At 46.3% G+C, this 72,089-nt stretch overlaps 2 pseudogenes; one reads left to right on the forward strand and one right to left on the reverse strand.

Annotated features, from left to right (window-relative positions):
* Positions 1-7,815: 7,815 nt before the first annotated feature.
* On the forward strand, positions 7,816-10,290 carry LOC147981398 (uncharacterized; annotated as a pseudogene).
* A 25,249-nt stretch (positions 10,291-35,539) lies between these two features.
* LOC147981399 (uncharacterized) lies at positions 35,540-53,971 on the reverse strand (annotated as a pseudogene).
* Positions 53,972-72,089: the final 18,118 nt, after the last annotated feature.

Raw genomic sequence — 72,089 nt, forward strand, 5'->3', positions numbered from 1 at the left:
GATTATTCTTTGTCTTTGAAATTTTGGTCAATCCCTCTGAATCCATAGCTTCTCTCGATCACTATATTACTAACTGCTATCTCATGTCTTTTGAGTAGAAATACTGTGAACTGGAATCCAGGCATCTGGCATTGCACCCTCCGTGCGGAACTGGAGAAAGAGAAAAAGAAGAACGAGAAATAGGAGAAACACCCTCGCGTCGCCGGCGGCGAGCACCGGACCGTCGACCAAAGTCACCTTGTCACCATCCTCATCTTCCTTCTGTTTTCTTCATTTCTCTGTATCTCTCGCCGTAGTTGCTGTGAAGCTCGCCGTCAACCCCGCCAGACCTCGCTGAGACGAGCTCCCGCTGCTCCCGGACGTCCCTGCCTCCTACCCGTCGTCGCGCTCCTAGTCCCGCGGGTCATATTCGTTGGATCCGGCGAGATTCGGCTGGAATCCTACTCGTCGTCGCGCTCCTAGTCCCACGAGACCCCGCCCCCGCTGCTCCCGGACGTCCCTGCCTCCTACCCACACGCCATCCTCGTCGGATCGGGCGAGATTCCTCGCCTCCATCGCCCTCCCGGCCGCACGAGTCACGGCCGCTGCAAGAAGCCAGGCAGTTGCAAAATTCTCTTTTTCGAAACAAAGGCTCAGTTGCAGAAACACATGTACACGGGGGTGCTCTCGTCCATCTGATCAACAAGGATCTGACGGACACGGAGCCGGCGGATGTGCCCTCGCAATCGGCCGACTGAAGGTAAACTTTTCCCTATTCCCTATATAGACGCAGCCGGGCAGCATGACCCAAAGCGCTAATCTCCTAAACCGACTATTACATGGACATTATAGTAAAACTCCAACTCGGTTAACACACCATCACCGTAGCAAACTTTCCTAGTTTGACTACTGCTAACACAGCACGACTTAGTACTACTATTTTTGACTCACACGTGGACTTGCAAGTCTGGACACAACTAGCACACTTCTAGCCAAACTTGCCAAACTCAAATTTATTTGAATTAAGCTAGCATTCATCCCCTAATCCAAACATCCGATTCTTCACTTGACGAGACACGCAGACGATTCTCTATTCATCTTGTCATGCCCATTGCCTTCGGTGACGCGACTTACCGGATTACAACTTCTCTCTTCATGCAACAATGGCCACCACTTCATCGTGGCCGCAACTTCGTTTGTATACCGACTCATAGACTTTAACCAGCGACTAGCCGGACTACCAGCCACGCTGTCACATCTTAGCATGCTACATGCAGACTAAACGCACAGCCTCATGCAGGAACTCAACTTAACTGGGGCGCGTCCATCTTCACGTTGATCTTCATCTTCTCGTCGGTTGCTTGCACACGGGAAGACACATCTCTTCACTCGTCACATCTTCACATCTTCTCAGTGTCGCCGATGTAACATCTTATCAAATGACACCTCCTGTCCAGCGGCAACACAACTCCTCATATACGTGCAACTCATCTCCACCGTATATGAACTCGCTGGAACTCCGCGATCACAAATGGAAACGCAAGGCACACATTCCTTTTTCCGCCCGCTCTCACTTGCAATTCTCCTCCGCCAGTGATGCATCTCAACTTTAGCAGAAGATTCACACACCTGAGCTCTTGGAGGCACCTTACAAGAACTCATGTGCACACTTTGACAACATATCGCAACTTTGTCACTTATTCCTTGCTCTCCCCGAACGACGGTCTTGATGATATCTTCTAGCACCGCACCTCGGCATTACCGCTCCCGTCAACCTCCTCCAGGTCATTTCATCGAATGACAATCACCCGCCGCCTCGCTTGCGACAGCGTCCTCTCCGCCTTTTGTCGCCGCTCCGCCAAACGACAACTGCCCGATCCTCCTTCTCGCCACTCGAGCGACAATTGCCTGCTCCTCCTCGTCGCTGCATCCCCGCGACTATATCGCCTGTTCCTCCTTGTCGCTGCACGGACAACTTTATCGCCCGCCCCGAGGCGCTAGTTGGGTCACCACCCCGGGGCAAGCGTAGCTTTCCTCGAACCTTGCTCTGATACCAACTGTTGGAAATCGCCCACAGGATCGATCACATAAAATCTCACGAACACACGCGCATAAAAACTGATAGCCAAGGGCCCTTGTCGTGCCCTCTTTTCTCTTTATTTCTTTTTCTATTTTCTCTTCTCACGTTGTTACAACTTCGCAGCCCTATGCCTGCCACTGCTTATATAGACGCAGCTGGGCAGCAAGACCCAAAACGCTAATCTCCTAAACCGACTAGTACATGGACATTATACTAAAGCTCCAACTCGGTTAACACACCACCACCGTAGCAAACTTTCCTAGTTTGACTACTCCTAACACCGCACAACTTAGTACTACTATTTTAGACTCACACGTGGACTTGCAAGTCTGGACACAACTAGAACACTTCTAGCCAAACTTGCCAAACACAAATTTATTTGGATTAAGCTAACTGATTCAAGCCGAGCTAATGATCACAAAGCTGAAGGATTCACTCAATTCAAGTGAGGCTTTGAAAAAATACTCCCATAAGAGCAAAGGTGGAGAAGCAAATACCTCATTTCAAGATCACCTCCCTCTCCCAAAAATGTCAAATCATACTACATATAACGTGAGGAACAAAACAAGTAAAGAGATGCTTGACGATGAAATATTTGATATCCTTGCAGGGCGTTATAGGTGTGTGTATCGTCTATACATGTTCTACTGGATACTCTTAAAAAGAATTGAAAAAATAACCAGAAATTGTTGATAAAAAAGACCATCACAGAAATTTTGTGACAATCCTCCACTCATACATATCGAGGCCAACTCAATTGTTTATTTTCGGATATGTTATATATGAAACCCTCATCTTAGGACTGCGAGATCTATGAACTGCCGCTCATTAATTGAAACCATCTTCAGCTACAGAATCTCTAAATTTATACGCCGGCTATGTAATCTATCAACATCTTTACATCCGAGATGTATGAGTCAAGCACCATCGGCTATCGAATCTCAGAATCTAAAGCCGAAGTAATGCATCACCTCACGCAGGCGAATTGGGCACTTTGACTCTTGATAGAACCACGTTTTGATGCACAGGATGTGGAAGGCGTGGGTGTGGAAGCGCGGCAGCATGGCGATCTCCTCGTCACTAGGCTCCAACTCCAGCCAATCGCGCGCACCAAGCAGGGTACCGCCTCTTTGTAGGCGCGGATTAAGTCTTGTGGATGACTGAAAACTTGACATACCAGTAACAACGACAGGTGGATGTCAATGTCGAAGCAGCGCGGGACGACGCCCTCAAGGCTATCGATCTTGCGGCCGATGACATCGGTGAAGTCCCTTTGCGGGTGAAGATGGTACCCCAAGTTACCGGGTGCGAGGTCGTCCTCGCCGGTGACAGGCCCGTCAGCGAGCATGCATGCCATGGATGAGGTTGCGGCAGGCCTCGTAGTTTCGGAAGACGGCAGGGTCCGTGCCCGATCGACGTGGTGGTCGAGGGGCGCTCGGTCGTCGAACGTGGCGTGGATGCGTAGGGAGCTCGGGAGATGGCTTGGCTTCAGGCTGGGAACAACGCACATGAGAACTCTACTGCAGCCGTAGACGTCCGTCTCCGTGACCTCCGCGGTGTGGGCCCACGGTGGGAACTGTTGGCGCCGAGTCCTAGCTTGCTCTTTGCGCTTGTGCCCAGCTCCCTCCCTCTCTCTCTCACGTACAAAGATAAAAAGAAAGAGGAGATATAGGACATGGTGGTGCTTTTCCGGCGCACATACGCCTGCCGCAACGACGGTCTTTTCCTCGAGCAACAACTCGAGACACACACACCTGAGCAGTACAGTAGAGAGCTTTTTATACCAGTCTAGCACACACACCTGCACACTCACGCACACACGCAAGATCAACCGGCCACTAAGCCAACTAACTAGCATGCACACATGGACCCACGTCTCCATGCATGTAGCTAACCTTACGAAACGGCCACACGGACTCGTCCGTCTCCTTCCATGCATGTAGGTAGCTACTAACAAACACAACGCATGCAGCTAGCCACCCCTAACCGACGCAAGATAAAGACTATGGCTAACAGTAACACCATGCACCACGTCTCTCTCTCTCTCTCTCTCATGAAACGAATTGAGCTCTGAAACATGGCAGATCGTCGGACCGTGATTTCTTATAGCCGAAGGAAGGAGGGGCACATGACCGGCTGTAAACTGACCGGATGCTACTGCGGGTCGCCCAGTGGAAACGGAAAGTGGACCCACTGTCTGTGACCGGCTGTAAACGACGAGCCTCAAGACTTTCCCTTTTGCTCCCTATAATTAATGCCGGAGAAGAATGGATACAATTTAGAGACAACGCGTTTTAATTTGCTGCCCTAGGGCATCATAAACTGATGTGCAGGGAAAATGGAAAATATAACCAAAAAGTGAAACAAATTCAAATAGTAATTACACTCTTCATGAAAGTATTTCACAGAACAAAACCTTTAGTTAGCGCCCAACGCGTAGGCGCTATGCGTTGTGTCGTAGCGCCGTTCTCACAGGCGTTACATATATAGCTAACCGTATGTAATAATGTAGTCAATATATTTTTGTTAAGATGGTCATGTGATTATTAAAAAGTGTTCAATGATCTGTTAAATATTCATGTAATTAAAAAATTCATGCATTACAAAATCATGTAATTAAAAAAGTGTGAGACATTCTTAAAAAATCAAATAATTACAGATTGAGCATGAGGAAGCATGCCCGTTTTGTGACCAAGTTGAGAAGAATATGAACCACCTAATGCTCCGGTGTGTCTTCGCCAGCGAGGTATGGACGCGGGTGTGCACGGCTTGGGGCAAGCCACAATGGATACCGACTGCAACATCAAGTCTTGCAGAGTGGTGCGTGATCACAGCAGATAGCGCGATGGAAAAGAAGGACACACGGGCATTGATCGTCCTGGTGCTTTGGGAGCTATGGAAACATTGAAATGGCATAGTGTTTGAGGGGGATGCCCCGTCGATCGCGTTCGTAGTGCATAGGGTAGCTGTTGAGTGCGCAGCGTGGAAGGCTGCAGGGTTGCTTAAAGTAGATGTAGATCGCTTCCTAGCGGCCTTGAAGGTGGGAAATGTCGTGAGGAATTAGTTTGTAAGTGTTAGAATGGGTGGAGTTGGGGTTATGTAATCATGTAATCACCAACGTGGAGGGGCTCTTCCCTCCTTTTCTTCTTGAATATATAGTACGCACACTCATGTGTATTCGAGAAAAAAATATAATTAGAGATTCATTTGTTATGAAAAAAATTAAAAGACGAAGGAATACTAAATTGCAAAAAAAACGTTGCAACAAATAGAACAGCATGTTAGGGATAAAAAATGTTTACATTAGAAGTTTATTCTTTCAACTATAGTGGTTTAGGCATCCCAAATATTTATTACCTCAGTATTTGTATCCTTGGCTCATGGGTAAAGAAATCCTTGGCTCACGGGTAAAGAAATATATGCCAAAGAAGGCAAGATTTGAAACACTAGACTTGATGCAAAATATCATGCTTCATGTCCAAACGTTTTCCATAGCAACGTAGTAGGCACATCAACCTTCTCCCAGGGGTACGGTGAGGAGCAAAATATGCGAAGTTACTCTGAGCGTCACCTAGCTCCAATTCCAGCATACATATGACGCACACCATGGTCGGTATCGCAAGAGCTCCGGGAGCGGCAGCCTTTTTGCATGTGCGGATTAGGGCCTATGGCTCGCAATAGACCAGACACTCCCGGAGTGACGACAGAAGGATGTCAATGCTGAGGCACTGGAAGAGCCCCCGTGGCTGTCGATTTGGTGGTCGATCACAATGGTATTTTACATTGGCGGGTGAGCCAGATCCCGTAGTTGGCCACTTGCTGGGGCGAGGTCATACTCGATGCTCACCGACCCATCGACGAGTATCCCGTGGATGAACCCACGACAAATCTTGTAGTTTTGGAAGATCGCAGTGTCCACGACCTCGACATTGTGGTCGAAGGGTGCCTTGTCATCATCGAACGAGGCGAGGATGATCCACATCGCTGTTGAGAGGGCCTGGATCCCTATCACACGCCTCCCATGTCACAGAACCACGTAGTCGTGGATGCACATGGAGGTTGGGAGATCGCTCCCCTCGAGGAGGGGGGCGATGCGGAGAAAAACTCTCCCAGAGCCAACGAGATGCGTGGCTGTAATGACTGCCATGGCTAAGGTGGCAACACCATGGTCCCGACACCCGCTCTGTATCCCCAAGGAAACGAAATGAGCTCTACTGTCATCTCATACGCACCATGGTGGACTGTAGAGCCAAAAACAATGGGCGTAAATTGAAGGGATGTTGTTGAGGGCCTCCTACTAGGAACCGGAAGTTTTGCGTGATGAGTTTGAAAACTTTTCGATTTGCTCCATAATTAATGTCGGTAAAGACCGCAAACAGCTCGAAGAGAACTGTGTACTTTTATTTACTGCATGAGGGATTCATATACTGACGTGCCCATACTATCATTGTGAGATGATGGAGTACTTCAGCTTATAAGATCAGAGGAAGATTCAGTAAGATGAATATGACATAGATTACTAAGGTGATAAGTTCATAGACCTCTTTGCGGAAGAGGAGCAATTCATCGATTACAAAATGTTCATGTAATTACAAAAGTGTTTCTCACATTTTTACAAAGAAATTCATGTAATTTAAAAAGTGCTTGGTCAATTTTCATAAACGTTTGTGTCATTAGAAAAAAAATTCATTATTAGAAATCCATGTACTAAAAGAACTGTTTGATACATTTATAGAAATTTGGATGTAGTTAAAAAAAGTGTTGAATGCATTTCAAAATATGTTTTAGAAAATGTAACCATGTAATAAGTAGTTAATATATTTTAGTAAGATGGCCATGTGATTAAAAAGTGTTCAATGGTTTTTAGAATATTCTTCATATTAAAAAATTTCATGCATTACAAAAAAGTGTAATTAAAAGAATAAACTTTAGATGAACAGCGCGCTGGAGAACTCTCCCGCAGCCGTAGACGCGGTGTGCGGGCATGGTGGCAGCACCATGCTCCCAGCGCCCTCTCTCTCGAGGGGATAGACGTCGTGGTCCACCGTGTTGCTGACGGGGACGGGAATTGCCTTGTTCATGTCCAGCGTGATGTAGCCGGGCGGACGGACCTCGGCATCGAGCTGGTTGATGAGGTCTCTAGCGGAGCGCCAGATGTTGCTGCCGACCGCTTCCTGGCCGGGCAGACGCACGTGCTTGAACTGGCAGATGTCGGGGCCGGACTTGCCGGGGCCGTAGGCGGCCGAGACGACATTGTAGAGGCCGTCCTAGATGTACAACTACATGAACCTTCGCAACGACTACAGAAAACTAAACCGAATGAAATTCTCAACTAAACGCTCACATCCATGGTTATGGTCTCGATCCCAGACTCAACTCATGAAAATATGGTTTCAGTCTATAACTTGCGGAATGCAAAGTGCAAACACGGCAAACCAGGCACAAGAAATACAAGCAAACAGTTCAGTTTAAGGTGTCTTTGCGCTGCATCCATCCAATGATACAATCCATAACAATGACATAAAGGTTCATGACAACTGAAAATGAAGGCGAAAGGTTCATGACAATTGGAAATGAGGGTAAACATACAGGAAACGTTGCCGATCGATCACTGATCGACGCCGTAATTGATGCTCAGCTCGCTCATCGGCCGGATGGTCTCCATAGCAAAGACCATCAGGTGGGGGCACGACTCGTCTTCGTCGCCACAGACCACGCGCTAGACTAAGGTGTTCGGCGCGACCCTGCTGTGGCAGATGCAGGCCGCCATGTTCTTCCTCTTGGACACGTCGAGCACGTACGTCGGTGCTGGGCACTGCACGAACCGGGGCGATTACCTGCCGTCGTCTGGAAGCGCCGCCGTGGGGGCGTACCCCGACTCAATCCACCTCGGGGGAAACTTCCATGGCTCGATGAAGCAGGCCCGCTCCTCCGTCAATGCGCCGGTATTGGCATTGGCATTCGCGTTGGCAATGCGGGGGTGATCTGCAGGGAGAACGTCCCCGGTGAACTCGCAGAGGAATGCGCCAAGCTGGATCAGGTCCACTTCGTCTCGTTGGACCGGTACACCACCAGCCGGTGCCTCATCCCGCGCTGGGTCATCCGGTTGGGGCAGTTCGCCAGGCACCCGCACGACGGGCCACACTCATACACTGTTGGAGATCCATATTCAGTTCGCATGGTTTCCCAGTACTCAAGTGGTTCCGAGTGGGAGTAGTCGTTTCTAATAGTTGAGTTCATTTCCCGTGGGGTGTGGTCGGACTTCCTATCAACCTGGCTGTTGGGTTGCCCTGGCTGATCCTATTTTTGGCCGTTTGTTTGATCAGCGTAGCAACATTGTAGGTAAGGGTGTGGCACCCACTATCGGTCCCATTTAAACACATGGAATTGAACTTTCCCCTTTGTGGATTACTCACGGATTTAACCGGCCGCACCTAGGCACGTGCAGTAATGCCCAGATGGTACGCCGACGAAGGTTCAATGGTCTCATGGGTCGTCAGACGAAGGAATATGAAGGGGCGAGCGGCGTCAGCTGATGCGATGGCCCACTACGACTGATGATGGCGGCCTAGTGCCCTAGTGGTCGCTGGGGACGCTCGGCGATTTGGTGGCACAACAGAGAATTGGATGGGATGAGCGGCCCGGGTGACATAAGATGTGAAGGCGATGGAGTGAAATTATGGGTCATGCGGTATTGGGAAAGTATCAGGGGAGTTGCAACCCCCTTTATACGAGGAATTTGGAGCCTTTTGTTAATGAACTATTGGACCAAGTAACCGTTTTTCTAGGGTTTGATTGGTAGGGCGGTGCGCTTGCTGACATTTTCTTCTCGTCGGCCCACTCCAGGATAAGCTATATATGTAGTATAATTTATTGTGAATTGTTTGGCACGCTACATCTACCGTTGTTTTATTCTTGAATCTTGAAAATAGATGACAAAATTAGTTTGAAAAACGTTGAAGAAAGCGATGCCTTTGTGTGTCTCTAAAATGGAAGTGGGTATACGCGGACATTTGGATATGCCTTTTACAAATGCCCTACAGAAAATTGGACAGATAATGATCTGCATACATATAAGGTAATTTGTTAGAAATTTTTTTTCCCGATATACACAGTCGCCGCCCCGCTCTATTACCCTATTTCCCAATATATACAACCTTTGGGCAAAATTTTCAAAGAAGTGGTAAAGCCCATCCAGATCCAGGCACACAAAGCCGCGGCTCTATTGCACTTTCCGGCTTGTGAAGTCCAACCCCTAGAATTACGGATTCTTCCACACCCGCCACTCAGACGGCGGTCTCCATTTCAGCAATCTGTCCAGGGCCGGGAGCCGCCTCTCTGGTTGACGCTTCGCTCCCTTTCCTTCGCGGGAGCTACGCTAGGGTCAAGCTCAAACAATGCAGCAGCAGCCTTCTCCTCTGCAAATGCTGGGAATCGTAAGAAGACGAGGAATGCAATTATATTGTGTGCAATCCTATGACGGGCAGTGGACCGTGTTGCCGCCTATAGTATGGCAAGGTGAAGAGGACGATGAATCTGCACATGTGAAACTAGCACAACCCTTCCTGGCTTTTTTGACGCAGCCCTTCCATTCCTCTTTTGTGGTGTTTACACCCCCGGTGAAGTTGCATGACGATGTGGCGATATACTCGTCCGAAACTGGGCGATGGACTCGGAACAGCCGTGAGTGGGGGGATACCAGAGAGTATCCTCCTTTTACTGCGGAATGTGCCTTCGTGAATGGCATGATGCATTTTATGCATTTGCTGGTCGAGGAACCTATTATAGCTGCAGTGGTGTCAAAGGGGGATGTTTGTGGGGAAATTGCTCTCCCGGAAGGAATGGAAGAAGCTAGGTCTGGTTATAGCTCAATTGGATACTCTCAGGGGAAATTGCATGCTTGGTATATGGTTCCTTATTATTACCAACTCTTTGTGAGGGTACTTGAGGATTATGCTAGTGAAGTGTGGAACCTAAAGCATACTATTGATGTTCCCCAAATGTTTGGAAGGGAATATGCGAGAGAGGATTTTGACGAAGAGGACAAGACCTTTAAGTATGAGATGTTTGCAATTTATCCGGATCGTAATTTGGTTTTCGTTACTTATTGGAAGGAGGTGAATCTATCGTATGATATGGATAGCAGGGAAGCGCATCTTATGTGCAATTCTGGACATTTCATGTGTGGTTTACCTTATATTCCCTGTTTCACGGATTTGGTTGGCGGATGATTGCACGGGATGTGGAAGGCATTAGTGTGGAGGCATGACAGCCTCACGATCTCCTTGTCACCAGGCTTCAACTCCAAATGGCGAATCGCACACGCCAGGCCGGGTACCGCTAGAGCTCCTACAACAGCGTCTGCCTGTGGATTGTTGAAAACCAGACATACCGGTAACTATGATAGGTTGACGTCGATGTTGAAGCATGGGACGACACCCTCAAGGCTATCGATCTTGGGGACGATCTCATCAGCGAAGTCCATTTGCGGGTGATGATGCCCCCCCCCAGCCCTAGTTCTCAGGGACAGGCCCATCGGCGAGCATCCCATGGATGAGGTCGCGGCAGGCCTCATAGTTTCATAAGATCGCAGGGTCATCGTCGAAAGAGGCGTGGGCACATAGCCAATGACGGCCCACATTTGGTTGTGGGGCCGAGGACGAGGAGCTCGGCGTGGTAGTTGAAGGCGTTGCCGACAAAGATGCACGGTAGAGCCCCCCCTGTGATCATGGCGCCGAGGGCCCATAACTCGGCCCAGTTGCGCTTGCGCCTCCCGGGGTTGTGCTCGGCGTTGTGCTCTGTGTGGTGCGATGGTAGCGGCGCCAGAGCGCCTCAAAGGTGAGTTGCGTGTGGCGCACCAACGGGCGATAGCGGAGCATCTCCTCCTCCGCGGATATGACCCGCAGTTGCACCATCTCCATCGCCGGATTGGCATGCGCTCTGGGCAGATGAAGGGGCGGTGACACGTGAGAGGGCGCCCGGGACGGCGTCGGGGGCGGGGAAGACTGTGGACGTTGCGGTGGCGTGGCGGAGGGGTGGCAGGCAGAGATGGAGTCGAGCTGCTGCTGCGAAAGGCGGAGAAGGAGGGCCAAGTAGGAGTGGTCATCGGGGGAGGGCTCGAGATCGCCACGCAGGACGGCGTGGATCTCAGATGTTAGAGGGATCCTTGGCGCGCCGGCGACAGGGACGGACCTGGCGGCCACCCGGCTGAGCGTGGCGAACGATAAGAATTTTCTCCTCGTTGCTTTGCTTCCGGGTTGTTTCTCCACTGTGCGTTTTGTTGGTGGTTGTGGACAAGAGCCATGTACTCCCTAATTAATGAGTTTGAATACTTTTATATTTGCTTGCTAATTAATGTCGGTAAAGACCGCAAACAGCACAAAGAGAACTGTACTTTGATTGTTTTTTACTGCATGAGGGCTTCATCTACTGACGTTCCCATGTTATCTTTGTGAGATGATGAGATACTTTAGCTTATAAGATCAGAGCAAGAGTTAGCAATATGAATTCTTCTTCGCGCCTGAATTCTTCTTCGCTGGCCTTCCTGGGTTCTCCTCCATGCCTGAGTTTTCCTCCGCCGGCCCGCCTGGGTTCTCCTCCACGTCCCTCCAGGGCAGCTGCGGCCAGGACTTGGTCGGCGGCCGCGGAAGCGACAAGGGCAACGACGACCAAGATGAGCACCAATTACTAAATCTCCATTCTCCTGCCAGTTAATGGCTATACCCACGACGCGTTTGGTTGGGACACTGGTAACGTATTCACGGTGGAGGGAGTTCGCCGGCGTCGTTGCCCATGGGGCAGAAGGGAGAAGACCAGCTGCCGGAGTTCTTGCAGACGGAGTCGACGGAAGAGATCTCTGGCACTGCTAAATGCTGCTCATGGTGAAGAAAATATCTGACGAGCAGAGAATAGAGAGAGGGAATCGATAGCGGGCGAGAATTATTATTCCATCTCAGGCTAATCGCCACTCGGATGCGCCCTATTTGTATTACTCTCTCCGTCCGGTAAAGTGTGTGCGTTTGGTTTCAAAATTTGTCCATAAAAGAGTGTACTTCTATCTTGCCAATGCACTTTAAAGTAGAAAAAAATACTTCTCTCTCATCACACGGTAATCAAGACCAATAACCATCTACACATGGTCTTCTTAATTTCTACATGCACTTAGCTCATTGGGTGTGGTTAATTAAAGAGGTTAGAGATGATGGCTTGCCTTTTTCCAATGCATTTTTTACTTGACTCCATAATTTGTCCTAAAATCTCTAGATGTTCACTCTTCACCGGACGGAGGGAGTACATGATTGCTTCTTGGTAACGGACATGTTTTCCTAGGATACACTAGCCACTCAGATTTCATGGTGTTATTATAAGGGCATATTGCATGCCCGTGGGTATTTAGAGGGCTTGATCAGATCTTTAAGATTTGCTATAGTATCCCACTCTGATTCTGGGCCTCCACTCTCACCATCAGCTCCTGGTCCATCCCCACATCGCTGCAGTACTGTCTGGACCTCCCATGCCTTGATCTGATATGAACCTGTCTGCTAGCAATATTGCGGTGTAAGTGCATCTAGTGCCACCCCTAGTTGGTTTTGGAGTATTGACGACAAACCTAGCTAAGGGACTAATGTGTTTGTGAGAATTGCAGGAAAACACAGGTAGAAGTCCCTCATTGATTCGGTTTTACTACCAGAGATGACCCCTAAAAATGTACGAAGACATTGAAGACAATGGTGGTTTATGAAGATATTCATATTGAAGACAATGACATGAGAAGACTCCCTATGAAGCTTTTGGAACTCGAAGACCTAGATCCTTCGTAGTTTTATTTCATTCATGTTGTGTCATAGGAACCACCGTACTGTTAAGTGGGGTTGAAGAGAACCAGTCAGAATGACTGAAGTGATGCCTAATTCAAATCCTATGTCTTCGAGCGAAGACTTTGAGAGAAAATCTTGTCCAGAGTCAGACAAGTCAGCTTTACTTGTAGCCCAAGTAAAGTTGCCGTGTGAGTTCAAAATTCGACCGTTGGTACACGTGTCAGTTCCTTAGTGACCCAGGGTCATTTCGGACAGATCAGGTCGGGTTGCCAAGTGGCTATAAATAATCTACCCCCCACAACCATAAACGGTTGGCTGCTCAGATTTCAGTGCACGGCTTTTGTCGTTTGAGAGCAACCCACCTCGAAGCCTTTGAAAGAAAAATTCCCAGTGAGGAGAAAAGCCCTAACCACCCAGAGCCAGAGTAAATTGGGCATCACTTAAGTCTTCGTGTCTGTGTGATTTGAAGACTTATTACACTTGAGGACTGTGCATCCTCCAGACGGTTAGGCGTCGTGTTCTGAGCATCCAAGAGAAATTGTGGATTGTCAGTGAACGAAGTCTGTGAAGGTTTGGGAGTCTACCTTGAAGACTTACCTGAGTGATTGGGCGTGGTCTGTGTGACCTTAGCTCAAGGAGAAAACGGTGAGGACTGGGTGTCTTGGACTAAGTGTCCTTGACTGGGTGTCCGGGACTGTGTGTCCTTTGGTTTAAATACCTAGCCGCTCCAACCAGACGTACAGTTGTCACAGCAACTGGAACTGGTCAAACAAATCATTGTCTTCAACGTGTCACTGGTTTCATCTTCACTTCCTTTCGCTTATAGTTATTCTTTGTGAAGCCATTGCATGCTTGCTTTATCTTTTGTCTTCACAACATGAATGTATGATCTGTTCGGCTTCATAACTTCTTCCTACCTGATCCTTATTACACTGAAGCTGTTTGTCATTGCGCTTTCACTCTATTGAATACATGACCATGGCTGGCCTAGTGTAATCTAACTTCCGCTGCATAGTAATAGGCATGATCTTAACTATTTGTCTTCACAACTCTCACGTTTTGAAGACTTTCATAAAAATCGCCTATTCACCCCCCCTCTAATCGATATAACGCACTTTCAATTGGTATCAGAGCAAGGTACTCCCTTGTTCTGTGTGATTCGGTTTAACCACCTGGAGTTTTAGCTATGTCGACTGCAGGGATAATCAAAGTCTCCGCTGCTTGTCCCGTCTTCGATGGAACTGAATATCCCTACTGGAAGAATAAGATGCGCATGCATCTTGAAGCCATTGACGTCGACCTATGGTATGTCATCGAAAACGGCGTTCCCAAGGCTGGAGAAGGTGTCACTGCTGCTGATGTCAAGAAGTTCGTTCAACTGGACTCTACTGCCAAGAATATCATCTGTGGTCATCTGACCAAAGGACAGTATGGCCGTGTGAGTGCCTTGAAGACATCCAAACTGGTCTGGGATTGGCTCTCCAAAGTTAATGAAGGCATATCAACCCAGAGAGATCAAAGAATCAGTGTCCTTCGCAATCTCTTCAACCGCTTCAAACGAAATGACAATGAGAATGTCCAGCACACCTTTGATCGGCTCACTGACATCACAAATGAGCTTCAAGCCCTCGGCGCTACTGAGATCACCAAACATGAAATCGTCAAGACGCTGCTGAGATCACTTGATAGTTCGTTTGACATTCTGGCCCTGATGATTCAAGAACGTCCTGATTTCAAGACACTCGATCCGTCTGACATACTTGAGAGGCTCAACACACATGAGTTTCAGCTTTCTGAGAAAAGAGATATCTACGGTCCAAACTATGGGCGAACTCGTGCCTTGAAGGCAAAAGCTGTCTCCTCATCTGAAGAAGAATCTGACTGCAGTGTCCACAGTGGGACAATGAGAACAGAAGGAAGAAGAAGAGCAAGGAATATGATTCTGACGACAAGAAGAAGAAGAAACACTCAAAGTCTTCTTCCAAGTCTTCATCAAAGTCTTCATCACACAAGAAGAGCTCATCTGGCAAGGCGCGTGCGTTTGTAGGCAAGGAGATGGATTCAGAGGAGGAATCCGCATCTGAGGAGGCAGAGGTGGAATCTGAGGAGGAGTCTGATTCTAGCACTGCGAGTCTGGCTACAGCATACGTTGCCAAGTCCATCTTCAACACTGAAGTCAATAATTGCATCACCGACACCGACGCAAATGACAAGAACGACTCCACTCCTACCTACTGCTTCATGGCACGCGGTGCCAAGGTAAACACACGCACCACTCGCTATGAAACATCCAGTGACGATGACTCTGAATGTGATTCAAAACCTAGCTACAAAACACTTGCTAAAATTGCAACTGAACAACAGAAAGCTATGGAACATATTCAAAAACTGTTAGACAGAAGCGATGATCTGTTGGGTGCTGAAATGACTCGATCTGAATCCTTAATTGAAGACATAAAAAACCTTCACGTTAAGTATCAGGAACTTGAAGATCGTCATGATACTCTCTCAACAACTCATGAAAAGCTTTCCTATGACTATCTTCAAAGGAAGCAAGAACTCGAGAAATTGAGGGTGGCTCATGAAGATCTTCAAAAGGAAAACGAGTCACTTCGCGCCGAACAGATCAGTCCCGCTCAGGAAGGATTTGAACCACCATGTCTTAAATGCATTGAGCGTAATAATGCTAATTCTGTTGCTGAATGTTCCACTGCTACTACTGTTCCAATATCTTCAACTGTTGATGTGGCAACTAACCCCTCTGCTGAGGATACCACTGCTATTGCTGATGAGAATGCTAGGTTGAAGACATTGCTTGAAACAGGGATGTACAAAAGTCTGAAAGGGCATCAAACATTATGTGATGTCCTTAAGAAGCAGATTCTGAACCGAAACCCTAGGAAAGAGGGTGTTGGGTTCGTGAGGAAAATCAATGCAGATGGCTCTTACTGGAAACCTGAGCAGTACCCCAAAACTACATGGGTTGCTGCAAAGGAACTTTCAGCAGATCCATCCAATTTATCTGGCTTCACTTGTGCTAACCCAATTATCATTGATGAATCCTTTGATGCAAACTATAAACTGTTTAAGAATCAGAATGGTGAAGTGTTTGCCAGGTACATTGGTACTAACTGTAGGAATGGACCGGCTATGAAGAAGATCTGGGTTCCGAAAACATGTCTGGAAAATCTTCCTGTGAATGTCTTCATGACACCTCACTTGAAGAAGACAAACCTCGGTCCAAAGGCTTCATACAGACAGAGGACTCACCTGAGTCACACTAACGCAAAGGTTTTGCAGGGAAACCATACTCAGGCATATGAATATGAGAGCGGTTCATCGAACCGTCATATTCATATGACCAAAAATTATTCTGCTTATGCCTATGAGTATTATTGTCCCCCTGCTAGACTGTTTGCTAAGGCTTCAAAGCCAAAATTCTGAGATGCTGCTCTTAGACTCATAGCTTCTAAGCCATCCTTGAAGATGTGGGTGGTTAAGAAAGCTTAACTTTTTTTTTGCAGGGAAAGGTCTCCAGCACAAAAACAAAATCTTCTGATGCTATTGCTGGGGACCATAAAAATCTTGTGGGGCGCAAGATAAACTGCCCAAATGGCATCATTATGTACTTCGTTCCTGAATCGCATGCTACTCTCCCCATTAGTCCTAATCTGGATCTAAGTTTTCATAACCCACTGGTTCGTCAAATGTTTATGCTTCACAACACTCTTCGTGAAGCCTATCCCCCTAACTGCACCGTAGGGTACGATACCAGCGACTTCAAAGTCTTCAGAATGGATTATTGACAGTGGGTGTACAAATCACATGACTGACAGAAGAAGCCTTCTTATGGACTCAACTTTACGTCCATCCGACAAGAGCCACATTACATTCGCTGACACTGGTAAAAGTAAGGTATTGGGTCTAGGTAGAGTTGCAATCTCAAAGGATCAACACATGGATAAAGTCATGCTTGTTGAATCCCTTGGCTTCAACTTAATGTCTGTCTCAATGCTTTGCGATTTGAATATGATTGTAATGTTTGGCAAATATCGCTGCCTGGTGCTAATGGAATCTGACAAATCTCTAGTGTTTGAAGGGTATAGGAAAGGTGATTTGTATGTGGTAGATTTCTCAGCAGGACCACAACTTGCAGTATGTCTTCTTGCAAAAGCTTCAGAATGCTGGCTTTGGCATCGAAGGCTTGGGCATGATGGCATGAGGAACCTCCACACCCTTGCGAAGAAAAAGCACATCATAGGCATCGAAGGCGTCAAGTTCAAGAAAGATCACTTATGCGGTGCCTGTGAAGCAGGGAAGATGACAAGGGCAAAACATCCTTCGAAGACAATCATGACCACTACTCAACCCTTCGAACTGCTTCACATGGATCTTTTCGGTCCCACTCACTACTCAACTTTTACTACTTCTGCATGCCTCTATGGCTTCGTAATTGTTGATGATTATTCTAGATATACTTGGGTGCACATAATCCTTTACAAGACTGAAGTGCAGGATGTCTTCAGACGCTTCGCAAATTGAGCTATGAACAATTTTGGCGCCAAGATAAAGCACATCAGAAGTGACAATGGAACTGAATTCAAGAATACTGGCCTTGATACATATCTGGATACCTTGGGCATCACACATGAATTCTCAGCTCCATACACGCCACAGCAGAATGGCGTCGTCGAACGCAAGAACAGAACACTCATTGAGATGGCCAGAACAATGCTAGATGAATACAAGACTCCAAAAAAATTCTGGACTGAAGCCATTGATACTGCATGCCATACAATCAATCGTGTTTATCTTCACAAGCTTCTGAACAAGACATCCTATGAACTCCTAACTGGCAAGAAGCCAAATGTCAGTTATTTCAGAGTATTTGGCGCAAAATGCTGGATCAAAGACCCACACCACACCTCAAAGTTTGCACCAAAAGCACATGAAGGCTTCATGCTTGGATATGGAAAGAATTCGCACTCCTACAGAGTCTTCAATCTCTTCCACTACAAAGTGGTTGAAACAGTGGATGTGCGATTTGATGAAACCAATGGATCACAAAGAGAGCAATTGCCAAATGTGCTAGATGAAGTTCCAGCAAATGAATCAATCAAGCTTATGGGAACTGGAGAAATTGTACCTTCTGAAGCTCAACCTGAAGAAGAACTTATCATCTCAGCACTTGATCCACATGAAGACAATGCTCAGCCTGAAGATATACCTTCAAATGACCACATAGATCAGCAAGAGCAAAGTCTTCGCCCCACACACCCTCGTGTTGCAAATGAAGTACAAATTGACAAAATACTGGACAGCATCAATGCACTTGGTCCACTCACTCGTTCAAGGGCAACTCAGCTAACAAACTTCTGTGGGCATTTCGCATTCGTCTCAATATCAGAACCCAAGAAAGTTGAAGAAGCCTTCATGGAACCTGAATGGATTCAAGCTATGCAAGAAGAGCTTCAACAGTTTGAGCTGAATAATGTATGGGAACTGGTTAAGCGTCCTGATCCACGGAAGCACAACATAATAGGCACCAAATGGATATACCGCAACAAGCAAGATGAGCATGGTCAAGTTGTCAGAAACAAAGCTCGTCTAGTTTCTCAAGGATATACTCAAGTGGAGGGCATTGACTTCGATGAAACATTTGCTCCTGTGGCTAGGCTTGAAGCCATACGCATACTGCTGGCCTATGCAAATCATCATAACATACTTCTCTATCAGATGGATGTGAAAAGTGCCTTTCTCAATGGCAAGATTGAAGAAGAAGTGTATGTTGCACAACCACCTGGCTTTGAAAATCCAAAACATCCTGATATGGTATACAAGCTCAACAAGGAAATGTATGGCCTCAAACAAGCCCCTAGGGCCTGGTATGATACACTCAAGTACTTTCTGAAAAGCAAAGGCTTCATACCTGGTTCCCTGGATCCCACTCTTTTCACGAAGACATATGATGGTGAACTATTTGTGTGCCAAATATATGTGGATGACATTAACTTCGGCTGCACCAATCAGAAGTATAGTGAAGAGTTTGGATACATGATGCAAGAGCAATATCAGATGTCCATGATGGGGGAGCTGAAGTTCTTTCTCGGTCTTCAAATACGGCAACAACGCAACGGCATCTTCATATCTCAAGAGAAATATCTTAAAGAGTGCCTGAAGAAGTTCGGTATGCAAGACTGCAAAGGCTTCACAACACCAATGCCAGCCAAGCATCCTCTGGGTCCCGACGACAATGGTAAAGAGTTCGATCAAAAGGTATACCGCTCCATGATTGGGTCTTTGCTTTATTTATGTGCATCTAGGCCAGATATCATGCTTAGTGTTTGCATGTGTGCTCGATTTCAAGCGACACCAAAGGAGTCGCATCACTTAGCTGTGAAGCGAATTCTTCGATATTTGGCTCACACCCCAACTCTAGGATTATGGTATCCAAAGGGCTCAGAGTTTGATTTAGTTGGATTTTCGGATGCTGATTATGCTGGTGACAAAGTTGATCGCAAGTCTACATCAGGCACATGTCACTTTCTGGGACGATCACTTGTATGTTGGTCTTCAAAGAAGCAGAACTGTGTATCACTCTCCACTGCTTAATCTGAATACATTGCTGCTGGATCTTGCTGCGCTCAGCTTCTGTGGATGAAGCAAACACTCAAGGATTATGGCATTCATCTAAAGCAAGTGCCACTTTACTGCGACAACGAAAGCGCCATCAAGATTGCCAACAACCCAGTTCAGCACTCGAAGACAAAGCACATTGAAATTCGTGATCACTTTCTCAGAGATCATGTTGTGAAGGAAGACATTGATATCATACACGTCAACACTGAAGAGCAATTGGCAGATATCTTCACAAAGCCCTTGGATGAGAAGAGATTTTGCAAGTTACGGTGTGAGCTAAATATCTTGGAATCCTCAAATGTCCTGTGATCAGGCACACATCCTAACACTTAAGCATATTGATGACTTAGATGTGCAACACACGAAGTAGCGTATATCTTCAAACAATGAAGACATACATTCTAAGTGTGAATACATTAATGTGGAATTTGACTTCGGAGCGCCACGATAATTGTGCGCCGTGTCTGGGTCTAATACTTCCTATACGGTGGGTAACGCCACCACCAAACGTTCCATTTTGAAGTGTTTCTCTCATGGCGTTACCTCTCAATGTCTTCACAATTGGTTTGGTTTCATTCTCAATATGTCTTCATGATTATCTTCACTGCGTTGATTATATGGATATATATGTACTGATGTTCTGTCCTCTATAGCATTCACTTATAGCTATGTCTTCCTGGTTGAATCTTTTGAACTAAGTGAATGTGATCGGACCCTAACCTCTCTATGCTCTCTATCTCAAACTCTATCTCTCTAAGTCATATGCATTCTGTTGAAACTGTCAAATGTCTTCACTGTGTCCTTGTCAGCTGAAGACATAGTGACAACCATAAAAGTCCGTTTTTAATGCTCATTCCTCCACATAAGATCCGGAGAAGAAGGAACGACCGCCCGACAATTTAGGCGTGCGTGGGACATGGAACAAATCCCAATCTTCCTCTAACTGGCCACGCGTGCCTCAAATGCGAACCGCCAGGGGTACCTGCGTAATAGCGCAGTGCCGCCTCTATCCCTATAAATACACGATTCACTGCGGTCATTATCTCCTTCTTCCACCCTCGCACGAACCCTAGCGCCACCGCTAGCACTCGACGACGCCGGCGACGAAGCGCTTCACTGCCGCAACCTCTCCGACGCCGTTTTCACGCCGACAGCGGACATCGCTCTCTCCGCCGTCGCCGTAGGTGTCTTCCGTTGCCAAGTTAGGGCACGGACGATTGAACTGCTCGACCTCAACTCTCACTTCGTCTAGCAGTTCCAAGTGTGGTAAATAAAACCTCTTTTTACAGCCTCTTTTGATCCTACAGTTCAGTCACTTTCTGCCATAAGAAGTTTCTCTTCACACCAGTTAAATCTCTCGCTGCATCTCATAACATGCCTAGTATATTCACTTATGCTTCATAAAGTAGTTAGATTCCTCACTTGTACTGATCTATGGGTTCGTACAAATCTGGAACCAACTTCTTATCTATAAGTGAATGTCTTCGCATAATGAGGTCAATGTCTTCTAAACCGATTTATCTTCAAAATCTTCTGAGAATGCATATGACCTCTTCCCCTTCCCTCGCACCTTAATGCTGTCACAGGTACATGTCCGTGGGAGAATCCTTTGGTTCTCATAGTCTGCATTCATTTGCAGAGTACTTGCAGCATCACATCAACTCGCCTGAAGCCAGTTCTTGCAAAAGGAAGCCTTTGAAGCCTTTGAACATCCTGAAGCCTTCCAAGTTATTCATGGCTTCAGAAACAGCAGCAAGGAAGGGAGGCAGACAGCAACATGGTGAAACGTCCAAAGATCTGCCTGATGAATTGGCAAAGATGTACAAAACTGATCCTGAAGAAAGCTATGGTCAGCGCAAGACACGAATCCAATGGATTCGAAGATATTGGGCAGAGCAATGGTTCCACTACCGCTTCGTCACTCAGGAATATGCAGAGAAGTGCGCCATCAAGAGACCGTGGAGAGATGTATTATACAAAAATCTCGTACCCAGGTCCAGAGACGAAGCCATTGCTCAAGGCTTCTATCCATGCATGGTGAGAGGACCACAGCCAGCTGAGGCACATCCGTCATCACTTCTCTGGTGCCGCGATAATAATCTCTTCAAGCGCAACTTTCAGTTTGCACAACAGTCAGCGAAGATAAACAAGAAGAAATTTGGGCTTGACTTCAACCCTGGTCCCTCCTCACCAAGGGCAGATGGCACACGCAACGCCGATCCCAATATCATCGGGCCGTATGCCAATCTTGCAGGCCTCATCACTCGCATCCTAGTCCAAGGGACTGCTGTGAATGACCCTCCAGCAGATACTGAGTCAGATGATGCCCCTGCTGCTCCGAAGCCAAAGCAGAAGAAGCCAAAAGCTCCAAAATCTTCAAAGCCAGCCGCTTCTCCCAAGATCGCAAGAGTGAAGCCTTTAGCAACTGCACCTCCTGAAGCCAGTGTGCAGTCAGAAGGCTTATCACGAGTGTCCAAGCTCCAAGAAGCCAAGAAGCCTCAGCCACACACAGGCAAAGAGCTCATAGCTGCTGACATTCTGCGCTGCGAAGCCATTGATCTCTCAAGCGATGAAGATCTTGGAGATGATGCTCTTGAGCAGCTCATCAAGAGCAAGGAGGAGGCTGAAATCTTCAACAATCTGCCTCTGTTTGATGTCGCCATCATCCACAACTTCATCGATGAATGGTTTGACACACCAGACATAAGCTTCAATGATCTGCAGCTACCCATAGGCCTCAGCGTTGCCTTTCAAGGTGCAATTGCTTCAGAACTTGCAATAGCCCAGCGAATTGTAGAACTGAAGCAGAAAATTGATCATGAAAAGGCTCAGTTCAAGAAGCATGTGGCCAAGCTCAGTGTGCAAGAAGTGAAAAACTTCAAGATCATGTTGCACGAGCTGAAAGAGAACTTCCTGAAGACGCGTGCCGAAGCTCAAGGCTCACGAGAACGCATGAAGACTTTGGCTGATCGCTGCGTGCAAGCCTACAATGAGGCAGAAAAGCGCAAGGCACTTGGGCGTCCCGGCATTGACCCCAGGATGGCCGCGAAGAAGAAAAAGAAGGCGGCTGTGCCCGAACCTGAAGCGCCAAGGTCAGAAACTGCTCCGCTTGTCTTCCCCGCTGCAACGACTGGCTCGAAGCCAAAGAGTCGATCAACCGCCTCACAGCACAAGAAGACACGGACTGCAGAGGCTGAAGCTAAGAAGAGAAAATATTCTGAAGCCTCTCCTTCTGAACCCATCATCAAGAAGCGCAAGACCAAGAAATCTCGGGCTGCTCCCACAGAGCCCCTGATAGTTGAACCACTCTGCGTCCGCTATCCTGACACAGATCGTCAGTTGACTGTGCATGAACCCAACACTGAAGACATTCCAGCAGACGAACCCTACGCTGCTGAAGACATTAGTCTCCAAGACAGTGTGCAAGGTGATGCAGCCCTTCCTCAGCTTGAGACAAGCGAACAGATCAGTATTGGTCGTCCATTGATGCCAATCACACAAGATGCGTCGTGGGCAGATCGCCCACAGGAGGAAGATGAGCCCCAACCCACTGCAACTCCACCGGCGCCTACACTCCGTAGGCTTCGCAAAGGGCCAAGGGCTCAGGCTGCTGAAGACATTCCGGCTGCATCAGCCGAAGAGCAAGCAGAAATACCACAAGCTCCAACTCCCCGGCACCAACAAGAAGCAGTTCTCAAGGAGAACGTGCCTGAAGCTGAAAATGTTGAGGCTGCCACAAACAACGCTGAAGCAAATGTGGAGCCCTCCCCAACAACAGCTTCAGAAGACACCGAAGCTACTGCTCCTGAATATTCTGTGCCTGAGTCTGCTGCCGGACCACAATTCAACTATCATATTGCGCACAGGCCCCAGGTCCAGAAGCCGATCCCACGACTACCAAGGTTCCGAGGTCCTGCATCAGCTCCTGGTTCCTTCAACATCAACGGCTTCAGGGCAGATAACACGTTTTTCGACCGCTCCAAGAACCCTTATTCAAGGGAACGGATTGTATCAGATAGGTTCTGGAGCCATCAACAGCGCAGCTATTATTCATGCATCCTTTACAACCAAGGACGCATCTTTCCTCACAAGCGCCTTGAGGTTGAAGCTGTTGCTGGTCTGCCTGGTCTGGAAGAAGCACTGGATTGCTTCAAGCAAGTAGGTTTGCTGCCATTTATCACTGATGAAGAGCACTGGAACGAAGAGCTTCTGCTCCAGTTCTATGCCACTGTGCATATCAAAGGCTATAACAGAGATCCGAAGACATGGATTCTGGAGTGGATGACAGGCAATATCCATCATGAAGCCAATGCTTTCGACCTAATTGAGCTTACCGGCCTTCCCACTCCTGGCGAATTCTTTGAAGAAGGGTGCCAACTCCATGCTGAAGCAATTGAGAGCATATTTCAGCGTCCTGAGCCAGATATGAGTCAGATGCTCTCAATGATGAAGCCACTGCCTCTGAATGCACCCTATCCAACTAGGTTCTTCGTTGAAGACTTGGAGTACTTGCCCAGAACAATATATCATATCCTAAGGCGGACTCTATGGCCTGTCAAGGGACACTCTCGATATGCGACAATTGATGGTGCAATGAAGACTCTCATCTTATGCATTCTTCATGGCAAATGCTTCAATGCACAGGATCTCTTCATCCGTCAATTTGCAGCGTCTGCTTCAGAACTGTTTGGATTAAAGTTTTATGCTCCTTGGGTTATGAGGCTGATCAAGATTCACTCTGCAATCTCCTATCAACCCTCAGCTCGCAATCATAGGATATTTTTGCCAGATGTGGACACATCTGCTGAAGCAATATATCCAAAGCTGGCCAAGCAACCACTAAGTCTTCAGAATGCAGAACACCAGAGCTTCACTCAAAATATTGAAGGTGTTGAAGCTCTCTCCCGAGTGTATCCAATGGCTGGCACCACACGTGCCCCTGCATCAACTGAAGCCACCAACAGCACAGCTGCAAAGAGACCCAAGAAGCGCGCTCGTGCACTCAATGACAGAGAGCTTCTTGTGGCTCTTCACGAAAAGCAAGATAGGCATCACGACTGGCTCAAGAGGCAGATGAGAAGCATCATGCAAGACGTCAATCGCATCAGAAATCTGGCAACCAAGAATGCATTTGTCACACACGAGACCTGTCGCCGCACTTGGAAGGGACTCACCATGATGTGCCCTGAAGCTGAACTGCATGAGGATGGCTTCATAGAGCACTTCAAATTTGACTCCACGCCTCCAAGAAGAGCGGTGATGCACAGCACACCATCACTTGAAGAGTCAGAGTTCTCTTCTTCTGCTGCCACCGTGTCTGCCCGGATTATTGAAGAAGAAGACGACGCGACATCATCTCCACCTGCTTCAACGTGCGTCGAATCTGCACCAAGCTCGTCTGCACCGCTGCCAAACAACTCCACCGACCCTGCTGCGCCTGGGAACGCGTAGAAACCTCTATGTCTTCAAACCTTTTAGGTCATCACTGACAAAAGGGGGAGAAGCATATGATGGTTATAGTCTTCAAGCGGGTCACTATGGGCGGGTGCCTTCATATTTTGCTACATTTTGCTTCGTGCTTACAACTCCCGTTTTTTTTGCTACATTTGCTTCATTGAGTTGTAGCACTTAGCCTTGATGGTCGTCTGCTACCTGTTTGTCACTCCGTTGTGCGACGATAAATTCCGCACTCATCTCATTCTGCAGACATCCATTTTCCATTATGCATGTCATTATCTTCATATACTTTCACATGCATAGTGGATTGTCATAAGTTGAAGTTGATCTCCACAAGTACAACCTGCCATGTGCATTTGCATTCAAGAAGCAAATTACTTATATGCACATCTTCAGGGGGAGCCCTTGCAACTTATGAAGACAATTCTTTTACAATTTCACAAATTATGTTTCCCGTTGAAAACTTCAACTAGTTTGTCATCAATCACCAAAAAGGGGGAGATTGTAAGTGCATCTAGTGCCACCCCTAGTTGGTTTTGGAGTATTGACGACAAACCTAGCTGAGGGACTAATGTGTTTGTGAGAATTGCAGGAAAACACAGGTAGAAGTCCCTCATTGATTCGGTTTTACTACCAGAGATGACCCCTAAAAATGTACGAAGACATTGAAGACAATGGTGGTTTATGAAGATATTCATATTGAAGACAATGACATGAGAAGACTCCCTATGAAGCTTTTGGAACTCGAAGACCTAGATCCTTCGTAGTTTTATTTCATTCATGTTGTGTCATAGGAACCACTGTACTGTTAAGTGGGGTCGAAGAGAACCAGTCAGAATGACTGAAGTGATGCCTAATTCAAATCCTATGTCTTCGAGCGAAGACTTTGAGAGAAAATCTTGTCCAGAGTCAGACAAGTCAGCTTTACTTGTAGCCCAAGTAAAGTTGCCGTGTGAGTTCAAAATTCGACCGTTGGTACACGTGTCAGTTCCTTAGTGACCCAGGGTCATTTCGGACAGATCAGGTCGGGTTGCCAAGTGGCTATAAATAGTCCACCCCCCGCAACCATAAACGGTTGGCTGCTCAGATTTCAGTGCACGGCTTTTGTCGTTTGAGAGCAACCCACCTCGAAGCCTTTGAAAGAAAAATTCCCAGTGAGGAGAAAAGCCCTAACCACCCAGAGCCAGAGTAAATTGGGCATCACTTAAGTCTTCGTGTCTGTGTGATTTGAAGACTTATTACACTTGAGGACTGTGCATCCTCCAGACGGTTAGGCGTCGCGTTCTGAGCATCCAAGAGAAATTGTGGATTGTCAGTGAACGAAGTCTGTGAAGGTTTGGGAGTCTACCTTGAAGACTTACCTGAGTGATTGGGCGTGGTCTGTGTGACCTTAGCTCAAGGAGAAAACGGTGAGGACTGGGTGTCTTGGACTAAGTGTCCTTGACTGGGTGTCCGGGACTGTGTGTCCTTTGGTTTAAATACCTAGCCGCACCAACCAGACGTACAGTTGTCACAGCAACTGGAACTGGTCCAACAAATCATTGTCTTCAACGTGTCACTGGTTTCATCTTCACTTCCTTTCGCTTATAGTTATTCTTTGTGAAGCCATTGCATGCTTGCTTTATCTTTTGTCTTCACAACATGAATGTATGATCTGTTCAGCTTCACAACTTCTTCCTACCTGATCCTTATTACACTGAAGCTGTTTGTCATTGCGCTTTCACTCTATTGAATACATGACCATGGCTGGCCAAGTGTAATCTAACTTCCGCTGCATAGTAATAGGCATGATCTTAACTGTTTGTCTTCACAACTCTCACGTTTTGAAGACTTTCATAAAAATCGCCTATTCACCCCCCCTCTAGTCGATATAACGCACTTTCATGCGGCAGTGTCCCAGGGCAATGTAGGACCTGATTTGGCTTCGGTCGACTTGTCTGCTGGAGATCTCCCAACGCCAAGCCTAGCGTAGCTGTAACATAAAAAAATGTGGTGCCTGTTGTCTCCAAGTATGTATTGTAGCTGAATCTTGCTTTGATCATTCGGACATTATAACCATCTTATATCCTCTTCTGATGTAGGGTTGCTACTTCTACAAGTCATAACAGCCAAGCTACCAATCAGACTGCAAGTAAAGCCAAAGGACAACCTGACGTTGCTGTTGTTAGTTCGAAAGGTATTATATTTCTTGTAAAATCATCAAAGTAGAAAAGACAGAGCAAGGACTGATGACCTGTTGCTTTGCATTGTTTGTAGCCACTGAAGAATTGATTACTGTGGATGATGCTGAAGAGTATGTTCAAATGGACGTAGATGCTCCTAGTCCAAGGTGAAATCCAGTGGAAATGTACACCGATCATGACATGGTACCAAAATTTCTGGAAATTCAGTCGGATGCAAGTGTCTGAGCGCTGACCGATATTGTACAAGCCAGTCCAAGTGCATTGGCGGTTACGACGCCCCGACCTTCCACGCCTCCACCTATTCCTTATGTATTATATCCGTTGGCCAGCACTCTAGAGGATGGGGTTAGTACCAGCGAAGAGGCCATGACTCAAGCCGAGCTAATGAACCCAAAGCTGAAGGATTCACTCAATTCAAGTGAGGCTCTGAAATCTCATCCCCAAAAAAGTACCACCGTAAGTGCCGACCATTTTCATTCGGACGTTCAACTTTTGACTTGTCATCTGAGTAGCGCCTGATATGTTTTCTTCCAGTGGGGGCACGTTCAGTGCACATACTAGGTGTTACCTCCAAGACTCTGAATGATTGCTGGCAATCAATTAGAGTCTATACGGTTAGTTTATTTCCTTCTTCATAATTCTAGAACCAATATCTTAAACTCTTGACTCGGGCTGATTGTTGACAATCAGTTAGAGTCTACATTACTAGATTATTCTTTGTCTTTGAAATTTTAGTCAATCCCTCTGAATCCATAGCTTCTCTCGATCACTATATTACTAACTGCTATCTCATGTCTTTTGACTAGAAATACTGTGAACTGGAATCCAGGCATCTGGCATTGCACCCTCCGTGCGGAACTGGAGAAAGAGAAAAAAGAAGAATGAGAAATAGGAGAAACACCCTCGCGTCGCCGGCGGCGAGCACCGGACCTTCGACCAAAGTCACCTTGTCATCATCCTCATCTTCCTTCTGTTTTCTTCATTTTTCTGTATCTCTCGCCGTAGTTGCTGTGAAGCTCGCCGTCAACCCCGCCAGACCTCGCTGAGACGAGCTCCCGCCGCTCCCGGGCGTCCCCACCTCCTACCCGCGGGTCATCCTCGTCGGATCCGGCGAGATTCGGCTGGAATACTACCCGTCATCACGCTCCTAGTCCCACGAGTCCCCGCCCCCGCTGCTCCTGGACGTCCCTGCCTCCTGCCCACACGCCATCCTCGTCGGATCCGGCGAGATTCGTCGCCTCCATCGCCCTCCCGGCCGCACGAGTCACGGCCGCTGCAAGAAGCCAGGCAGTTGCAAAATTCTCTTTTTCGAAACAAAGGCTCAGTTGCAGAAACACATGTATACGGGGGTGCTCTCGTCCATCTGATCAACAAGGATCTGATGGACACGGAGCCGGCGGACGCGCCCTCGCGATCGGCCGACTGAAGGTAAGTTTTTCCCTATACCCTATATAGACGCAGCCGGGCAGCATGACCCAAAACGCTAATCTCCTAAACCGACTATTACATGGACATTATAGTAAAACTCCAACTCGGTTAACACACCATCACCATAGCAAACTTTCCTAGTTTGACTACTCCTAACACAGCACGACTTAGTACTACTATTTTTGACTCACACGTGGACTTGCAAGTCCGGACACAACTAGCCTGACATGCCAAACTCAAATTTATTTGAATTAAGCTAGCATTCATCCCCTAATCCAAACATCCGAATCTTCACTTGACGAGACACGCAGACGATTCTCTATTCATCTTGTCACGCCCATTGCCTTCGGTGACGCGACATACCGGATTACAACTTCTCTCTTCATGCAACGATGGCCACCACTTCATCGTCGCCGCAACTTTGTTTGTATACCGACTCATAGACTTTAATCAACAACTACCCGGACTACCAGCCACGTTGTCACATCTTAGCATGCTACATACAGACTAAACGCACAGCCTCATGCAGGAACTCAACTTAACTGGTGCGCGTCCATCTTCACGTTGATCTTTATCTTCTCGTCGGTTACTTGCACACAGGAAGACACATCTCTTCACTCGTCACATCTTCACATCTTCTCAGTGTCGCCGATGCAACATCTTATCAAATGACACCTCCTGTCCAGCGGCAACACAACTCGTCATATATGTGCAACTCATCTCCACCGTATATGAACTCGCTGGAACTCTGCGATCACAAACGGAAACGCAAGGCACACATTCCTTTTTCCGCCCGCTCTCACTTGCAATTCTCCTCCGCCAGTGACGCATCTCAACTTTAGCAGAAGATTCACACACCTGAGCTCTAGGACACACTTTACAAGAACTCATGTGCACACTTTGACAACATATCGCAACTTTGTCACATCTTCCTTGCTCTCCCCGAACGACGGTCTTGACGATATCTTCTAGCACCGTACCTTGGCACTACCGCTCCCATCAACCTCCTCCAGGTCGTTTCATCGAACGACAATCACCCGCCGCCTCGCTTGCGACAGCATCCTCTCCGCCTTCTTATCGCCGCTCCGCCAAACGACAACTGCCCGATCCTCCTTCTCGCCACTCGAACGACAATTGCTTGCTCCTCCTCGTCGCTGCATCCCCGCGACTATCGCCTGTTCCTCCTTGTCGCTGCACGGACGACTGTATCGCCCGCCTCGAGGCGCTAGTTGGGTCACCACCCCGGGTCAAGCGTAGCTTTCCTTGAACCTTGCTCTGATACCAACTATTGGAAATCGCCCACAGGATCGATCACATAAAATCACACGAACACACGCGCACAAACACTGATAGCCAAGGGCCCTTGTCGTGCCCTCTTTTCTCTTTATTTCTTTTTCTATTTTCTCTTCTCACGTTGTTACAACTTCGCAGCCCTATGCCTTCCACTACTTATATAGACGCAGCCAGGCAGCAAGACCCAAAACGCTAATCTCCTAAACCGACTAGTACATGGACATTATAGTAAAGCTCTAACTCGGTTAACACACCACCACCGTAGCAAACTTTCCTAGTTTGACTACTCCTAACACCGCACAACTAAGTACTACTATTTTTGAATCACACGTGGACTTGCAAGTCTGGACACAACTAGAACACTTCTAGCCAAACTTGCCAAACACAAATTTATTTGGATTAAGCTAACTGATTCAAGCCGAGCTAATGATCACAAAGCTGAAGGATTCACTCAATTCAAGTGAGGCTTTGAAAAAATACTCCCATAAGAGCAAAGGTGGAGAAGCAAATACCTCATTTCAAGATCACCTCCCTCTCCCGAAAATTTCAGATCATACTACATATAACGTGAGGAACAAAACAAGTAAAGAGATGCTTGACGATGAAATATTTGATATCCTTGCAGGGCGTTATAGGTGTGTGTATCGTCTATACATGTTCTACTGGATACTCTTAAAAAGAATTGAAAAAATAACCTGAAATTGTTGATAAAAAAGACCATCACCGAAATTTTGTGACAATCCTCCACTCATACATATCGAGGCCAACTCAATTGTTAATTTTCGGATATGTTATATATGAAACCCTCATCTTAGGACTGCGAGATCTATGAACTGCCACTCATTAATTGAAAGCATCTTCAGCTATAGAATCTCTGAATTTATTCATCGGCTATGTAATTTATCAACATCTTTACATCCGAGATGTATGAGTCAAGCACCATCGGCTATCGAATCTCAAAATCTAAAGCCGAAGTAATGCATCACCTCACGCAGGCGAATTGGGCACTTTGACTCTTGATAGAACCACGGATTGATGCACAGGATGTGGAAGGCGTGGGTGTGGAAGCGTGGCAGCATGACGATCTCCTCGTCACTAGGCTCCAACTCCAGCTAATCGCACACACCAAGCAGGGTACCGCCTCTTTGCAGGCGCGAATTTAGTCTTGTGGATGGCTGAAAACTTGACATACCAGTAACAACGACAGGTGGAAGTCAACGTCGAAGCAGCGCAGGACGACGCCCTCAAGGCTATCGATCTTGTGGCCGATGACATCGGGTGAAGTCCCTTTGCGGGTGAAGATGGTACCCCAAGTTACCGAGTGCGAGGTCGTCCTCGCCGGTGACAGGCCCGTCAGCGAGCATGCATGCCATGGATGAGGTTGCGGCAGGCCTCGTAGTTTCGGAAGACGGCAGGGTCCGTGCCCGATCGACGTGGTGGTCGAGGGGCGCTCGGTCGTCGAACGTGGCGTGGATGCGTAGGGAGCTCGGGAGATGGCTTGGCTTCAGGCTGGGAACAACGCACACGAGAACTCTACTGCAGCCGTAGACGTCCGTCTCCGTGACCTCCGCGGTGTGCGCCCACGGTGGGAACTGTTGGCGCCGAGTCCTAGCTTGCTCTTTGCGCTTGTGCCCAGCTCCCTCTCGCTCTCTCTCTCTCTCTCTCTCTCACACACACACGTACAAAGATAAAAAGAAAGAGGAGATATAGGACACGGTGGTGCTTTTCCGGCGCACATACGCCTGCCGCAACGACGGTCTTTTCCTCGAGCAACAACTCGAGACACACACACCTGAGCAGTACAGTAGAGAGCTTTTTATACCAGTCTAGCACACACACCAGCACACTCACGCACACACGCAAGATCAACCGGCCACTAAGCCAACTAACTAGCATGCACACACGGACCCACGTCTCCATGCATGCACCGCACTAGCTAACCTTGCGAAACGGCCACACGGACTCGGCCGTCTCCTTCCATGCATGTAGGTAGCTAGTAACAAACACAACGCATGCAGCTAGCCACCCCTCCCTAACCAACGCAAGATCAAGACTATGGCTAACCGTAACACCATGCACCATGGCCCCAGCGTATGCTCTCTCTCTCTCTCATGAAACGAATTGAGCTCTGAAACATGGCGGATCGTCGGACCGTGATTTCTTATAGCCGAAGGCAGGGGGGCGCATGACCGGCTTTAAACTGACGGGATGCTACTGCGGGTCGCCCAGTGGAAACGGAAAGTGGACCCACTGTCTGTGACCGGCTGTAAACGACGAGCCTCAAGACTTTCCCTTTTGCTCCCTATAATTAATGCCGGTGAAGAATGGATACAATTTAGAGACAACGCGTTTTAATTTGCTGCCCTAGGGCATCATAAACTGATGTGCAGGGAAAATGGAAAATATAACCAAAAAGTGAAACAAATTCAAATAGTAATTAAACTCTTCATGAAAGTATTTCACAGAACAAAACCTTTAGTTAGCGCCCAACGCGTAGGCGCTATGCGTTGTGTCGTAGCGCCGTTCTCACAGGCGTTACATATATAGCTAACCGTATGTAATAATGTAGTCAATATATTTTTGTTAAGATGGTCATGTGATTATTAAAAACTGTTCAATGATATGTTAAATATTCATGTAATTAAAAAATTCATGCATTACAAAATCATGTAATTAAAAAAGTGTGAGACATTCTTAAAAAATCATATAATTACAGATTGAGCATGAGGAAGCATGCCCGTTTTGTGACCAAGTTGAGGAGAATATGAACCACCTAATGCTCCGGTGTGTCTTCGCCAGCGAGGTATGGACGCGGGTGTGCACGGCTTGGGGTAAGCCACAATGGATACCGACTGCAACATCAAGTCTTGCAGAGTGGTGCGTGATCACACCAGATAGCGCGATGGAAAAGAAGGACACGCGGGCATTGATCGTCCTGGTGCTTTGGGAGCTATGGAAACATCGAAATGGCATAGTGTTTGAGGGGGATGCCGCGTCGATCGCGTTCGTAGTGCATAGGGTAGCTGTTGAGTGCGCAGCGTGGAAGGCTGTAGGGTTGCTTAAAGTAGATGTAGATCGCTTCCTAGCTGCCTTGCAGGTGCGAAATGTCGTGAGGAATTAGTTTGTAAGTGTTAGAATGGGTGGAGTTGGGGTTATGTAATCATGTAATCACCAACGTGGAGGGGCTCTTCCCCCCTTTTCTTCTTGAATATATAGTACGCACACTCGTGCGTATTCGAGAAAAGAATATAATTAGAGATTCATTTGTTATATGCCTAGAGAAAAAATTAAAAGACGAAGGAATACTAAATTGCAAAAAAAAAAGTTGCAACAAATAGAACAGCATGTTAGGGATAAAAAATGTTTACATTAGAAGTTTATTCTTTCAACTATAGTGGTTTAGGCATCCCAAATATTTATTACCTCAGTATTTGTATCCTTGGCTCATGGGTAAAGAAATCCTTGGTTCACGGGTAAAGAAATATATACCTAGAGAAGGCAAGATTTGAAACACTAGAGTTGATGCAAAATATCATGCTACATGTCCAAACGTTTTCCATAGCAACGTAGTAGGCACATCAACCTTCTCCCAGGGGTACGGTGAGGAGCAAAATATGCGAAGTTACTCTGAGCGTCACCTAGCTCCAATTCCAGCATACATATGACGCACACCATGCTCGGTATCGCAAGAGCTCCGGGAGCGGCAGCCTTTTTGCATGTGCGGATTAGGGCCTATGGCTCGCAATAGACCAAACATTCCCGGAGTGACGACAGAAGGATGTCGAGGCACTGGAAGAGCACCCGTGGCTGTCGATTTGGTGGTCGATCACAATGGTATTGTACATTGGCGGGTGAGCCAGATCCCCTAGTTGGCCACTTGCTGGGGCGAGGTCGTACTCGGTGCTCACCGACCCATCGACGAGTATCCCGTGGATGAACCCACGACAAATCTTGTAGTTTTGGCAGATCGCCGTGTCCACGACCTCGACATTGTGGTTGAAGGGTGCCTGGTCATCATCGAACGAGGCGAGGATGATCCACATCGCTGTTGAGAGGGCCTGGATCCCTATCACACGCCTCCCATGTCACAGAACCACGTAGTCGTGGATGCACATGGAGGTCGGGAGATCGCTCCCCTCGAGGAGGGGGGCGATGCGGAGAAAAACTCTCCCAGAGCCAACGAGATGCGTCGCTGTGATGACTGCCATGGCTAAGGTGGCAACACCATGGTCCCGACACCCGCTCTGTATCCCCAAGGAAACGAAATGAGCTCTACTGTCATCTCATACGCACTATGGTGGACTGTAGAGCCAAAAACAATGGGCGTAAATTGAAAGGATGTTGTTGAGGGCCTCCTACTAGGAACCAGAAGTTTTGCATGATGAGTTTGAAAACTTTTCCATTTTCTCCCTAATTAATGTCGGTAAAGACCGCAAACAGCTCGAAGAGAACTGTGTACTTTTATTTACTGCATGAGGGATTCATATACTGACGTGGCCATACTATCATTGTGAGATGATGGAGTACTTCAGCTTATAAGATTAGAGGAAGATTCAGTAAGATGAATATGACATAGATTACTAAGGTGATAAGTTCATAGACCTCTTTGCGGAAGAGGAGCAATTCATAGATTACAAAATGTTCATGTAATTACAAAAGTGTTTCTCACATTTTTACAAAGAAATTCATGTAATTTAAAAAGTGCTTGGTCCATTTTCATAAACGTTTGTGTCATTAGAAAAAAAATCATTATTAGAAATCCATGTACTAAAAGAACTGTTTGATACATTTATAGAAATTTGGATGTAGTTAAAAAAAGTGTTGAATGCATTTTAAAATATGTTTTAGAAAATGTAACCATGTAATAAGTAGTTAATATATTTTAGTAAGATGGACATGTGATTAAAAAGTGTTCAATGGTTTTTAGAATATTCTTCATATTAAAAAATTTCATGCATTACAAAAAAGTGTAATTAAAAGAATAAACTTTAGATGAACAGCGCGCTGGAGAACTCTCCCGCAGCCGTAGACGCGGTGTGCGGGCATGGTGGCAGCACCATGCTCATGGCGCCCTCTCTCTCGAGGGGATAGACGTCGTGGTCCACCGTGTTGCTGACGGGGACGGGAATTGCCTTGTTCATGTCCAGCGTGATGTAGCCGGGCGGACGGATCTCGGCATCGAGCTGGTTGATGAGGTCTCTAGCGGAGCGCCAGATGTTGCTGCCGACCGCTTCCTGGCCGGGCAGACGCACGCGCTTGAACTGGCAGACGTCGGGGCCTGCCGGGGCCGTAGGTGGCCGAGATGACATTGTAGAGGCCGTACTAGATGTACAGCTACATGAACCTTTGCAACGACTACAGAAAACTAAACCGAATGAAATTCTCAACTAAACGCTCACATCCATGGTTATGATGTCGATCCCAGACTCAACTCATGAAAATATGGTTTCAGTCTATAACTTGCGGAATGCAAAGTGCAAACACGGCAAACCAGGCACAAGAAATACAAGCAAACAGTTCAGTTTAAGGTGTCTTTGCGCTGCCTCCATCCAATGATACAATTCATAACAATGACATAAAGGTTCATGACAACTGAAAATGAAGGCGAAAGGTTCATGACAATTGGAAATGAGGGTAAACATACAGGAAACGTTGCCGATCGATCACTGATCGATGCCGTAATTGATGCTCAGCTCGCTCATCGGCCGGATGGTCTCCATAGCGAAGACCATCAGGTGGGGGCACGACTCGTCTTCGTCGCCACAGACCACGCGGTAGACTAAGGTGTTCGGCGCGAACCTGCTGTGGCAGATGCAGGCCGCCATGTTCTTCCTCTTGGACACGTCGAGCACGTACGTCGGTGCCGGGCACTGCACGAACCGGGGCGGTTCCCTACCGTCGTCTGGAAGCGCCGCCGTGGGGGCGTACCCCGACTCAATCCACCTCGGGGGAAACTTCCATGGCTCGATGAAGCAGGTCCGCTCCTCCATCAATGCGCCGGTATTGGCATTGGCATTCGCGTTGGCAATGCGCGGGTGATATGCGGGGAGCACGTCCTCGGTGAACCCGCAGAGGAATGCGCCAAGCTGGATCAGGTCCACTTCGTCTCATTGGACCGGAACACCACCAGCCGGTGCCTCATCCCGCGCTGGGTCATCCGGTTGGGGCAGTTCGCCAGGCACCCGCACGACGCGCCACACTCATACACTGTTGGAGATCCATATTCAGTTCGCATGGTTTCCCAGTACTCAAGTGGTTCCGAGTGGGAGTAGTCGTTTCTAATAGTTGAGTTCATTTCCCGTGGGGTGTGGTCGGACTTCCTATCAACCTGGCTGTTGGGTTGCCCTGGCTGATCCTATTTTTGGCCGTTTGTTTGATCAGCGTAGCAACATTGTAGGTAAGGGTGTGGCACCCACTATCGGTCCCATTTAAACTCATGGAATTGAACTTTCCCCTTTGTGGATTACTCACGGATTTAACCGGCCGCGCCTAGGCACGTGCGGTAATGCCCAGATGGTACGCGACGCAGGTTCAATGGTCTCATGGGTCGTCAGACGAAGGAATATGAAGGGGCGAGCGGCGTCAGCTGATGCGATGGCCCACTACGACAGACGATGGCGGCCTAGTGCCCTAGTGGTCGCTGAGGACGCTCTGCGATTTGGTGGCACAACAGAGAATTGGATGGGATGAGCGGCAATTTGGAGCCTTTTGTTAATGAACTATTGGACCAAGTAACCGTTTTTCTAGGGTTTGATTGGTAGGGCGGTGCGCTTGCTGACATTTTCTTCCCGTCGGCCCACTCCAGGATAAGCTATATATGTAGTATAATTTATTGTGAATTGTTTGGCACGCTACATCTACCGTTGTTTTATTCTTGAATCTTGAAAATAGATGACAAAATTAGTTTGAAAAACGCTAAAGAAAGCGATGCCTTTGTGTGTCTCTAAAATGGAAGTGGGTATACGCGGACATTTGGATATGCCTTTTACATATGCCCTACAGAAAATTGGACAGATAATGATCTGCATCCATATAAGGTAATTTGTTAGAAAAAGTTTTTTCCCGATATACACTGCCGCCGCCCCGCTCTATTACCCTATTTCCCAATATAGACAACCTTTGGGCAAAATTTCGAAGAAGTGGTAAAGCCCATCCAGATCCAGGCACTCTATTGCACTTTCCGGCTTGTGAAGTCCAACCCCCAGAATTACGGATTCTGCCACACCCGCCACTCAGACGGCGGTCTCCATTTCAGCAATCTGTCCAGGGCCGGGAGCCGCCTCTCCGGTTCACACTTCGCTCCCTTTCCTTCGGGGGAGCTACGCTAGGGTCAAGCTCAAACAATGCAGCAGCAGCCTTCTCCTCTGCAAATGCCGGGAATCGTAAGAAGACGAGGAATGCAATTATTTTGTGTGCAATCCTATGACGGGCAGTGGACCGTGTTGCCGCCTATAGTATGGAAAGATGAAGAGGATGATGAACCTGCGCATGTCAAACTAGCACAACCCTTCCTAGCTTTTTTTGACGCAGTCGTTCCGTTCCGCTTTGTGGTGTTTACACCCCTGGTGGAGTTGCATGACGATGTGGCGATATACTCGTCCGAAACTGGGCGATGGACTCGGAACAGCCGTGAGTGGGGGGATACCAGAGAGTATCCTCCTTTTACTGCGGAATGTGCCTTCGTGAATGGCATGATGCATTTTATGCATTTGCTGATCGAGGAACCTATTATAGCTGCAGTGGTGTCAAAGGGGGATGTTTGTGGGGAAATTGCTCTCCCGGAAGGAATGGAAGAAGCTAGGTCTGGTTATAGCTCAATTGGATACTCTCAGGGGAAATTGCATGCTTGGTATATGGTTCCTTATTATTACCAACTCTTTGTGAGGGTACTTGAGGATTATGCTAGTGAAGTGTGGAACCTAAAGCATACTATTGATGTTCCCCAAATGTTTGGAAGGGAATATGCGAGAGAGGATTTTGACGAAGAGGACAAGACCTTTAAGTATGAGATGTTTGCAATTTATCCGGATCGTAATTTGGTTTTCGTTACTTATTGGAAGCAGGTGCATCTATCGTATGATATGGATAGCAGGGAAGCGCATCTTATGTGCAATTCTGGACATTTCATGTGTGGTTTACCTTATATTCCCTATTTCACGGATTTGGTTGGCGGATGATTGCACGGGATGTGGAAGGCATTAGTGTGGAGGCACGATAGCCTCACGATCTCCTTGTCACCAGGCTCCAACTCCAAATGGCGAATCACGCACGCCAGGCCGGGTACCGCCAGAGCTCCTACAACAGCGTCTGCCTGTGGATTGTTGAAAACCAGAGATACCGGTAACTATGATAGGTTGACGTCGATGTTGAAGCGTGGGACGACACCCTCAAGGCTATCGATCTTGGCGACGATCTCATCAGCGAAGTCCATTTGCGGGTGATGATGCCCCCCCCCCGGCCCCAGTTCTCGGGGACAAGCCCATCGGCGAGCATCCCATGGATGAGGTCGCGGCAGGCCTCATAGTTTCATAAGACCGCAGGGTCATCGTCGAACGAGGCATGGGCACATAGCCAATGACGGCCCGCATTTGGTTGTGGGGCCGAGTACGAGGAGCTCGGCGTGGTAGTTGAAGGCGTTGCCGACAAAGATGCACGGTAGAGCTCCCCTGTGATCATGGCGCCGAGGGCCCATAAGTCAGCCCGGTTGCGCTTGCGCCTCCCGGGGTTGTGGTCGGCGTTGTGGTCAGTGTGGTGCGATGGTAGCGGCGCCAGAGCGCCTCAAAGGTGAGTCGCGTGCGGCGCACCAGCGGGCGATAGTGGAGCATGTCCTCCTCCGCGGATATGACCCGCAGTTGCACCATATCCATCGCCGGATTGGCATGCGCTCTGGGCAGATGAAGGGGCGGTGACACGTGAGAGGGCGCCCGGGACGGCGGCGGGGGCGGGGAAGACTGTGGACGTTGCGGTGGCGTGGCGGAGGGGTGGCTGGCGGAGATGGAGTCGAGCTGCTGCTGCGAAAGGCGGAGAAGGAGGGCCAAGTAGGAGTGGTCATCGGGGGAGGGCTCGAGATTGCCACGCAGGATGGCGAGGATCCCGGATGTTAGAAGGATCCTCGGCGCGCCGGCGACAAGGTCAGACCTGGCGGCCACCCGGTTGAGCGTGGCGAACGATAAGAATTTTCTCCTCGTTGCTTTGCTTCCGGGTTGTTTTTCCACTGTGCGTTTTGTTGGTGGTTGTGGACAAGAGCCATGTACTCCCTAATTAATGAGTTTGAATACTTTTATATTTGCTTGCTAATTAATGTCGGTAAAGACCGCAAACAGCACAAAGAGAACTGTACTTTGATTGTTTTTTACTGCATGAGGGCTTCATGTACTGACGTTCCCATGTTATCTTTGTGAGATGATGAGGTACTTCAGCTTATAAGATCAGAGCAAGATTTAGCAATATGAATATTAGCTAGATTACTAAGATGATAAGTTCATAGACCTCATTGCTGAAGAGGAGCAATTGATAAAATAGAAAATATTCATGTAACTACAAAAGTGTTTCTCACATTTTTTCAAAGAAGTTCATTTAATTTAAAAAGTGTTCGTCAATTTTCATAATGTTTTTGTCATTAGAAGAAAATCATTACTAGAAATCGATGTAATAAAAAAATAGTATGATACATTTATGGAAATTTTGATGTAAATGAAAAAAGCGTTGAATGCATTTTAAAACATGTTTGAGTTCTTAGAAAGTGAAATCAAGTAATAGATAGTCAATATATTTTAGTAAGATGGTCATGTGATTAAAACGTGATCAATGGTTTTCAAAATATTCTTGTAATTAAAAAAATTCAGGCATTACGAAATCATGTAATTAAAAAAGTGTGTGACACATTCTTAGAAAAATCATATAATGTCAGATTTACTTGTTATGAAAAAAAGATAAAGGAGCACTAGAAAGGCAAAAATAAAATAAAATAACAAAGTTAAGATGAATAGAGCAGCAAGTTAGGGATCCAAAATGTTCACATTTGAAGTTTATTCTTTCAACTGTGGTTGCTTTGGAATCCCAAATATTTATTACCTCAATATATGTATCCTTGCAGGGCGTTATGGCGCCGCGCCGCGTGGGTTCTATGCGCCTGAATTCTTCTTCGCTGGCCTGCCTGGGTTCTCCTCCGCCGGCCCGCCTGGGTTCTCCTCCACGTCCCTCCAGGGCAGCCGTGGCCAGGACTTGGTCGGCGGCCGCGGAAGCGACAAGGGCAACGACGACCAAGATGAGCAACAATTACTAAATCTCCATTCTCTTGCCAGTTAATGGCTGTACCCACGACGCGTTTGGTTGGGGCACTGGTAACGTATTCATGGTGGAGGGAGTTCGCCGGCGTCGTTTCCCACGGGGGAGAAGGGAGAAGACCAGCTGCCGGAGTTCTTGCCGACGGAGTCGACGGAAGAGATCTTTGGCACTGCTGAATGCTGCTCATGGTGAAGAAAATATCTGACCAGCAGAGAATAGAGAGAGGGAATCGATAGCGGGCGAGAAGTATTATTCCATATCAGGCTAATCGCCGCTCGGATGCGCCCTATTTGTATTACTCCCTCCATCCGGTAAAGTGTGTGCGTTTGGTTTCAAAATTTCTCCATAAAAGAGTGTACTTCTATCTTGCCAATGCACTTTAAAGTAGAAAAAAATACTTCTCTCTCATCACACGGTAATCAAGACCAATAACAATCTACACATGGTCTTCTTAATTTCTACATGCATATAGCTCATTGGGTGTGGTTAATTAAAGAGGTTAGAGATGGTGGCTTGCCTTTTTCCAATGCATTTTTTACTTGACTCCATAATTTGTCCTAAAATCTCTAGATGTTCACTCTTCACCGGACGGAGGGAGTACATGATTGCTTCTTGGTAACGGACATGTTTTCCTAGGATACACTAGCCACTCAGATTTCATGGTGTTATTATAAGGGCATATTGCATGCCCGTAGGTATTTAGAGGGCTTGATCAGATCTTTAAGATTTTCTATAGTATCCCACTCTGATTCTGGGCCTCCACTCTCACCATCAGCTCCTGGTCCATCCCCACATCGCTGCAGTACTGTCTGGACCTCCCATGCCTTGATCTGATATGAACCTGTCTGCTAGCAATATTGCGGCAGTGTCCCAGGGCGATGTAGGACCTGATTTGGCTTCGGTCGACTTGTCTGCTGGAGATCTCCCAACGCCCAGCCTAGCGTAGCTGTAACATAAAGAATGTGGTGCCTGTTGTCTCCAAGTATGTATTGTAGCTGAGTCTTGCTTTGATCATTCGGACATTATAACCATCTTATATCCTCTTCTGATGTAGGGTTGCTACTTCTACAAGTCATAACAGCCAAGCTACCAATCAGACTGCAAGTAAAGCCAAAGGACAACCTGACGTTGCTATTGTTAGTTCGAAAGGTATTATATTTCTTGTAAAATCATCAAAGTAGAAAAGACAGAGCAAGGACTGATGACCTGTTGCTTTGCATTGTTTGTAGCCACTGAAGAAGTGATTACTGTGGATGATGCTGAAGAGTATGTTCAAATGTACGTAGATGCTCCTAGTCCAAGGTGAAATCCAGTGGAAATGGACACCGATCATGACATGGTACCAAAATTTCTGGAAATTCAGTCGGATGCAAGTGTCTGAGCGTTGACCGATATTGTACAAGCCAGTCCAAGTGCATTGGCGGTTACGACGCCCCGACCTTCAACGCCTCCACCTATTCCTTGTGTATTATATCCGTTGGCCAGCACTCTAGAGGATGGGGTTAGTACCAGCGAAGAGGCCATGACTCAAGCCGAGCTAATGAACCCAAAGCTGAAGGACTCACTCAATTCAAGTGAGGCTCTGAAATCTCATCCCCAAAAAAGTACCACCGTAAGTGCCGACCATTTTCATTCGGACGTTCAACTTTTGACTTGTAATTTGAGTAGCGCCTGATATGTTTTCTTCCAGTGGGGGCACGTTCAGTGCACATACTAGGTGTTACCTCCGAGACTCTGAATGATTGCTGGCAATCAATTAGAGTCTATACGGTTAGTTTATTTCCTTCTTCATTAATCTAGAACCAATATCTTAAATTCATGACTCGGACTGATTGTTGACAATCAGTTAGAGTCTACATTACTAGATTATTCTTTGTCTTTGAAATTTTGGTCAATCCCTCTGAATCCATAGCTTCTCTCGATCACTATATTACTAACTGCTATCTCATGTCTTTTGAGTAGAAATACTGTGAACTGGAATCCAGGCATATGGCATTGCACCCTCCGTGCGGAACTGGAGAAAGAGAAAAAGAAGAACGAGAAATAGGAGAAACACCCTCGCGTCGCCGGCGGCGAGCACCAGACCTTCGACCAAAGTCACCTTGTCATCATCCTCATCTTCCTTCTGTTTTCTTTATTTCTCTGTATCTCTCGCTGTAGTTGCTGTGAAGCTCGCCGTCAACCCTGCCAGACCTCGCAGAGACGAGCTCCCGCCGCTCCCGGGCGTCCCCACCTCCTGCCTGCGGGTCATCCTCGTTGGATCCGGCGAGATTCGACTGGAATCCTACCCGTCGTCGCGCTCCTAGTCCCACGAGTCCCCGCCCCCGCTTCTCCCGGACGTCCCTGCCTCCTGCCCACACGCCATACCTGTCGGATCCGGCGAGATTCCTCGCCTCCATCGCCCTCCCGGCCGCACGAGTCACGGCCACTGCAAGAAGCCAGGCAGTTGCAAAATTCTCTTTTTCGAAACAAAGGCTCAGTTGCAGAAACACATGTACACGGGGGTGCTCTCGTCCATCTGATCAACAAGGATCTGACGGACACGGAGCCGGCGGACGCGCCCTCGCGATCGGCCGACTGAAGGTAAGCTTTTCCCTATTCCCTATATAGACGCAGCCGGGCAGCACGACCCAAAATGCTAATCTCCTAAACCGACTATTACATGGACATTATAGTAAAACTCCAACTCGGTTAACACACCATTGTTGGGGAACGTAGTAATTTCAAAAAATTTCCTATGCACACGCAAGATCATGGTGATGCATAGCAACGAGAGGGGAGAGTGTGATCTACGTACCCTTGTAGATCGACAACGGAAGCGTTTGGTTGATGTAGTCGTACATCTCCACGGCCCGACCGATCAAGCACCGAAACTACGGCACCTCCGAGTTCTAGCACACATTCAGCTCGATGACGATCCCCGGACTCCGATCCAGCAAAGCGTCGGCGAAGAGTTCCGTCAGCACGATGGCGTGGTGACGATCTTGATGTACTACTGTCGCAGGGCTTCGCCTAAGCACCGCTACAATATTATCGAGGACTATGGTGGCAGGGGGCGCCGCACACGGCTAAGAATATGATCACGTGGATCAACTTGTGTTCCTCTGGGGTGCCCCTGCCTCCGTATATAAAGGTTCAAGGGGGGGAGGCTGGCCGGCCATCATAGGGCGCGCCAGGAGGAGTCCTACTCCCTCCGGGAGTAGGACTTCTCCCCTAATCCTAGTTCGAATAGGATTCGCGAGGTGGAAAAGAGAGAGAGAGAAAGGAGGGGGGTGCCGGCCCCCTCTCTCCTTGTCCTATTCGGACTCGGGGGGAGGGGCGCGCGGCCTAGCCCTGGCCGCCTCTCCTCTTCTTCCACTAAGGCCCACTAAGGCCCATATAGCTCCCGGGGGGGTCCGGTAACCTCCCGGTACTCCGGTAAAATCCCAATTTCACCCAGAACACTGCCGATATCCAAACATAGGCTTCCAATATATCAATCTTTATGTCTCGACCATTTCGAGACTCCTCGTCATGTCCGTGATCACATCCTGAACTCCGAACAACCTTCGGTACATCAAAACGTATAAACTCATAATATAACTATCATCGAAACCTTAAGCGTGCGGATCCTACGGGTTCGAGAACAATGTAGACATGACCGAGACATGTCTCCGGTCAATAACCAATAGCGGGACCTGGATGCCCATATTGGCTCCTACATATTCTACGAAGATCTTTATCGGTCAGACCGCATAACAACATACGTTGTTCCCTTTGTCATCGGTATGTTACTTGCCAGAGATTCGATCGTCGGTATCTCAATACCTAGTTCAATATCGTTATCGACAAGCCTCTTTACTCGTTCCGTAATACATCATCTCGCAACTAACTCATTAGTTGTAATGCTTGCAAGGCTTAAGTGATGTGCATTACCGAGAGGGCCCAGAGATACCTCTCCGACAATCGGAGTGACAAATCCTAATCTCGAAATACGCCAACCCAACATGTACCTTTGGAGACACCTGTAGAGCTCCTTTATAATCACCCAGTTACGTTGTGATATTTGGTAGCACACAAAGTGTTCCTCCGGCAAACGGGAGTTGCATAATCTCATAGTCATAGGAACATGTATAAGTCATGAAGAAAGCAATAGCAACATACTAAACGATCGGGTGCTAAGCTAATGGAATGGGTCATGTCAATCAGATCATTCACCTAATGATGTGATCCCGTTAATCAAATAACAACTCTTTGTCCATGGTTAGGAAACATAACCATCTTTGATTAACGAGCTAGTCAAGTAGAGGCATACTAGTGACACTGTTTGTCTATGTATTCACACATGTATTATGTTTCCGGTTAATACAATTCTAGCATGAATAATAAACATTTATCATGAAATAAGGAAATAAGTAATAACTTTATTATTTCCTCTAGGGCATATTTCCTTCAGTCTCCCACTTGCACTAGAGTCAATAATCTAGATCACATCACCATGTGATTAACATCGATAGTTCACATCATCATGTGATTAATACCCATAGTTCACATTGCCATGTGACCAACACCCAAAGGGTTTACTAGATTCAGTAATCTAGTTCACATCACTTATGTGATTAACACCCAAAGAGTACTAAGGTGTGATCATGTTTTGCTTGTGAGAGAAGTTTAGTCAACGGGTCTGGCACATTCAGATCCGTATGTATTTTGCAAATTTCTATGTCAACGATGCTCTGCATGAGCTACTCTTAGCTAATTGCTCCCACTTTCAATACGTATCCAGATTGAGACTTGGAGTCATCTAGATCAGTGTCAAAATTTGCATCGACGTAACCCTTTACGACGAACCCTTTTTTGTCACGTCCATAATTGAGAAACATATCCTTATTCCACTAAGGATAATTTTGACCGCTGTCCAGTGATCTACTCCTAGATCACTATTGTACTCCCTTGCCAAAATCAGTGTAGGGTATACAATAGATCTGGTACACAGCATGGCATACTTTATAGAACCTATGGCCAAGGCATAGGGAATGACTTTCATTCTCTTTCTATCTTCTGTCGTGGTCGTGTTTTGAGTCTTACTCAATTTCACACCTTGTAACATAGGCAAGAACTCTTTCTTTGACTGTTCCATTTTGAACTACTTCAAAATCTTGTCAAGGTATGTACTCATTGAAAAAACTTATCAAGCGTTTTGATCTATCTCTATAGATCTTGATGCTCAATATGTAAGTAGCTTCACCGAGGTCTTTCTTTGAAAAACTCCTTTCAAATACTCCTTTATGCTTTGCAGAATAATTCTACATTATTTCTGATCAACAATATGTCATTCACATATACTTATCAGAAATGCTATAGTGCTCCCACTCACTTTCTTGTAAATACGGGCTTCACCGCAAGTTTGTATAAAACTATATGCTTTGATCAACTTATCAAAGCGTGTATTCCAACTCCGAGATGCTTGCACCAGTCCATAGATGAATCGCTGGAGCTTGCATATTTTGTTAGCACCTTTAGGATTGACAAAACCTTCTGGTGGCATCATATACAACTCTTCTTTAATAAATCCATTAAGGAATGCAGTTTTGTTTATCCATTTGCCAGATTTCATAAAATGCGGCAATTGCTAACATGATTTGGACAGACTTAAGCATCGCTACGAGTGAGAAAATCTCATCGTAGTCAACACCTTGAACTTGTCGAAAACCTTTTTGCGACAATTCTAGCTTTGTAGATAGTAACACTACTATCAGCGTCCGTCTTCCTCTTGAAGATCCATTTATTTTCTATGGCTTCCCGATCATCGGGCAAGTCAACCAAAGTCTACACTTTGTTCTCATACATGGATCCCATCTCAGATTTCATGGCCTCATGCCATTTTGCGGAATCTGGGCTCATCATCGCTTCCTCATAGTTCGCAAGTTCGTCATGGTCTATTAACATGACTTCCAGAACATGATTACCGTACCACTCTGGTGCGGATCTCACTTTGGTTTACCTACGAGATTCGGTAGTAACTTGATCTGAAGTTACATGATCATCATCATTAGCTTCCTCACTAATTGGTGTAGTAGTCACAAGAACAGATTTCTGTGATGAACTACTTTTCAATAAGGGAGTAGGTACAGTTACCTCATCAAGTTCTACTTTCCTCCCACTCACTTCTTTGAGAGAAAACTCCTTCTCTAGAAAGTTTCTAAATTTAGCAACAAAAGTCTTGCCTTCGGATCTGTGATAGAAGGTGTATCCAATAGTTTCCTTTGGATATCCTATGAAGACGCACTTCTCCGATTTAGGTTTGAGCTTATCAAGTTGAAACTTTTTCACATAAGCATTGCAACATCAAACTTTAAGAAACGACAGCTTAGGTTTCTTGCCAAACCATAGTTCATACGGTGTCGTCTCAACGGATTTAGATGGTGCCCTATTTAATGTGAATGCAGCTGTGTCTAATGCATAACCCCAAAACGATAGTGGTAGATCGGTAAGAGACATCATAGATCGCACCATATCTAATAAAGTACGGTTATGACGTTCGGACACACCATTATGCTGTGGTGTTCCAGGTGGCGTGAGTAGTGAAACTATTTCACATTGTTTTAACTGAAGGCCAAACTCGTAACTCAAATATTTTATTTCCGCGATCATATCGTAGAAACTTTTATTTTTGTTGCGATGATTCTCCACTTCACTCTGAAATTCTTTGAACTTTTCATATATTTCAGACTTGTGTTTCATCAAGTAGATATACTCATATCTGCTCAAATCATCTGTGAAGATCAGAAAATAATGATACCTGTCGCGAGCCTCAACACTCATTAGACTGCATACATCAGTATGTATTATTTCCAATCAAGTTTGTTGCTCGCTCTATTGTTCCAGAGAACGGAGTCTTAGTCATCTTGCCCATGAGGCATGGATCGCAAGTACCAAGTGATTCATAATCAAGTGGTTCCAAAAGTCCATCAGTATGGAGTTTCTTCATGCGCTTTACACCGATATGGCCTAAACGGCAGTGCCACAAATAAGTTGCACTATCATTATTAACTTTGCATATTTTGGCTTGAATATGTGTAACACTACGATCGAGATCCAACGAACTATTTTCATTGGGTGTATGACCATCGAAGGTTTTATTCATATAAACAGAACAACAATTATTCTCTGACTTTAATGAATAACCGTATTGCAATAAACATGATCAAATCATATTCATGCTCAACGCAAACACCAAATAACACTTATTTAGTTTCAACACTAATCCCTAAAGTATAGGGAGTGTGCGATGATGATCATATCAATCTTGGAACTACTTCCAACACATATCGTCACTTCACCCTTAACTAGTTTCTATTCATTCTGCAACTCCCGTTTCGAGTTACTACTCTTAGCAACTGAACCAGTATCAAATACCGAGGGGTTGCTATGAACACTAGTAAAATACACATCAATAATCTGTATATCAAATATACCTTTGTTCACTTTGCCATCCTTCTTATCCGCCAATCACTTGGGGTAGTTCCGCTTCCAGTGACCAGTCCCTTTGCAGTAGAAGCACTTAGTCTCAGGCTTAGGACCAAACTTGGGCTTCTTCACTTGAGCAGCAACTTGCTTGCCGTTCTTCTTGAAGTTCTCCTTCTTCCTTTTGCCCTTTTCTTGAAACTAGTGGTCTTGTCTACCATCAACACTTGATGTTTTTCTTGATTTCTACCTTCGTCGATTTTAGCATCACGAAGAGCTTGGGAATCGTTTCCGTTATCCCTTGCATATTATAGTTCATCACGAAGTTCTACTAACTTGGTGATGGTGACTAGAGAATTCTGTCAATCACTATCTTATCTGGAAGATTAACTCCCACTTGATTCAAGCGATTGTAGTACCCAGACAATCTGAGCACATGCTCACTAGTTGAGCGATTCTCCTCCTTCTTTTTAGCTATAGAACTTGTTGGAGACTTCATATCTCTCAACTCGGGTATTTGCTTGAAATATTAACTTCAATTCCTGGAACATCTCATATGGTCCATGACGTTCAAAACATCTTTGAAGTCCCGATTCTAAGCCGTTAAGCATTGTGCACTAAACTATCAAGTAGTCATCATATTGAGCTAGCCAAACGTTCATAACGCCTGCATCTGCTCCTGCAATAGGTCTGTCACCTAGCGGTGCATCAAGGACATAATTCTTCTGTGCAGCAATGAGGATAAACCTCGGATCACGGATCCAATCCGCATCATTGTTACTAACATCTTTCAACACAATTTTTCTCTAGGAACATATCAAAATAAACACAGGGAAGCAACAACGCGAGCTATTGATCTACAACATAATTTGCAAAATACTATCAGGACTAAGTTCATGATAAATTAAAGTTCAATTAATCATATTATTTAAGAACTCCCACTTAGATAGACATCCCTCTAATCCTCTAAGTGATCACGTGATCCAAATCAACTAAACCATGTCCGATCATCACGTGAGATGCAGTAGTTTTCAATGGTGAACATCACTATGTTGATCATATCTACTATATGATTCATGTTCGACCTTTCAGTCTCCGTGTTCCGAGACCATATCTGTATATGCTAGGCTCGTCAAGTTTAACCTGAGTATTCCGCGTGTGCAACTATTTTGCACCCGTTGTATTTGAACGTAGAGCCTATCACACCCGATCATCACGTGGTGTCTCAGCACGAAGAACTTTCGCAACGGTGCATACTCAGGGAGAACACTTCTTGATAATTAGTGAGAGAACATCTTAAAATGCTACCATCAATCAAAGCAAGATAAGATGCATAAAAGATAAACATCACATGCAATCAATATAAGTGATATGATATGGCCATCATCATCTTGAACTTGTGATCTCCATCTCTGAAGTACGGTCATGATCACCATCGTCACCGGCGCGACACCTTGATCTCCATCGTAGCATCGTTGTTGTCTCGCCAATCTTATGCTTCCACAACTATTGCTACCGCTTAGTGATAAAGTAAAGCATTACAGCGCGATTGCATTGCATACAATAAAGCGACAACCATATGGCTCCTGCCAGTTGCCGATAACTCGGTTACAAAACATGATCATCTCATACAATAAAATTTAGCATCATGTCTTGACCATATCACATCACAACATGCCCTACAAAAACAAGTTAGACGTCCTCTACTTTTTTGTTGCAAGTTTTACGTGGCTGCTATGGGCTTAAGCAAGAACCAATCTTACCTACGCATCAAAACCACAACGATAGTTTGTCAAGTTGGTGCTGTTTTAACCTTCGCAAGGACCGGGCGTAGCCACACTTGGTTCAACTAAAGTTGGAGAAACTGTCACCCGCTAGCCACCTTTGTGCAAAGCACATCGGGAGAACCGGTCTCGCGTAAGCGTACGCGTAATGTTGGTCCGGGCCGCTTCGTCCAACAATACCGCCGAACCAAAGTATGACATGCTGGTAAGCAGTATGACTTATATCGACCACAACTTACTTGTGTTCTACTCGTGCATATAACATCAACACATAAAACCTAGGCTCGGATGTCACTGTTGGGGAACGTAGTAATTTCAAAAAATTTCCTACGCACACGCAAGATCATGGTGATGCATAGAAACGAGAGGGGAGAGTGTGATCTACGTACCCTTGTAGACCGACAACGGAAGCGTTTGGTTGATGTAGTCGTACGTCTCCACGGCCCGACCGATCAAGCACCGAAACTACGGCACCTCCGAGTACTAGCACACGTTCAGCTCGATGACGATCCCCGGACTCCGATCCAGCAAAGCATCGGGGAAGAGTTCCGTCTGCACGACGGCGTGGTGACGATCTTGATGTACTACTGTCGCAGGGCTTCGCCTAAGCACCGCTACAATATTATCGAGGACTATGGTGGCAGGGGGCGTCGCACACGGCTAAGAATATGATCACGTGGAAAAAATTGTGTTCCTCTGGGCTGCCCCTGCCTCCGTATATAAAGGTTCAAGGGGGGGAGGCCGGCCGGCCATCATAGGGCGCGCCAGGAGGAGTCCTACTCCCTCCGGGAGTAGGACTTCTCCCCCAATCCTAGTTGGAATAGGATTCGCGAGGTGGAAAAGAGAGAGAGAGAGAAAGGAGGGGGGCACCGGCCCCCTCTCTCCTTGTCCTATTCGGACTAGGGGGGAGGGGCGCGCAGCCTAGCCCTGGCCGCCTCTCCTCTTCTTCCACTAAGGCCCACTAAGGCCCATATAGCTCCCGGGGGGTTCCGGTAACCTCCCGGTACTCCGGTAAAATCCCGATTTCACCCGGAACACTTCCGATATTCAAACATAGGCTTCCAATATATCAATCTTTATGTCTTGACCATTTCGAGACTCCTAGAAATGTCCGTGATCACATCCGGGACTCCGAACAACCTTCGGTACATCAAAACGTATAAACTCCTAATATAACTGTCATCGAAACCTTAAGCGTGCGGACCCTTCGGGTTCGAGAACAATGTAGACATGACCGACACATGTCTCCGGTCAATAACCAATAGCGGGACCTGGATGCCCATATTGGCTCCTACATATTCTACGAAGATCTTTATCGGTCAGACCCCATAACAACATACGTTGTTCCCTTTGTCATCGGCATGTTACTTGCCAGAGATTCGATCGTCGGTATCTCAATACCTAGTTCAATATCGTTACCGACAAGTCTCTTTACTCGTTCTGTAATACATCATCTCGCAACTAACTCATTAGTTGTAATGCTTGCAAGGCTTAAGTGATGTGCATTACCGAGAGGGCCCAGAGATACCCCTCCGACAATCGGATTGACAAATCCTAATCTCGAAATACGCCAACCCAACATGTACCTTTGGAGACACCTGTAGAGCTCCTTTATAATCACCGAGTTACGTTGTGACGTTTGGTAGCACACAAATTGTTCCTCCGGCAAACGGGAGTTGCATAATCTCATAGTCATAGGAACATGTATAAGTCATGAAGAAAGCAATAGCAACATACCAAACGATCGGGTGCTAAGCTAATGGAATGGGTCATGTCAATCAGATCATTCACCTAATGATGTGATCCCGTTAATCAAATAACAACTCTTTGTCCATGGTTAGGAAACATAACCATCTTTGATTAACGAGCTAGTCAAGTAGAGGCATACTAGTGACACTCTGTTTGTCTATGTATTCACACATGTATTATGTTTCCGGTTAATACAATTCTAGCATGGATAATAAACATTTATCCTGAAATAAGGAAATAAATAATAACTTTATTATTGCCTCTAGGGCATATTTCCTTCAACCATCACCATAGCAAACTTTCCTAGTTTGACTACTGCTAACACAACACGACTTAGTACTACTATTTTTGACTCACACGTGGACATGCAAGGCTGGACACAACTAGCCAAACATGCCAAACTCAAATTTATTTGAACTAAGCTAGCATTCATCCCCTAATCCAAACATCCGATTCTTCACTTGACGAGACACGCAGACGATTTTCTATTCATCTTGTCACGCCCATTGCCTTTGGTGACGCGACTTACCGGTTTACAACTTCTCTCTTCATGCAACGATGGCCACCACTTCATCGTCGCCACAACTTCGTTTGTATACCGACTCATAGACTTTAACCAACGACTACCCGGACTACCAGCCACGCTGTCACATCTTAGCATGCTACATGCAGACTAAACGCACATCCTCATGCAGGAACTCAACTTAACTGGTGCGCGTCCATCTTCACGTTGATCTTTATCTTCTCGTCGGTTGCTTGCACACGGGAAGACACATCTCTTCACTCGTCACATCTTCACATCTTCTCAGTGTCGCCGATGCAACATCTTATCAAATGACACCTCCTGTCCAGCGGCAACACAACTCGTCATATACGTGCAACTCATCTCCACCGTATATGAACTCGCTGGAACTCCGCGATCACAAACGGAAACGCAAGGCACACATTCCTTTTTCCGCCCGCTCTCACTTGCAATTCTCCTCCGCCAGTGACGCATCTCAACTTTAGCAGAAGATTCACACACCTGAGCTCTTGGACGCACCTTACAAGAACTCCTGTGCACACTTTGACAACATATCACAACTTTGTCACATCTTCCTTGCTCTTCCCAAACGACGGTCTTGACGATATCTTCTAGCACCGCACCTCGACACTACCGCTCCCGTCAACCTCCTCCAGGTCGTTTCATCGAACGACAATCACCCGCCGCCTCGCTTGCGACAGCGTCCTCTCCGCCTTCTTGTCGCCGCTCTGCCAAACGACAACTGCCCAATCCTCCTTCTCGCCACTCGTACGACAATTGCCTGCTCCTCCTCGTCGCTGCATCCCCGCGACTATATCGCATGTTCCTCCCTGTCGTTGCACGGACGACTGTATCGCCCGCCCCGAGGTGCTAGTTGGGTCACCACCCCGAGTCAAGCGTAGCTTTCCTCAAACCTTGCTCTGATACCAACTGTTGGAAATCGCCCACAAGATCGATCACATAAAATCATACGAACACATGCGCACAAAAACTGATAGCCAAGGGCCCTTGTCGTGCCCTCTTTTCTCTTTATTTCTTTTTCTATTTTCTCTTCTCAGGTTGTTACAACTTCGCAGCCCTATGCCTGCCACTGCTTATATAGACGCAGCCGGGCAGCAAGACCCAAAACGCTAATCTCCTAAACCGACTAGTACATGGACATTATAGTAAAGCTCCAACTCGGTTAACACACCACCGTAGCAAACTTTCCTAGTTTGACTACTCCTAACACCGCACAACTTAGTACTACTATTTTTGACTCACACGTGGATTTGCAAGTCTGGACACAACTAGAACACTTCTAGCCAAACTTGCCAAACACAAATTTATTTGGATTAAGCTAACTGATTCAAGCCGAGCTAATGATCACAAAGCTGAAGGATTCACTCAATTCAAGTGAGGCTTTGAAAAAATACTCCCATAAGAGCAAAGGTGGAGAAGCAAATACCTCATTTCAAGATCACCTCCCTCTCCCAAAAATTTCAAATCATACTACATATAACGTGAGGAACAAAACAAGTAAAGAGATGCTTGACGATGAAATATTTGATATCCTTGCAGGGCGTTATAGGTGTGTGTATCGTCTATAATTGTTCTACTGGATACTCTTAAAAAGAATTGAAAAAATAACCTGAAATTGTTGATAAAAAAGACCATCACCTAAATTTTGTGACAATCCTCCACTCATACATATCGAGGCCAACTCAATTGTTAATTTTGGATATGTTATATATGAAACCCTCATCTTAGGACTGCGAGATCTATGAACTGCCGCTCATTAATTGAAAGCATCTTCAGCTAGAGAATCTCTGAATTTATTCATCGGCTATGTAATTTATCAACATATTTACATCCGAGATGTATGAGTCAAGCACCATCGGCTATCGAATCTCAAAAGTTAAAGCCGAAGTAATGCATCACCTCACGCAGGCGAATTGGGCACTTTGACTCTTGATAGAACCACGGTTTGATGCACAGAATGTGGAAGGTGTGGGTGTGGAAGCGCGGCAGCATGACGATCTCCTCGTCACTAGGCTCCAACTCCAGCTAATCGCACACACCAAGCAGGGTACCGCCTCTTTGCAGGCGCGGATTTAGTCTTGTGGATGGCAGAAAACTTGACATACCAGTAACAACGACATGTGGATGTCAACGTCGAAGCTGCGCAGGACGACGCCCTCAAGGCTATCGATCTTGCGGCCGATGACATCGGTGAAGTCCCTTTGCGGGTGAAGATGGTACCCCAAGTTACCGGGTGCGAGGTCGTCCTCGCCGGTGACAGGCCCATCAGCGAGCATGCATGCCATGGATGAGGTTGTGGCAGGCCTCGTAGTTTCGGAAGACGGCAGGATCCGTGCCCGATCGACGTGGTGGTGGAGGGGCGCTCGGTCGTCGAACGTGGCGTGGATGCGTAGGGAGCTCGGGAGATGGCTTGGCTTCAGGCTGGGAACAACGCACACGAGAACTCTACTGCAGCCGTAGACGTCCGTCTCCGTGACCTCCGTGGTGTGCGCCCACGGTGGGAACTGTTGGCGCCGAGTCCTAGCTTGCTCTTTGCGCTTGTGCCCAGCTCCCTCTCGCTCTCTCTCTCTCTCTCACGTACAAAGATAAAAAGAAAGTGGAGATATAGGACACGGTGGTGCTTTTCCGGCGCACATACGCCTGCCGCAACGACGGTCTTTTCCTCGAGCAACAACTCGCGACACACACACCTGAGCAGTACAGTAGAGAGCTTTTTATACCAGTCTAGCACACACACCAGCACACTCACGCACACACGCAAGATCAACCGGCCACTAAGCCAACTAACTAGCATGCACACACGGACCCACGTCTCCATGCATGCACCGCACTAGCTAACCTTGCGAAACAGCCACACGGACTCGGCCGTCTCCTTCCATGCATGTAGGTAGCTACTAACAAACACAACGCATGCAGCTAGCCACCCCTAACCGACGCAAGATCAAGACTATGGCTAACAGTAACACCATGCACCATGGCCCCAGCGTATGCTCTCTCCCTCTCTCTCTCTCTCTCTCTCTCTCTCTCTCTCTCTCTCATGAAACGAATTGAGCTCTGAAACATGGCGGATCGTCGGACCGTGATTTCTTATAGCCGAAGGAAGGGGGCGCATGACCGGCTTTAAACTGACAGGATGCTACTGCAGGTCGCCCAGTGGAAACGGAAAGTGGACCCACTGTCTGTGACCTGCTGTAAACGACGAGCCTCAAGACTTCCCCTTTTGCTCCCTATAATTAATGCCGGTGAAGAATGGATACAATTTAGAGACAACGCGTTTTAATTTTCTGCCCTAGGGCATCATAAACTGATGTGCAGGGAAAATGGAAATTATAACCAAAAAGTGAAGCAAATTCAAATAGTAATTAAACTCTTCATGAAAGTATTTCACCGAACAAAACCTTTAGTTAGCGCCCAACGCGTAGGTGCTATGCGTTGTGTCGTAGCGCCGTTCTCACAGGCGTTACATATATAGCTAACCGTATGTAATAATGTAGTCAATATATTTTTGTTAAGATGGTCATGTGATTATTAAAAAGTGTTCAATGATATGTTAAATGTTCATGTAATTAAAAAAATTCATGCATTATAAAATCATTTAATTAAAAAAGTGTGAGACATTCTTAAAAAATCATATAATTACAGATTGAGCATGAGGAAGCATGCCCGTTTTGTGACCAAGTTGAGGAGAATATGAACCACCTAATGCTCTGGTGTGTCTTCGCCAGCGAGGTATGGACGCGGGTTTGCACGGCTTGGGGTAAGCCACAATGGATACCGACTGCAACATCAAGTCTTGCAGAGTGGTGCGTGATCACACCAGATAGCGCGATGGAAAAGAAGGACACGCGGGCATTTATCGTCCTGGTGCTTTGGGAGCTATGGAAACATCAAAATGGCATAGTGTTTGAGGGGGATGCCACGTCGATCGCGTTCGTAGTGCATAGGGTAGCTGTTGAGTGCGCGGCGTGGAAGGCTGCAGGGTTGCTTAAAGTAGATGTAGAATGCTTCCTAGCGGCCTTGCAGGTGGGAGATGTCGTGAGGAATTAGTTTGTAAGTGTTAGAATGGGTGGAGTTGGGGTTATGTAATCATGTAATCACCAACATGGAGGGGCTCTTCCCCCCTTTCCTTCTTGAATATATAGTACACACACTCGTGCGTATTCGAGAAAAAATATAATTACAGATTCATTTGTTATGAAAAAAATTAAAAGATGAAGGAATACTAAATTGCAAAAAAAAATGTTGCAACAAATAGAACAGCATGTTAGGGATAAAAAATGTTTGCATTAGAAGTTTATTCATTCAACTATAGTGGCTTAGGCATCCCAAATATTTATTACCTCAGTATTTGTATCCTTGGCTCATGGGTAAAGAAATCCTTGGTTCACGGGTAAAGAAATATATGCCTAGAGAAGGCAAGATTTGAAACACTAGAGTTGATGCAAAATATCATGCTTCATCTCCAAACGTTTTCCATAGCAACGTAGTAGGCACATCAACCTTCTCCCAGGGGTACGGTGAGGAGCAAAATATGCGAAGTTACTCTGAGCGTCACCTAGCTCCAATTCCAGCATACATATTGTAAGTGCATCTAGTGCCACCCCTAGTTGGTTTTGGAGTATTGACGACAAACCTAGTTGAGGGACTAATGTGTTTGTGAGAATTGCAGGAAAACACAGGTAGAAGTCCCTCATTGATTCGGTTTTACTACCAGAGATGACCCCTAAAAATGTACGAAGACATTGAAGACAATGGTGGTTTATGAAGATATTCATATTGAGGACAATGACAGGAGAAGACTCCCTATGAAGCTTTTGAAACTCGAAGACCTAGATCCTTCGTAGTTTTATTTCATTCATGTTGTGTCATAGGAACCACCGTACTGTTAAGTGGGGTCAAAGAGAACCAGTCAGAATGACTGAAGTGATGCCTAATTCAAATCCTATGTCTTCGAGCGAAGACTTTGAGAGAAAATCTTGTCCAGAGTCAGACAAGTCAGCTTTACTTGTAGCCCAAGTAAAGTTGTCGTGTGAGTTCAAAATTCGACCGTTGGTACACGTGTCAGTTCCTTAGTGACCCAGGATCATTTCGGACAGATCAGATCGGGTTGCCAAGTGGCTATAAATAGTTCACCCCCCACAACCATAAACGGTTGGCTGCTCAGATTTCAGTGCACGGCTTTTGTCGTTTAAGAGCAACCCACCTCGAAGCCTTTGAAAGAAAAATTCCCAGTGAGGAGAAAAGCCCTAACCACCCAGAGCCAGAGCAAATTGGGCATCACTTAAGTCTTCGTGTCTGTGTGATCTGAAGACTTATTACACTTGAGGACTGTGCATCCTCCAGACGGTTAGGCGTCGCGTTCAGAGCATCCAAGAGAAATTGTGGATTGCCAGTGAACGAAGTCTGTGAAGGTTTGGGAGTCTACCTTGAAGACTTACCTGAGTGATTGGGCGAGGTCTGTGTGACCTTAGCTCAAGGAGAAAACGGTGAGGACTGGGTGTCTTGGACTAAGTGTCCTTGACTGGGTGTCCGGGACTGTGTGTCCTTTGGTTTAAATACCTAGCCGCTCCAACCAGACGTACAGTTGTCACAGCAACTGGAACTGGTCAAACAAATCATTGTCTTCAACGCATCGCTGGTTTCATCTTCACTTCCTCTCACTTACAGTTATTCATTGTGAAGCCATTGCATGCTTGCTTTATCTTTTGTCTTCACAACATGAATGTATGATCTGTTAGGCTTCATAACTTCTTCCTACCTGATCCTTATTACACTGAAGCTTTTGTCACTGCGCTTTCACTTTATTGAATACTTGACCATGGCTTGCCTAGTGTAATCTAACTTCCGCTGTATAGTAATAGGCATAATCTTCACTGGTTGTCTTCATAACTCTCACTTTTGAAGACTTTCATAAAAATCTCCTATTCACCCCCCCTCTAGTCAATATAACGCACTTTCAATTGGTATCAGAGCAAGGTGCTCCCTTGTTCTGTGTGATTCGGTTTAACCACCTGGAGTTTTAGCTATGTCGACTGCAGGGATAATCAAAGTCTCCGCTGCTTGCCCCGTCTTCGATGGAACTGAATATCCCTACTGGAAGAATAAGATGCGCATGCATCTTGAAGCCATTGACATCAACCTATGGTATGTCGTCGAGAACGGCGTTCCCAAGGCTGGAGAAGGTGTCACTGCTGCTGATGTAAAGAAGTTCGCTCAACTGGACTCCACTGCCAAGAATATAATATGTGGTCATCTGACCAAAGGACAGTATGGCCGTGTGAGTGCTTTGAAGACATCCAAGCTAGTCTGGGACTGGCTCTCAAAGGTCAATGAAGGCATCTCAACCCAGAGAGATCAAAGAATCAGTGTTCTTCGCAACCTCTTCAACCGCTTCAAGCGAAATGACAATGAGAATGTCCAGCACACATTTGACCGGCTCATTGACATCACAAATGAGCTTCAAGCCCTCGGCGCCACTGAGATCACCAAACATGAAATCATCAAGACGCTGCTGAGATCACTTGATAGTTCGTTTGACATCCTGGCCCTGATGATTCAAGAACGTCCTGATTTCAAGACACTCGATCCGTCTGACATACTTGAGAGGCTCAACACACATGAGTTTCAGCTTTCTGAGAAAAGAGATATCTACGGCCCAAACTATGGGCGAACTCGTGCCTTGAAGGCAAAAGCTGTATCCTCATCTGAAGAAGAATCTGACTGCAGTTCTGATGATCCTGAAGACATTGGAAGAGAACTTGCAATGCTAGTGAAGAAGTTCCAAAAATTCACTAAGAAGAAAGGCTTCAGGAAATCTTCACGATCAAGCTCAAGGAATGATGAAGCTTCTGCTCATGACTACAAGAAGAAAACATGTCACAAGTGCAAGAATACTGGACACTTCATCTCCGAGTGTCCACAGTGGGACAATGAGAACAGAAAGAAGAAGAAGAAGAAATACTCAAAGTCTTCTTCCAAAACTTCATCAAGGTCTTCATCACACAAGAAGAGCTCATCTGGCAAGGCAGGTGCGTTTGTTGGAAAGGAGATGGATTCAGAGGAGGAGTCCGCATCTGAGGAGGCAGAGGTGGAGTCTGAGGAGGAGTCTGATTCTGGCATTGCGAGTCTGGCTACAGCATACGTCGCCAAGTCCATCTTCAATACTGAAGATAATGACTGCATCACCGACACCGACGCAAATGATAAGAACGACTCCACTCCTACCTACTGCTTCATGGCACGCGGTGCCAAGGTAAACACACGCACAACTCGCTATGAAACATCTAGTGACGATGACTCTGAATGTGATTCAAAACCTAGCTACAAAACACTTGCTAAAATTGCAACTGAACAACAGAAAGCTATGGAACATATTCAAAAATTGTTAGACAGAAGCGATGATCTGTTGGGTGCTGAAATGACTCGATCTGAATCCTTAATTGAAGACATAAAAAACCTTCATGTTAAGTATCAGGAACTTGAAGATCGTCATGATACTCTCTCAACAACTCATGAAAAGCTTTCCTATGATTATCTTCAAAGGAAGCAAGAACTTGAGAAATTGAGGGCGGCTCATGAAGATCTTCAAAAGGAAAACGAGTCACTTCGCGCTGAACACATCAGTCCCGCTCAGGAAGGATTTGAACCACCATGTCTTAAATGCATTGAGCGTGATAATGCTGCTTATGTTGCTGAATGTTCCACTGCTACTACTGTTTCAATATCTTCAACTGTTGATGTGGTAACTAACCCCTCTGCTGAGGATACCACTGCTATTGCTGATGAGAATGCTAGGTTGAAGACATTGCTTGAAACAGGGATGTACAAAAGTCTTCAAGGGCATCAGACATTGTGTGATGTCCTCAAAAAGCAGATCCTGAATCGTAACCCTAGGAAAGAGGGTGTTGGATTTATGAGGAAAATCAAAACAGATGGCTCTTACTGGAAACCTGAGCAGTACCCCAAAACTACATGGGTTGCTGCAAAGGAACTTTCAGCAGATCCATCCAATTTATCTGGCTTCACTTGTGCTAACCCTATTATCATTGATGAATCCTTTGATGCAAACTATAAACTGTTTAAGAATCAGAATGGTGAAGTGTTTGCCAGGTACATTGGTACTAACTGCAGGAATGGACCGCCTATGAAAAAGATCTGGGTTCCGAAAAAATGTCTGGAAAATCTTCCTGTGAATGTCTTCATGACACCTCACTTGAAGAAGACGAACCTCAGACCAAAGGCTTCATACGGTCCAAAGGCTTCATATGAACAGAGGACTCACCTGAGTCGCACTAACGCTAATGTTTTGCAGGCAAACCATACTCAGGCATACGAATATGAGAGCGGTTCTTCGAACCGTCATGTTCATATGACCAAAAATTATTCTGCTTATTCTTATGAGTATTATTGTCCACCTGCTAGACTGTTTGCTAAGGCTTCAAAGCCAAAATTCTCAGATGCTACACTTAGAATTATTGCTTCTAAGCCACCCTTGAAGATGTGGGTGGTTAAGAAAGCTTGACTCTCTTTTGCAGGGAAAGATCTCCAGCAGAAAAACGAAATCTTCTGATGCTATTGCTGGGGACCTTAAAAACCTTGTAGGGAGCAAGATAAAATGTCCAAATGGCATCATTATGTACTTCGTTCCTGAATCGCATGCTACTCTCCCTATTAATCCTAATCTGGATTTAAGTTTTCATAATCCACTGGTTCGTCAAATGTTTATGCTTCACAATACCCTTCGTGAAGCCTATCCCCCTAACTGCACTGTAGGGTACGACACCAGTGACTTCAAAGTCTTCAGAATGGATTATTGACAGTGGGTGTACAAATCACACGACTGGCAAAAGAAGCCTTCTCATGGACTCAACTTTACGTCCATCCGACAAGAGCCACATTACTTTCGCTGACACTGGTAAAAGTAAGGTATTGGGTCTAGGTAGAGTTGCAATCTCAAAGGATCAACACATGGATAAAGTCATGCTTGTTGAATCCCTTGGCTTCAACTTAATGTCTGTCTCAATGCTTTGCGATTTGAATATGATTGTAATGTTTGGCAATTATCGCTGCCTGGTGCTAATGGAATCTGACAAATCTCTAGTGTTTGAAGGGTATAGGAAAGGTGATTTGTATGTGGTAGATTTCTCAGCAGGACCACAACTTGCAGTATGTCTTCTTGCAAAAGCTTCAGAATGCTGGCTTTGGCATCGAAGGCTTGGGCATGCTGGCATGAGGAACCTCCACACCCTTGCGAAGAAAAAGCACGTCATAGGCATCGAAGGCGTCAAGTTCAAGAAAGATCACTTATGTGGTGCCTGTGAAGCAGGGAAGATGACAAGGGCAAAACATCCTTCGAAGACAATCATGACCACTACTCAACCCTTCGAATTGCTTCACATGGATCTTTTCGGTCCCACTCACTACTCAACTTTTACTACTTCTGCATGTCTCTATGGCTTCGTAATTGTTGATGATTATTCTAGATATACTTGGGTGCACATAATCCTTTACAAGACTAAAGTGCAGGATGTCTTCAGACGCTTCTCAAATCGAGCTATGAACAATTTTGGCGCCAAGATAAAGCACATCAGAAGTAACAATGGCACTGAATTCAAGAACACTGGCCTTGATACATATCTGGATACCTTGGGCATCACACATGAATTCTCAGCTCCATACACGCCTCAGCAGAATGGCGTCGTCGAACGCAAGAACAGAACACTCATTGAGATGGCCAGAACAATGCTAGATGAATACAAGACTCCAAGAAAATTCTGGACTGAAGCCATTGATACTGCATGCCATATAATCAATCGTGTTTATCTTCACAAGCTTCTGAACAAGACATCCTATGAACTCCTAACTGGCAAGAAGCCAAATGTCAGTTATTTCAGAGTATTTGGAGCAAAATGCTGGATCAAGGACCCACACCACACCTCAAAGTTTGCACCAAAAGCACATGAAGGCTTCATGCTTGGATATGGAAAGGATTCGCACTCCTACAGAGTCTTCAATATCTTCCACTACAAAGTGGTTGAAACAGTGGATGTGCGATTTGATGAAACCAATGGATCACAAAGAGAGCAATTGCCAAATGTGCTAGATGAAGTTCCAGCAAATGAATCAATCAAGCTTATGGGAACTGGAGAAATTGTACCTTCTGAAGCTCAACCTGAAGAAGAACTTATCATCTCAGCACCTGATCCACATGAAGACAATGCTCAGCCTGAAGATATACCTTTAAATGACCACATAGATCAGCAAGAGCAAAGTCTTCGCCCCACACACCCTCGTGTTGCAAATGAAGTACAAATTGACAAAATACTGGACAGCATCAATGCACCTGGTCCACTCACTCGTTCAAGGGCAACTCAGCTAACAAACTTTTGTGGGCATTTCGCATTCGTCTCAATATCAGAACCCAAGAAAGTTGAAGAAGCCTTCATGGAACCTGAATGGATTCAAGCTATGCAAGAAGAGCTTCAACAGTTTGAGCTGAATAATGTATGGGAACTGGTTAAGCGTCCTGATCCACGGAAGCACAACATAATAGGCACCAAATGGATATACCGCAACAAGCAAGATGAGCATGGTCAAGTTGTCAGAAACAAAGCTCGTCTAGTTGCTCAAGGATATACTCAAGTGGAGGGCATTGACTTCGATGAAACATTTGCTCCTATGGCTAGGCTTGAAGCCATACGCATACTGCTGGCCTATGCAAATCATCATAACATACTTCTCTATCAGATGGATGTGAAAAGTGCCGTTCTCAATGGCAAGATTGAAGAAGAAGTGTATGTTGCACAACCACCTGGTTTTGAAAATCCAAAACATCCTGATATGGTATACAAGCTCAACAAGGCACTGTATGGCCTCAAACAAGCCCCTAGGGCCTGGTATGATACACTCAAGTACTTTCTGAAAAGCAAAGGCTTCATACCTGGTTCCCTGGATCCCACTCTTTTCACGAAGACATATGATGGTGAACTGTTTGTGTGCCAAATATATGTGGATGACATTATCTTCGGCTGCACCAATCAGAAGTATAGTGAAGAATTTGGATACATGATGCAAGAGCAATATCAGATGTCCATGATGGGGGAGCTGAAGTTCTTTCTCGGTCTTCAAATACGGCAACAACGCAACGGCATCTTCATATCGCAAGAGAAATATCTTAAAGAATGCCTAAAGAAGTTCGGTATGCAAGACTGCAAAGGCTTCACAACACCAATGCCAGCCAAGCATCATCTGGGTCCCGACGACAACGGTAAAGAGTTCGATCAAAAGGTATACCGCTCCATGATTGGGTCTTTGCTTTATTTATGTGCATCTAGGCCAGATATCATGCTCAGTGTTTCCATGTGTGCTCGATTTCAAGCGACACCAAAGGAGTCACATCACTTAGCTGTGAAGCGAATTCTTCGATATTTGGCTCACACCCCAACTCTAGGATTATGGTATCCAAAGGGCTCAGAGTTTGATTTAGTTGGATTTTCGGATGCTGATTATGCTGGTGACAAAGTTGATCGCAAGTCTACATCAGGCACATGTCACTTTCTGGGACGATCACTTGTATGTTGGTCTTCAAAGAAGCAGAACTGTGTATCACTCTCCACTGCTGAATCTGAATACATTGCTGCTGGATCTTGCTGCGCTCAGCTTCTGTGGATGAAGCAAACACTCAAGGATTATGGCATTCATCTGAAGCAAGTGCCACTTTACTGCGACAACGAAAGCGCCATCAAGATTGCCAACAACCCAGTTCAGCACTCGAAGACAAAGCACATTGAAATTCGTCATCACTTTCTCAGAGATCATGTTGTGAAGGAAGACATTGATATCATACACGTCAACACTAAAGAGCAATTGGCAGATATCTTCACAAAGCCCTTGGATGAGAAGAGATTTTGCAAGTTACGGTGTGAGCTAAATATCTTGGAATCCTCAAATGTCCTGTGATCAGGCACACATCCTAACACTTAAGCATATTGATGACTTAGATGTGCAACACACAAAGTAGCGTATATCTTCAAACAATGAAGACATACATTCTAAGTGTCAATACATTAATGTGGAATTTGACTTCGGAGCGCCACGATAATTGTGCGCCGTGTCTGGGTCTAATACTTCCTATACGGTGGGTAACGCCACCACCAAACGTTCCATTTTGAAGCGTTTCTCACATGGCGTTACCTCTCAATGTCTTCACAATTGGTTTGGTTTAATTCTCAATATGTCTTCATGATTATCTTCACTTCGTTGATTATATGGATATATATGTACTGATGTTCTGTCCTCTACAGCATTCACTTATAGCTATGTCTTCTTGATTGAATCTTTTGAACTAAGTGAATGTGATCGGACCCTAACCTCTCTATGCTTTCTATCTCAAACTCTATCTCTCCAAGTCATATGCATTCTGTTGAAACTGTCGAATGTCTTCCCTGCGTCCTTGTCAGCCGAAGACATTAAGACAACCATAAAAGTCCGTTTTTAATGCTCATTCCTCCACATAAGATCCGGAGAAGCAGGAACGATCGTCCGACAATTTAGGCGTGCGTGGGACATGGAACAAATCCCAATCTTCCTCTAACTGGCCACGCGTGCCTCAAATGCGAACCTCCAGGGGCACCTGCGTAATAGCACTGTGCCGCCTCTATCCCTATAAATACATGATTCACTGCGGTCATTATCTCCTTCTTCCACCCTCGCACGAACCCTAGCGCCACCGCTAGCACTCGACGACGCCGGCGACGACGCGCTTCACTGCCGCAACCTCTCCGACGCCGTTTTCACGCCGACCGCGGACATCGCTCTCTCCGCCGTCGCCGTAGGTGTCTTCCATCGCCAAGTTAGGGCACGGAGGATTGAACTGCTCGTCTCAACTCTCACTTCGTCTAGCAGTTCCAAGTGTGGTAAATAAAACCTCTTTTTACAGCTTCTTTTGATCCTACAGTTCAGTCACTTTCTGCCATAAGAAGTTTCTCTTCACACCTGTTAAATCTCTCGCTGCATCTCATAACATGCCTAGTATATTCACTTGTGCTGCATAAAGTAGTTAGATTCCTCACTTGTACTGATCTGTGGGTTCGTACAAATCTGGAACCAACTTCTTATCTATAAGTGAATGTCTTCGCATAATGAGGTCAATCTCTTCTAAACCGATTTATCTTCAAAATCTTCTGAGAATGCATATGACCTCTTCCCCTTCCCTCGCACCTTAATGCTGTCACAGGTACATGTCCGTGGGAGAATCCTTTGGTTCTCATAGTCTGCATTCATTTGCAGAGTACTTGCAGCATCACATCAACTCGCCTGAAGCCAGTTCTTGCAAAAGGAATCCTTTGAAGCCTTTGAACATCTTGAAGCCTTGCAAGTTATTCATGGCTTCAGAAACAGTAGCAAGGAAGGGAGGAAGACAGCGACGTGGTGAAACATCCAAAGATCTGCCTGATGAATTGGCAGAGATGTACAAAACTGATCCTGAAGAAAGCTATGGTCAGCGCAAGACACGAATCCAATGGATTCGAAGATATTGGGCAGAGCAATGGTTCCACTACCGCTTCGTCACTCAGGAATATGCGGAGAAGTGCGCCATCAAGAGACCGTGGGGAGATGTATTATACAAAAATCTCGTACCCAAGTCCAGAGACGAAGCCATTGCTCAAGGCTTCTATCCATGCATGGTGAGAGGACCACAGCCAGCTGAGGCACATCCGTCATCACTTCTCTGGTGCCGCGATGATAATCTCTTCAAGCGCAACTTTCAGTTTGCACAACAGTCAGCGAAGATAAACAAGAAGAAATTTGGGCTTGACTTCAACCCTGGTCCCTCCTCACCAAGGGCAGATGGCACACGCAACGCCGATCCCAATATCATCGGGCCGTATGCCAATCTTGCTGGCCTCATCATTCGCATCCTAGTCCAAGGGACTGCTGTGAATGACCCTCCAGCAGATACTGAGTCAGATGACGCCCCTGCTGCTCCGAAGCCAAAGCAGAAGAAGCCAAAAGCTCCAAAAGCTTCAAAGCCAGCCGCTTCTCCCAAGATAGCAAGAGTGAAGCCTTTAGCAACTGCACCTCCTGAATCCAGTGTGCAGTCAGAAGGCTTATCACGAGTGTCCAAGCCCCAAGAAGCCAAGAAGCCTCAGCCACTCACAGGCAAAGAGCTCACAGCTGCTGACATTCTGCGCTGCGAAGCCATTGATCTCTCAAGTGATGAAGATCTTGGAGATGATGCTCTTGAGCAGCTCATCAAGAGCAAGGAGGAGGCTGAAATCTTCAACAATCTGCCTCTGTTTGATGTCGCCATCATCCACAACTTCATCGATGAATGGTTTGACACACCAGACATAAGCTTCAATGATCTGCAGCTACCCATAGGCCTCAGTGTTGCTTTTCAAGGTGCAATCGCTTCAGAACTTGCAATAGCCCAGCGAATTGTAGAACTGAAGCAGAAAATTGATTATGAAAAGGCTCAATTCAAGAAGCACGTGGCCAAGCTCAGTGTGCAAGAAGTGAAAAGCTTCAAAACTATGTTGCATGAGCTGAAAGAGAGCTTCGTGAAGACGCGTGCTGAAGCTCAAGGCTCGCGAGAACGCATGAAGACTTTGGCTGATCACTGCGTGCAGGCCTACAATGAGGCAGAAAAGCGCAAGGCACTTGGGCGTCCCGGCATTGACCCCAGGATGGCCGCGAAGAAGAAAAAGAAGGCGTCTGTGCCCGAACCTGAAGCGCCAAGGTCAGAACCTGATGCTCCGATTGTCTTCCCCGCTGCAACGACTGGCTCAAAGCCCAAGAGTCGATCAATCGCCTCACAGCACAAGAAGACACGGACTGCAGAGGCTAAAGCTATGAAGAGAAAACATTCTGAAGTCTCTCCTTCTGAACCCATTATCAAGAAGAGCAAGACCAAGAAATCTCGGGCTGCTCCCACAGAGCCCCTGATAGTTGAACCACTCAGCGTCCGCTATCCTGACGCAGATTGTCAGATGGCTATGCATGAGCCTGGTTACATAGAGGCTCCGCACGCTGAAGACATTCCAGCAGCCAACCCTAATGCTGCTGAAGACATTGGTCCCCAAGACAATGTGCAAGGTGATGCAGCCCTTCCTCAGCTTGAGACAAGCGAACAGATCAGTATTGGTCGTCCATTGACGCCAATCACACAAGATGCATCGTGGGCAGATCGCCCACAGGAGGAAGATGAGCTCCAACCCACTTCAACTCCACCGGCGCCTACCCTCCATAGGCTTCGCAGAGGGCCAAGGGCTCAGGGTGTTGAAGACATTCCGGCTGCATCAGCCGAAGAGCAAGCAGAAATACCACAAGCTCCAACTCCCCCGCACCAACAAGAAGCAGTTCTCAAGGAGAACGTGCCTGAAGCTGAAAATGTTGAGGCTGCCACAAACAACGCCGAAGCAAATGTGGAGCCCTCCCCAACAACAGCTTCAGAAGACACCGAAGCTACTGCTCCTGAACATTCTATGCCTGAGTCTGCTGCCGGACCACAATTCCACTATCATATTGCGCACAGGCCCCAGGTCCAGAAGCCGATCCCACGACTACCAAGGTTCCCAGGTCCTGCATCAGCTCCTGGTTCCTTCAACATCAACGGCTTCAGGGCAGATAACACGTTTTTCGACCGCTCCAAGAACCCTTATTCAAGGGAACGGATTGTATCAGATAGGTTCTGGAGCCATCAACAGCGCAGCTATTATTCATGCATCCTCTACAACCAAGGCCGCATCTTTCCTCACAAGCGCCTTGAGGTTGAAGCTGTTGCAGGTCTGCCTGGTCTGGAAGAAGCACTGGATTGCTTCAAGCAAGTGGGGTTGCTGCCATTTATCACTAACGAAGAGCACTGGAACGAAGAGCTTCTGCTCCAGTTCTATGCCACTTTGCATATCAAAGGCTATAACAGAGACCCGAAGACATGGATCCTGGAGTGGATGAAAGGCAATATCCATCATGAAGCCAATGCTTTCGACCTAATTGAGCTTACCGGCCTTCCCACTCCTGGCGAATTCTTTGAAGAAGGGTGCCAACTCCATGCTGAAGCCATTGAAAGCATATTTCAACGTCCTGAGCCAGATATGAGTCAGATGCTCTCAATGATGAAGCCATTTCCTCCAAATGCACCCTATCCAACGAGGTTCTTCGTTGAAGACTTAGAGTACCTGCCCAAAACAATATATCACATCATAAGGCGGACTCTCTGGCCAGTCAAGGGACACTCTCGATATGCAACGATTGATGGTGCAATGAAGACTCTCATCTTCTGCATTCTTCACGGCAAATGCTTCAATACACAGGATCTCTTCATCCGTCAATTTGCAGCGTCTGCTTCAGAACTGTTTGGCTTAAAGTTTTATGCTCCTTGGGTTATGAGGCTGATCAAGCTTCACTCTGCAATCTCCTATCAACCCTCCGCCCGCAATCATAAGATATTTTTTCCCGACATGGACACATCTGCTGAAGCAATATATCCAGAGCCGGCCAAGCAACCACTAAGTCTTCAGAATGCAGAACACCAGAGCTTCACTCAAAATATTGAAGGTGTTGAAGCTCTCTCCCGAGTGTATCCAATGGCTGGCACCACACGTGCCCCTGCATCAACTGAAGCCACCAACAGCACAGCTGCAAAGAGACCCAAGAAGCGCGCTCGTGCACTCAATGACAGAGAGCTTCTTGTGGCTCTTCACCAAAAGCAAGATAGGCATCACGACTGGCTCAAGAGGCAGATGAAAAGCATCATGCAAGCAGTCAATCGCATCAGAAATCTGGCAACCAAGAATGCATTTGTCACACACGAGACCTGTCGCCGCACTTGGAAGGGCCTCACTATGATGTGCCCTGAAGCTGAACTGCATGAGGATGGCTTCACAGAGCACTTCAAATTTGACTCCACGCCTCCAAGAAGAGCGGTGATGCGCAGCACACCATCACTTGAAGAGTCAGAGTTCTCTTCTTCTGCTGCCACCGTGTCTGCCCGGATCATTGAAGAAGAAGACGACGCGACATCATCTCCACCTGCTTCAAAGCGCGTCGAATCTGCACCAAGCTCGTCTGCACCACCGCCAAACAACTCCACCGACCCTGCTGCGCCTGGGAACGCGTAGAAACCTCTATGTCTTCAAACCTTTTTGGTCATCACTGACAAAAGGGGGAGAAGCATATGATGGTTATAGTCTTCAAGCGGGTCACTATGTGAGGGTGCCTTCATATTTTTGCTATATTTTGCTTCGTGCTTACAACTCCCGTTCTTTGGCTACATTTGCTTCATTGAGTTGTAACACTTAGCCCTGATGGTCGTCTGCTACCTGTTTGTCACTCCGTTTTGCGAAGATAAATTCCGCATGTGCGACGATAAATTCCGCACTCATCTCTTACTGCAGACGTCCATTCTCCATTATGCATGACATTATCTTCATATACTTTCACATGCATAGTGGATTGTCATCATAAGTTGAAGTGGATCTCCACAAGTACAACCTGCCATGTGCATTTGCATTCAAAAGGCAAATTACTTATATGCACATCTTCAGGGGGAGCCCTTGCAACTTATGAAGACAAATTCCTTTACTATTTCACAAATTATGTTCCCCGTTGAAAACTTCAACTAGTTTGTCATCAATCACCAAAAAAGGGGAGATTGTAAGTGCATCTAGTGCCACCCCTAGTTGGTTTTGGAGTATTGATGACAAACCTAGTTGAGGGACTAATGTGTTTGTGAGAATTGCAGGAAAACACAGGTAGAAGTCCCTCATTGATTCGGTTTTACTACCAGAGATGACCCCTAAAAATGTACGAAGACATTGAAGACAATGGTGGTTTATGAAGATATTCATATTGAAGACAATGACAGGAGAAGACTCCCTATGAAGCTTTTGAAACTCGAAGACCTAGATCCTTCGTAGTTTTATTTCATTCATGTTGTGTCATAGGAACCACCGTACTGTTAAGTGGGGTCAAAGAGAACCAGTCAGAATGACTGAAGTGATGCCTAATTCAAATCCTATGTCTTCGAGCGAAGACTTTGAGAGAAAATCTTGTCCAGAGTCAGACAAGTCAGCTTTACTTGTAGCCCAAGTAAAGTTGTCGTGTGAGTTCAAAATTCGACCGTTGGTACACGTGTCAGTTCCTTAGTGACACAGGGTCATTTCGGACAGATCAGGTCGGGTTGCCAAGTGGCTATAAATAGTTCACCCCCCACAACCATAAATGGTTGGCTGCTCAGATTTCAGTGCACGGCTTTTGTCGTTTAAGAGCAACCCACCTCGAAGCCTTTGAAAGAAAAATTCCCAGTGAGGAGAAAAGCCCTAACCACCCAGAGCCAGAGCAAATTGGGCATCACTTAAGTCTTCGTGTCCGTGTGATCTGAAGACTTATTACACTTGAGGACTGTGCATCCTCCAGACGGTTAGGCCTCGCGTTCAGAGCATCCAAGAGAAATTGTGGATTGCCAGTGAACGAAGTCTGTGAAGGTTTGGGAGTCTACCTTGAAGACTTACCTGAGTGATTGGGCGAGGTCTGTGTGACCTTAGCTCAAGGAGAAAACGGTGAGGACTGGGTGTCTTGGACTAAGTGTCCTTGACTGGGTGTCCGGGACTGTGTGTCCTTTGGTTTAAATACCTAGCCACTCCAACCAGACGTACAGTTGTCACAGCAACTGGAACTGGTCAAACAAATCATTGTCTTCAACGCATCGCTGGTTTCATCTTCACTTCCTCTCACTTACAGTTATTCATTGTGAAGCCATTGCATGCTTGCTTTATCTTTTGTCTTCACAACATGAATGTATGATCTGTTTGGCTTCATAACTTCTTCCTACCTGATCCTTATTACACTGAAGCTTTTGTCACTGCGCTTTCACTTTATTGAATACTTGACCATGGCTTGCCTAGTGTAATCTAACTTCCGCTGTATAGTAATAGGCATAATCTTCACTGGTTGTCTTCATAACTCTCACTTTTGAAGACTTTCATAAAAATCGCCTATTCACCCCCCCTCTAGTCGATATAACGCACTTTCACATATGACGCACACCATGCTCGGTATCGCAAGAGCTCCGAGAGCGGAAGCCGTTTTGCATGTGCGGATTAGGGCCTATGGCTCCCAATAGACCAAACATTCCCGGAGTAACGACAGAAGGATGTCAATGTCGAGGCACTGCAAGAGCCCCCGTGGCTGTCGATTTGGTGGTCGATCATAATGGTATTCTACATTGGCGGGTGAGCCAGATCCCCTAGTTGGCCACTTGCTGGGGCGAGGTCGTACTCGGTGCTCACCGACCCATCGACGAGTATCCCGTGGATGAACCCACGACAAATCTTGTAGTTTTGGAAGATCGCAGTGTCCACGACCTCGACATTGTGGTCGAAGGGTGCCTGGTCATCATCGAACGAGGCGAGGATGACCCACATCACTGTTAAGAGGGCCTGGATCCCTATCACACGCCTCCATGTCACAGAACCACGTAGTCGTGGATGCACATGGAAGTCAGGAGATCGCTCCCCTCGAGGAGGGGGGCGATGCGGAGAAAAACTCTCACAGAGCCTACGAGATGCGTCGCTGTGATGACTGCCATGGCTAAGGTGGCAACACCATGGTCCCGACACCCGCTCTGTATCCCCAAGGAAATGAAATGAGCTCTACTACCATGGTGGACTGTAGAGCCAAAAACAATGGGCGTAAATTGAAGGAATGTTGTTGAGGGCCTCCTACTAGGAACCAGAAGTTTTGCATGATGAGTTTGAAAACTTTTCCATTTGCTCCGTAATTAATGTCAGTAAAGACCGCAAATAGCTCGAAGTGAACTGTGTGCTTTTATTTACTGCATGAGGGATTCATATACTGACGTGCCCATACTATCATTGTGAGATGATGGAGTACTTCAGCTTATAAGATCTGAGGAAGATTCAGTAAGATGAATATGACATAGATTACTAAGGTGATAAGTTCATAGACCTCCTTGAGGAAGAGGAGCAATTCATAGATTACAAAATGTTCATGTAATTACAAAAGTGTTTCTCACATTTTTACAAAGAAATTCATGTAATTTAAAAAGTGCCTGGTCAATTTTCATAAACGTTTGTGTCATTAGAAAAATAATAATTATTAGAAATCCATGTACTAAAAGAACTGCTTGATACATTTATAGAAATTTGGATGTAGTTAAAAAAAGTGTTGAATGCATTTTAAAATATGTTTGAGTTTTTAGAAAATGTAACCATGTAATAAGTAGTTAATATATTTTAGTAAGATGGTCATGTGATTAAGAAGTGTTCAATGGTTTTTAGAATATTCTTCAAATTAAAAAAATTCATTCATTACAAAAAAATGTAATTAAAAGAATAAACTTTAGATGAACAGCGCGCTGGAGAACTCTCCCGCAGCCGTAGA

Source organism: Triticum urartu, chromosome 3A, assembly GCF_056163025.1.
Source record: "Triticum urartu cultivar PI428250 chromosome 3A, HENAU_Tu73, whole genome shotgun sequence".
Lineage (NCBI taxonomy): Eukaryota > Viridiplantae > Streptophyta > Magnoliopsida > Poales > Poaceae > Triticum > Triticum urartu.